The following is a 72,089-nucleotide window of genomic DNA, read 5'->3' as shown; positions in this document are numbered from 1 at the left end:
CCTCGTCCGTGTCGAGGGGCTGGCCAGAATCTCAGGACCTCTCCGCCAGCTCGATGACCTTGGTCAGCGGCCCCACCATGTCCGAGAGCTTGTCTTGGAAGCTCTCCATGATCTATCGATCCCCTTTTTGGGGTCCTTCATATATTTTGAGAAAAAAGTATACAATTTAGGATCAATTTCGGGGGTAAGAGTGACTCTGTTGGGAAGGGACGGCCTAGGACTTTCCGACTGAAGTCGTGCCCTAACCTCCTTGTTGAGGGGGCTGCCTGATCTTATCGGCGACACAGTCGGCCACCTTCTTGTCTGGGAACCATTCTGTGGACCTGGGCCTGAATATGCATTGGGGGTCAAACATGTCTGACGAAGGGCCCTCCCTCATGGAGGAGGCTGAAGACTATGGGCTCCATGACCTGTCGGGCTCCTGGAACCCGTCTGAGGAATCCTCATCATCTTCACTTTCACCCTCACCCACCTCGGGGAACCCCTCCTCAGGGTCGAAATCCTCAGAGACATCGTCACCAGTAGCTCTGGGTAACTCGTCCTCCCGGTAGGGTGCATCACGTAGTGTGCACGCATTCTTCTGGAAGGCTTCCGCCAAGCGACTGAAGCCCTCGAGGTGCCCAGCGTCACGCTTAGGTGCCTTGCGTGGGTGAACAGGAAGCACACTGCTAGGCCCGGCTCCCCCGTCCCCCAGTGCCCTTGAAAACATGGGCGGACAGTCTGTCAACGCTTTCTTGCAGAGGGGCGAGCGCCAGGGCAATGGCCGAAGAAAGGAGCTTGTCCACCTCTGCAGGTCTGCGTTGCTGGGGGAGCCGATCCTCCTCAGAGGATAAAGAGGGAGTATAACGCCTTAGCTGCGGCTGTTATTTCGGCGCAGTGCTGGGCGTTCCAAAGAGTGGGCGGGGCCGCGTCAGCCGTTGAACGTTCGCAGCACTAGCCAGGTAGTGCTCCGAACATTCAGCAGCCGCCGGCAGCAGCTATGAGGATAATCATGCTCCCGCTGGGATTGTATCATGAAAATGAGGAGAGGACACCAAGAAAAAACGCCCCAAGAAAGTTAAGGGGAGCCATCCCCTCGCCGGTGTCCTGGGAAACAGTCACTCACAGGCTGTGATGCACAGGAGCCAGAGACCGGCGAAAATATGCAAGGTGATAATGGGCTAAGCCCGTCAAACTTACCACTTGCGGCGGTGTCAGGCGAGGGGGAGTCAAGGCATGAGCGGGAGGACGCTCTGATCCCTCAGCGCCACCCGTCCACAAGTGGCGCAACCGGCGCTGTGGAGCGAGGAGATTTTTTAAATTGTATTTATTTATTTAATGCGATTTTATATAGCGCAAACTTTACCCGAAGGTATCAGAGCGCTTTACATAAGAACCAGTTGCAAAACATAAGGACTTAGGATTACATGCGTTACATAAAAGAAACAAACAGAAAAAATTGCAAATGTACAAGATGTAAAGTCACACAAGGAAGAGATACAAACAGAAAGAAAAATTGCAAATGTACAAATAGTAAAGTCACTCAAGGAAGAGATACAAATGGATATACTCTTAGAGTCACATAGGAATGGTAGAGAGTACAAAGGTCTACTGCATATACTCGTGATTAGAGTTATCTCTATATACATAAGGAGGGGATACGAATGGATATGCTCTAAGAGTCACATAGAAATGGTAGAGAGTACAAAGGTCTACTGCATATACTAGTGATTAGAGTTATCTCTATATACATAGGGAAGGGATACGAATTGATATACTCTAAGAGTCACATAGGAATGGTAGAGAGTACAAAGGTCTACTGCATATACTAGTGATTAGAGTTATCTCTATATACATATATACACAGTAGATGTTCTCAGGTCAAGACCCCAAAAAAAACAAAAAACAGAAAATCAGAGTTCCATTAAGTGGGGTCGGTGGGGGGATGCAGTCACAGCACCAAGGGAGGGTGGGAGGGATACAAGGGTATGGAGAACAGGCAAATCAGAAAAGGGAAGAAACATTTGAGGATTGTCAAGGGGGAAACGAGGGGAAAGGGTTAAAGGACGAGGGAATGGACAAGATGGCGGGTCGGAGTCCAGAGAAAAGCGGCCGAGAGCAGCAGCAAAATGGCGGCCAGGACAAAAGAAAAAGTAAAGAAGTCCAGGAGAGTCCGTGGCGTAGTTTCTTTCATTCGAATGTGTCTGCAGGGCTGCTGCCTGCATCTAGTGTTTTCACGGCCCAGCTGCTTTGTTTTGGGGAGGGATGTGTGTGTGCCCCGAGGGCCGCTCTGCACGGGCCCTCTCTGCTGGCCCAGAATTGCGGGGGCTGCTGCAGACGTGGGGCAGCCACGGAGCGCGGCCAGGGCTCACCTTTCTCAGCGGGGGTTGCATGGTGATCTGCAGGTCCGGGAGAACGATAAATCCCTGGTGTGGCGAGGAGCCTCCGGCGCTGCTCTGGCCCCCGAGGGGGCCGGGGGAGCCGCTGTTGTTGGGTGGCGGGTTGAACGCCAGGCTGACGGGCTTCCCGCTCCCCACATTCCTGCCTCCTAGGGGCTGGGCGGGCGCCTCGGACACATCGATCCCCGTACCCGCGCTGCTCCGCCTAGGCTCCGGGAGAGAGCCCCGGCTGCATGGCAGAGCCCGCCTCTCGCTTCCTGCAGCGGGCAGCATACCCTGCTATCTCCAATGATTCATGCTAGCTGCCCGCACCGTGGTGTGAAGCTTAATGCCCCGGTGCTGGCGAGGCAATCACCATCTTGGCAGGTGGGTGCAAACGGAGAGCTGCAGTGCATGGCAGGCGCTGCGTTGTGGCAGGGTCACAGGATCTCTAGCCGCCTCCTCCTAGCCACCTAGCGCACCCGCGCCAAATGCAAACCAACGCACTCGGGCAGAAGCCTACCACGCTGAAAAAGGGAACAAGAGAACCCGCTGCTAGGGAACGCTGAAAAGCAGAAAAAGGCAATAAACCACAACCACACCGATCTAATACAGCCCATCAAGCAAAATCCCCAAACTATCAGGAAAGAAGTGAAGGGACTTAACTGAAGCAGTCACACGTTGGGGAGCTTTGTGCCGGGACCTTCTGATCTTGAAGAAATATGTATGTTTGATAGGCGACCAGAATTGGCAGCTAAATTGAAGTGCAGATTGAGAACGACGTTCCACGTCTGCGAATACAAAACAGACATCACAGTCAGCTAAGCAAACAGAAGAAGACCGAAATATCTATCTCTGTATAGCACCTATCATCCGGTAGAGACCGAGTTTAAAATATCTTTTAGACTTCAATAATCTCACTTCCCACTAATGATTTTTATCTGAGAAATGTATGCCGTTCAATAAAGTCACATTGCGCCCGTCTTATTTACCCACGAGCAGGTCCTTTCATTTCGAACCTAGATACAGTTATCACTCATGAGAAATATACAGAAATTCCTGAGGAAGGCATAGCCGAAACGTATTGAATGGAACTTTGGTTCTGTATACTATCATGTACAACTGTATTGCACTTCATGCACTTTATATCATGAATGTAATTAGGCAACATGTATGTGTAATATAAATCATTGTATGTACACTAATTTTATGAATATTTGTACTTTATAAAAAGAAGGAAAGAAATCCTCATACAAAAGAATTACAATAATGATTTAATAATAAAGAAAGTAGAACTACATATGTTATTGTCCTTTGGTTGGAATAAGGCAGATGTTCACCGTTTAGTTGATGGTTAATGATATGCACAAAACCCGGTGCTAATGAGAAATTTCCTAGTTCACACAAAGGAAAGTTTCAATTCTATTAAGGACGTGGAGGCGAGGATTATGCTAGTCCTTTCTCCATTTTATTGCACAGCAAGTTAAAAGTATAAAGAAAAACATACAGCCATGAACTACCCTTCCCAAAATGCTTAGCGGTAGTCATGGTAATATAACAACCAATAGTAGTCCATGCAACAGTATATAGGAATCCCACGCCGTAGTCCTTCCTCTTTCGTTGCTGCTGCTGGAAAGAAGTCCTCTACCCTCTAGTCCGTCTTCTGATCGGAGCCTAGGGAAGAGAGAAAAAAGTAATTTCTCGTCCAGTACAATGTGGAATACACCAGAAACACATTGCAATATGGAGAGACACAGAATATCTCAGGAAGAGATGCAAGAGAAAAATTATGAAAAGCAGTACAATTATATATACACCAAAACACTGGAAAAATTAATACTTCTCTTAAATGAAGAAACCATCATTGGAACCCACAAACCAGGGTGGGAAAAGGCTAGATTAAGCCAGGGTGGGATAATCCTCGCCTCCGCATCCTTAATAGAATTGAAACTTTCCTTTGTGTGAACTAGGAAATTTCTCATTCTATGTCAGGAAGTGGAGGCGAGGATTATGCTTGTTCAAAGCTTACTCACCACCAGAGAAGCAGCCTCATGAATTGGTTTAAAATAAAACTTTGTGAAAGTTGAATCCGAAGACCAATCCGCTGCATTCATAATGTCCTCCAACCTGCCCCCAACCTGGACAGCCTTGGAAGCCATTGCGCCTCTAGTGGAGTGAGCACCAAAGTTTGTAATATTAATTCCAACCTCAGACATGATCCACCTGACCCATCTGGCAATAGAGGGAGATGAAACCGCTTGGAAAGGTTTCTTGATAGCAATCAGCATTTGTCTTTCGCTCGGAGGGCGGACCTCCAGAGTCATATTCTCATAAGCTTTGAGGCAACGAACAACACACAATTTAGGAGAATCAGGAAAAGCTGGATATGATACTGACCTGGTATTGCACTTAGTTCTCCTGGAAACAGTAAATGTAACCCCCTCCGGAGTAAAAACTCTGGCATAGATATCTAGGGCACGAACATCAGAAGCCCTTTTGCAAGATATTAGACAGAGTAGGATAGCTAGCTTAGCCGAAAGTTCTTTACGTGAAAGGTATTCATTATCCTGCCAGGACATAAGAAAGCGTAAAACTACATTAACATCCCATAAACCGGAATAACGGGGTTCCGGGGGGGCGTGAAAGACGAATACCCTTAAGAAGTTTGCAAACCCAAGGATGGTCCCCAACCGGAGAACCATTAACTAGGGCATGACCAGCAGAAATTGCTGATCTAAAAGAATTGATGGTGCAGTACGCAAGATTTTTGTGGAAAAGTTCAGCAAGGCAGTTTACTACGTCAGTGACAGAGGAGCCCACGGGATCCAGATGTTTTGCCACACACCAACGAACCCATCTGTTCCAGGCTGATCGGTATCGTTTAGTGGTACTAGGGGCCCAGGCCCGCTGAATGAGGAGTTCAGCGTCTCTCGAAAGAGTGTTGTTAGACCAACGTCCCCTGAAATCCTCCATGACATTAGATGTAGATGGCCTTGGAGAACCAGGGGATGGGGGTGACCCAATGGATCTGTCAGAATGTGGTTGAAAGATGGCAACCGAAGAGGCCTGTCCCATGATAATTCTAGAAGGGACGGGAACCAACACTAAGCCTTCCAAATCGGAGTTATCAGAATCAGGGAGGCCTGTTGCCTGCGGACCTGGGCAGCTACCCTCTGAATGAACAAGAACGGGGGAAACGCATAGGCCGGAAACTGAGACCAATCCTGGAGGAACGCATCTACTGCTTCCGCACCCGGGTCCGGCTTCCAGCTGAAGAACCGGGGAATCTGAGCATTCCACCTGGACGCAAAAACGTCTACCAATGGAAGGCCCCAAAGATCCGATATCTTCTGAAACACAGACTGATCCAGTTTCCAATCACTGGCATCCCGAAAATTCCGGGATTGCCAATCCGCCACCGTGTTCAGATCGCCGGGGAGATATTCCGCCTTGACAGAAATCTGACGTAGAAGGCAATAATTCCAAAAATCTTTTGCAAGATCCGCTAGGACTTTGGAATGAGTGCCTCCCAGTCGATTGATATACCTGACCGCTGTTGTATTGTCCATCCGTAGAAGAACACAACAATAGACTTTGGTCGTGGTGAAGGATCAGGTGGCGAAAGAACCCGCTAGGAGTTGCAAGGAGTTGATATGGAGATGTAATTCCTCCTCCGTCCATCTGCCCCCCACCGAGAGGGAGCCGCAACGGGCTCTCCAACCTTGGCGACTGGCATCCGATTCGATCACAAGATCCGGACGGGAGCCGAAAATCGCCCTCCCGTTCCATGCCCCCATGTGATCCAGCCACCAAAGGAGTTCCGACCTGGCTTCTGTGGTCAAAGAAATGAGTTGCGAATAAGTGAGACCCTTGCGGAGATGAAATGCCTTTAGTCTCTGGAGAGCCCTGTAATGAAGGGGTCCCGGAAAAATGGCCTGGATCGACGATAAGAGCAAGCCCACAATCCTGGCCAACTGACGGAGGGAAATTCGGTGCCAACGAAGAACCTTGCGTATCTCCTTCTTGATATTGGATATCTTTTGAGAAGGAAGATGCAACGTTGCGTCCCTCGTTTTGATCAGGAACCCGAGGAACGTCATGTCCTGACGAGGGACTAAGTCCGATTTCTGGGCATTGATAACGAACCCAAGAGATTGGAGAAGAGATATGGTGGTTTGCAGGTGTTGAAGACGGAGATCCCTGGATTGATTCATGAGAAGAATATCGTCCAGGTAAATAATTAGTCGAATCCCCATGGCGCGGAGATGTTCGACTACCGGGCATAGGAGCTTGGTAAAGCACCATGGTGCTGAGGAAAGTCCAAAGGGGAGAGTGCGAAACTCGTAGACCTGACCCTTCCAAAGAAACTGGAGGAACCAGCAATGTGGAGGGTAGATTGGGTAGAGGGTAGATAAGCATCCTTGAGGTCCAAACGTACCAACCAATCGTCCTGAATCAATAGGTCTCTCAGAAGATGGATGCCCTCCATCTTGAAGTGCCGGTAAATTAACCATTTGTTGAACGAACGGAGTGTCAGGCTCTGCTTTCTGGCCTCTTCGGGGCTGTGTTGCTATGCCTATAACCTCCCCTATGAACGGCCTCAGTGTCTGAATTAGGAAACACAAACAGCCGAGGGAGTCCAACCGGGGAGGGAAAGGAAGGGGACAGCAGGGAGGGAGATCTGCAACGACAAAGAACAACTTGGTTAAAAATCCCCCCCAAGTTGATGTGACTTTAACCAACCCACTTTTGTTGCTGGCCCCTTAACGCACAGAAACTGTACAACACCACACTCGTACCTGTAAAGGAAAATACGATTGGTTGTATCTCGAGAAGACACGACGTGAGGTGGTACCAGGCACTCTACCCAACTGCGAAATAATCAAACAGAGAGTCACTTCAGGAGAACCCTAACCTATGCGGGTTACGCTATATAAAGGGAGGACTGACACACCTACCTAAAACAAGTTATAAACATTCCTTAAGGGTTGTGCTTAATCCCTCTGAGTTAGTACCCCTCTTGTGTCTCCTGAGTAGGAATAAAGGATAAACAAATATTGTGGTAGAACATCAAAAGAATATAGAAGCAATAACGAACATGGTCCTCTGTTCTGTTTCACATGAAAAGCTTGTCCTTTGAAAATGTGAGTGTTCAACAACACACCCACATAGCGTAGCACAGTTTATACACAGCACAATGTTATACCGAGGTCCAGCCTCGTATTCCTGGTACAACTGCCAGGAATTGCACACAAGGTAATTCTCTTTCCCCCTCAGCCGAGAGGAAAAAACCACCAGTTACCACGATGCCACTTTCCCTGCGTGGCTCTAAGGTTCTTTTGCCCAAAGTCTCACAAATGCACAATAGCGCATCCACTTCCCCCTCAGCCGAGAGGAAAAAACGGGAAATGCCACACAGCTCCACGCCTCCAGCGTGCAGTACACAGTTCAGGCAGAGCGTGCCTTGGAATACTGGAATTCGCGGACCAAATCCGCGTTCTTACCGTTACCGTCAGCAAACAAACCGTCATCCGATCTGCAACAGGAATTATCGGCAATGCCGTGGCTGCCGGGACTTCTTTTGATTACGTGTTGCGCACGCTCCGTGCGTCCTTCACGTCACAGCCCCATTGCCTGTCGGGAAATGTAGTTCTCAGGTGTCCGATGTGCGAGGAGCGCGGCTTTCAGGCGGTTTGGGTTTCTCGGGCGTACGGGCATTCCAATCATGACACCGAGATTGATAACTGGCCTGAACCCTTTGTCTTTCTTTTCGACCAGAAAGATGTTGCTGAAAAAGCTGTTTGGATGAATACAAGATGGAATGATGGCACCTTTTAGGAGCATACCTTGAACCTCTAAGTCTAAGAGCTCCTGATCTGCGGTGGAAAAAACCAGCGGACGAGGACGAGGACGAGGTGAACGGGGGAACCGTAAAATTCTATGTGGAACCCTTGAACAGTCTCCAGAACCCACAAATCTGATGTTAGATCTGACCAGGCTTGAAGGAACAAAGCTATCCTTCCCCCCATACGTACTGGAGAGAGGATAGAAATGCTTACCGTTGAATCCTTTGGATTTGGATTGATTTCCTCCGCGTTCTCTGCCCTGGCCTCTGCCTCCACGGGATGGGTAGAAGGAACCCTGCCTTCCGTCGTTCCACCCATTGTTCCTTCGGGCTTGACCTCTATTGGAGCCTTTCTGAAATTGGCGGCCGGAAGAGTGGCCCCTGCCTCTGCCGGCCCCGCCAAAAACATTCTTCGGGAAAATCTTTTTCATAGAGGCCTGCGCCTTATCTAAAGCAGAGAAGGTAGCCACAAATGTTCCTAGTTGCTTTGCAAAAGGGTCTCCGAACAAGGTACCTTGAGCCACTGAACCTGCCTCCGACGAGGACAATTCGCCAAGTTTGGGGTCTATCTTGAGTAACAGAGAACGGCGACGTTCCGCAGATAGAGCACAGTTGGCGTTACCCAAAAGGCACATAGCCCGCTGTGCCCAACCCGCCACGTCATCGATTGAAAGAGGATGGCCGGACTCTTTGGAGCGTTGAGCAAGCTCAATTATCTTAGTAAGAGGCCCTACAACGTCTATGAGCTTGTCCTGACATGCCTTCCAGAATCTGTCAACCCCCTTTTTGGGATCTTTGATATATTTTGCAAAGAACGTGCACAGTTTGGGATCTATCTCAGGAGTTACTGTCACTCTATTAGGGAGAGAGGGACGAGGGCATTCCGAACGCAGTCGCAAACGTAAGTCCTGAGAGAGGGGTTGGCGAAGTTTGGCGGCTACATAGTCCGCAGTAGATTTATCGGGATCCATTCCGTAGAACGCTGTCTAAATATAGTGGTAGGATCAAATATATCCGGAGGAACCGGTTCACCATCCCCAAAATCTGAAACACTGGACTTAGGGCGCCAAGACCTGCCAGCATCCGTGATGTCCTCAGAGGACTCATCCTCGTCATCATCCATGTACTCATCTTCGTCATCATCTCCCTCTAGGGGAAACCCTTCCTCCGGGTCTAGGTCCTGGGTGGGAACGCCACCAATATCTCCGGGTGAGTCGTCCCCCCGGTAGGGTGCGCTTCTAAGCGTGCGCGCACTCTTATGGAAGACCTCAGCAAGCCTGCTGAAGCCTTCCAGGTGCCCCGTGTCACGCTTTTTGGCCGTACGTGGTGGCACGGAGTGAACACCACTAGGCCCCGCCCCACTGTCCCCCAAAATACCTGAACCAGTTTTAAAAAGGTGGGCAGACAGTTTATTGACGCTGTCCTGCAGAGGTGCCAGCGCCTGGGCGATAGCCGATGAGAGGAGTCTGTCCACCTCTGCAGGAGGGCGCAATATGGGTGGTTGTGGTTGCTCATTGTCATTAGCAACATAGTCATGATCTTGACGAGACATCATTTCCGTCGAGGAATGGGCACCCATACACTTATACACCCCAAACTAATTAAAAGGGGTTTTTCCCCAGCACAAGTACCCAGAAAAGGCAATAGGAACCAACCAAAATGCCAGTAAATGTGTGACTAAAACGCATAAAAACACTTGAATATTAAATGACAGTCACAATAAAAACATACCACAGAATGTGGTGTCAGTGTGGGGAAAATGAGGCAAAATCTAAAATTTTGAAGTGCAGAAGCCTCAGCGCGTTACTCTCCACATACGCGAAGGGCGCTGTGGAGAAGCCGGCAAGCGTCTGAAGAGAACGCCTCACACCGCGCACGCGCGTTACAAAGACGCTCGGGCAGAAAGCCTACCGCGTCGTCAGTCAGTCAAATAAACAACCTGCGCAGGCAGGAAAATACAATTAACAACTAGAATTTCCCAATACCAAACTGTCAATAATAAAACGGCACTGCCACGCCACAAGTAAAAGCGAGAAGAAACGGGGACTTAACTTGGACGCGGCAGCAATGGAGAAAGAGGGAGGACTACGGCGTGGGATTCCTATATACTGTTGCATGGACTACTATTGGTTGGTATATTACCATGACTACCGCTAAGTATTTTGGGAAGGGTAGTTCATGGCTGTATGTTTAGGTTTCGCTGGAGCACGGAGCTTTTAGCTCCGCCTCCAGAGAAATCTGTAGTCTTCAGTATAAGGGACACTTAAATCCGCCCTCTCCGCCCTCTGTTCCATTGGCTAGCTCCATAAATGGAGGCTAGCCATTGGAACAGAGAGCTGTCCGTCATGGCCGGACCAGATTCGTGGGCGTTCCTGCATTTTTTTCCCTCTCCACCCACTTCTGACGTCATGTGGCTGTGGGCGTGTACTTTTTTTTTTTTTTGTCCCGTGATGTTTTCCTCATTTTGGAAAAGCCTTTGGCCGAAGTGGAGTGCTGCGCCCTCGCTGCTCTTCTGTGGCTGTCCGTTCCCGCCCCCCCTCCCGCTGTCCGTACCCGCCCCCCCCTCCCCGTGTGCCCGTAGGTGCTCAACAGTAAGGCCACTCCTGCTGACCCCTCAATGTACGAGTATCAGTGAAAGCTGGTATGGCTAGGCATACTTGGGAACATACTATAAAGTGCTGCTAAAGATACAAAATTGCCTTAAGGGTAAATTTTCATTCGCTGCGACAACACATGGCTGAAACAAGATTCATAGCAGGGACTCCGGAGCGAAAAAAAATGTCGCTCGGTAAACTTGTTATTTCCGGCTCGCAAAACATCCAATTGTTTGGCAGGACGTAATCTGGCAGTAGGAGGGGCTCAAAAGATGCAAGGTTTTCTGTGATTGGAGCACTGGTGGCCTACTGACCAATCCTAGTTTCTGCAGAGAATTCTAAGGGACTCGTTGGCCGTGGAACTCGCACCTGCGATTGCAAAATACAAACACTGTCCATGCCGAAGTTTGGAGCAAACTGAATTGGGATGTTAGACTATCTAAGGTGAATCAGTTACTAACGTTGAGCCGTGCTGCCACAGGTCTGCTCCTTGCCCACTCCAAACTGGTGCAGCAACCCTGTGATTGGGAGAAAGGAACTATAGGGGTGTGAGGGAAGACTACACAGACGGAGCGGCTCCTGATTGGATGACGACCGAGTTGTTTGCAGCATTTAAAGCGGTAGCTCTCTGCAGGATGTGTTGCACGTTTAGCATTTAGAGTACAGTGGATATTCCGTTCATGTGCCGCCGGTATGATTCGCACCCTTTTGGTTCCCTTCTATTCTGTGACTGCCTCCCCGCCTTCGCATTCTGCTGCTGCCATAAGTCAGCGGTGTACGCGGGTAGACGTGTCCACCCACTGTTTTCACAGGGTAGAAGCCGTGGAACAAGTCATTTACGGTTCGCAGCTGTCACCACTGACACTGCAAAATCAGTGGCAAGTAGATAGAGGTGGATTACCTTTTTGAGCGCAGTGCTTTACCTTGATTTTTGCCCATTTGTTTATTACACTAATAGTGAATCAAAGTTTAATGTTCACTATTGGTGTGATACAAAAACGGAACGGAGCACCAGGAGCTAAAAACAAGACATCCAGTGGCAGATGTAAGTAAAAAGAGTTTTAAAATGTGTTGGGTGTTTGTGAGTATGTGTGTGAGCATATTGTGTTAATGAGTGAGTCAGAGGCACGTAGTGAGTAAGAGTCAGTCTTAGGTAGTGAGTGAGAATAAGTTAAGATTGAGTGTCAGTTGGTTTGAATGAGTGGCAAAAAGAGTGAGTGCCAGTGAGTCAAAAAGTATGAGTGTGAGAGAGTGAATATGAGTGTTTATGAATGAAGGATAGAGAATGAGTGTAAGTGAGTGAGTATGTAGTGTTATGCTTGCTAGTCCGCCATTGGCCCTGGCATATTGAAGGTATATTATTGGCTTTATAGAGGCATCAATGGTAAAATACTGCTGCTGGTATACTGGAAAAAATTGTTAGACTGACAGGCACCTGTGAGAATACTGCTAATTACATGCCGTAGGTAATTCTTGGCATGACGGTCACGCATGGAAAAATGCTGGCAGACTTAGGAAAATTGTTGGCATAGGGGTAGGGTACCCAGATTTTGAAAAGCAAAAACCAGGACAGGCTGGAAATAAAACTAGGACTAAAGCCTTTTGTCTTACCAAAGGCCTGTCCTGATTTATGCGTAGCCCTGTAAATGTTGCCTACTGTTAGAACCGGGAGTCTCTGGTTGGCAAAGGTAAGTACCTTGGCCCAAGTAGGGACCCCTAGCTCCGGTCAGGGCAACGGAATAACCCTCTGAGATAACCCCTGCTCACCCTCTAGGTAGCATGGCGCGAGCAGTCTAGGCTAAACTCGGAGACAATGTGGATAACATTTGCACTTAACACAACAGCAATTCCCAATCCACCACAAACTGAGACCACACAGGTAAGTATATATAAAATATAACTTTATCTAGTTTCAGCAGGTAAATGAAGCAGTTGCATGATAATCACTTCTTTAGAACGCATAGCATTTCTAACTTCAAGGTTGCACGTTAAACCCTTCACTTAGAACAAGGTTGCACTTAATTCTTAATTGGTCTTTCTTAATTTTAGGAAGTTCTCAAAACCAAGGTCTCTAGTCTCTTCAAGTCAGCACAAAGATATGCCAACGATTTCGTGATCAAAAACGCTCTCAAAATGAGCAAGCAAACAATGCCAGCGTAAAACAACTATCCCCCAAGGGTCCCCTGGCTTCAGGGACCACAAGCGCTTCTTGCGCGGCTCACCCGGTATCCTGGGCGAGGGGGGACTTCTTTCCTCGGGCTTACGGTGACGCGGGTCCCCCAGGGGCACCTCGCGGGTGCAGGCACAGTGTTGCTCCCGCCCGGCCGGTCTCAGGACGCTCTCCGCCCGCTCTGGATCCTTCACAGAGCAGCGGGGAGCAGAGACGGCAGGCCAGGGGCTGGAGCACCTACGGAGATCCCTCGGCGGGGTCAGGTCACTTCTTCCCGGGCCCGGCGGTGATCGCGCTGAGTCCTCGGCTTCGTCAGCTGCCTCAGCGAAGGCAGCCAATCCCCTCGCGGCTCCTCAGGCGAGCCTCCAGAGCACCCGGGAGTCAGCCAATGGCAGTGCAGCTCCCGGGACAGTAAACAATGACGCTCCGCGACTCCGGCCAATCACGGCCCACTACTGTCGATGACGCTGCGCCGCACGGGCCAATCCCGTCGCGGCGTTAGTGAGGGGGCTCGGCTCCCTCCACCAATGGGAGCGCGGCGGCTTCGTTCTTCGCCGCGGCAGCGCCTGGACCTCTAGGCAAGTTGCGGGGGGGGGTTCCTGGCTCCGGGCCGCGGTGGTGATTTGGCGGCAAAGGGTTTTCAAGGGCGCTGGTCCCGATGAGACCCCCCTCTCGACCTCTCCACCACGTTGGAGCGGATTTCACGAGGGGAGTCGCCACAAGCCTCCAACCCTCATAGGAAATGTGCCGATGAGCACACCGATCCCTTCCTCACGCTCCGCAGTCGAGTACACCACGCCCCCGGTCCACAGCAGCACGATCTTGCAGCTGTTTTCTGGCAAAGCTTTAGGAACCGTTAGCCCTGGGTTCCCAGCAGGAGGCCAGCTCTTCTCAGGCCCTTGGAGATTCAGTAAAGACACAGCACACAGCAAAGTCTTGGTAGGTTCAAGCAGGCAGGGACACAGCCCACAGCAAAGTCCCTTTCCCCTCCTCAGCTTCCAGTGATACAGCAGAACAGGTCAGCCCTTAGAGCACACAGCAAGGCAATCTTCCTTTTGTTCTCTCGCCGTCCTCCTTCCAGCAGAGGGTCCGTCTTGATTGTAGAGTTTCAGAATCTGACTTTCTGCAGACAGGGGTCCTTTCCTTATACCCCCAATGTCTTTGAAGTTCTTAGTGCATGGAGGCCCTGGGTCCAGTCTAAACCAGTTCTGGGGGTTGCGGAGCACTGAGGTGTCTCTGGCTTTCTTCTTCCTGTCAGCTTGAGACTCAGCCCCAACAAGGCCGTTGGCCTAGGGACTGCCACAGGTAGTGGCTCATGTGATAGTATCTGCCTAATGTGAGTTTTGCGCATTGTGATGTGGTGCTAGGAAATGTAATGCTTTTAGTATGATTACGCACCTTGATCTTACACCTCTGAATGTTTTTTAGACATCATGTGATTCTTGCGCTATTGCTTTACTTTGACACCCCTGAATGTTTCATGCATTATGTGTCTTTCTCTTCTTGCGCTACACCTCTGAATGTTTAGTCATCATGTGTCTTCTTGCGCTGCACCCCTGAATGTATTGTGATTACATCATGTGCTCTGTCCTTAACACCGCTGAATGTGTAGGTCTATACATCATGTGTTTTCTTTCTTTACTACTCCTCTGAATGTATATTCATGCATCATGGGTAGTGTGTTTTGAGCTATACCCCTAAGTGGATTTCATCCTTAGGTGGTTGTTCTTTCTTAGTACAGGTGGACCTAGTGAGGTCCTGGTCCCCTGCGTGACAGTCTCCCAAGGAGTGTAGGGTTGCGTAGGTGGTACTTACCTGTCCCCAGTAGTTACTGGGGGTGATCTATAACTGTTCCTTTGTGGTACAGTGATTTTATACACTTTTATTCTAAGTTCTATAAGTACTATTTCTATTTTAGAAGTGCTGATTATGACAGTGGCCCATGTGGCCCTGTCTTGTAAATAATCCCTTGTGAATACTGCCGTGCCAGTTGGCACAATGTACATGTGTGATTTCTATCTGATATGTTTTGACAATACAAAAGTTATTTTAATATAACCTTGTGTGGAGTCTCTTTTGTGGTGTGCCTAGTATGTGGTTGCTGTCGTGCGCTGACGCAAATGCTTTACACATCGCCTCCGAGTTTAGCCTAGACTGCCCGCGCCATGCTACCTAGAGGGCGAGCAGGGGTTATCTTGGCGTGTGACTTCCTTGCCCTGACTGGAATGGTGGTTTCTGCCTGGCTTTGGCATAAGCCTTAGCCTACCAGAAATAGCCGGTTTCCAACACCTACATACATACATATGTACATACATATATGTATAAAGATATGTGTGTGTGTATATATTTACATACACACACACACCCACATTTACAATGCTACCACTCTGAGCCCCCCGGCCCACCTCCCCAATCAGTCTCCTCTCTGCTGGACTCATGCAGCTGACCTGCACTGCACAAAAGAAACAGATACATTATTTCAGACTCAAACGGGTCCAGGACATGTATTGAAAATTAAAAAAAAGTGTTGGGACGCTGGGACAGCCCTCAGACAGCCAGGACTTCTGGTCACCCTACATAGGGGTTGTCCATGGCAAAATGCTTTCACCAGCTAATTGGAGATACTTCTCCGTATAAGGGAGGAAAGCCATGACATAATGGGGGTCGGGGGGAGGTAACCATAGCAAAATAATGGCCCTGATGTAGTAGAGGTAATTTGAGATAAGTGTAACCCAATGTATATGATAACGTTAATTACAAAATTATGACACTGGCATATTGTAAGTAATTTGTGGCATATGGGGTCACCCATGGCATGTGAGGGACACCAGTGACAAAATCCTTACCATGCACAAAGGAGATGATTTTTGACGTAAGGGGGCATCCATAACACATTGAAAACAATGGAGTGAGCTCCCCTAGAGCATTAGGTTTCATTAGCTAGGGACACCTTTGAATGCCTGTGGCTTTTTAGCAAATTCATGTGAAAATTGTGCTTTTTAATACACTATTTGATCCCATTTAAAAACTAAACTACAATTCAGGGTAAGTATTACATTCTACCACTTTCACAGATCATGTAAGCACCTTAAGAAGGTGGTTTCTAAAATGGTTTTCTAAAAATGTGTCTGTGTTGTGTTACACTCATCAGGAAGTTATTACAGAACTTAAGTGGTCAGGTATTCAGATAGCTTTACAGTTAAGTTGATGTGACACCACTTTCTGGGGACATTTACATTCAAAGATCATGTGATGCCACTTCCTGTGATGTCATCAAGGTCTAAGGGTGTGTGATGTCACTTTTGCTGCCCCAGGCATTTTGGTCAGTCGACTTCTATGGTAGATGCTGTTCACCCTACCAAGAAGTTGAGCCCCACTGAAATATGCTGTACTTGCCCAGGTGTAATTTTCACTCTCCGGGCAAAGTTTAGCACCGCCTGCACATTGTCTGCTTTTAATTCCTAGCAGCAACATGCAGGGAGGGTGGATTTTTTATTTTCACCTCCATATGTTCCAAAGATAAAGTCAGAAGATAAGGGGCAATCAGGTCTCCTTTTGTTCCAATATGATCCTGGCTGAGCCTGGTCTGGGCCCTCACACTTAGATACAAATGCAAAAGGCACACAGCTTGTACTTAAGAGTGACATGCTTTTGGCTTTGTTCATTTCCTGTATATAAGAGATGTCCATGCACTGTAAGAATGTCAGATGTGTTGGTCTGCCCCAATATTTACATAAATATTTTAAATACCACTATTTTATTTCTTTTATAGTGCTACCCATCTTAGTGCAGGGTGCCAGAGAGCTTTTCATAACATATATGATGCATTGTCAATAAATCATGTACATGTGTAAATCAGTATACAAGATGTGTTGCATAAGACTGTGATGGTTACAAGGTGTAGGATTCACATGTCCTTCATAGCCCACCGTGCTATAGTAGACCGATTAAAACTTATGAACTGCAAGTAATATAAGGAACTCTGTGTTAGAAGCATTAACCCACTTACCTATATACATAACATAAAAACCTGTCTTCTGCATGTTACATGATGTGTTTTGCAGGGGACAGATTAACCTTCTATACTCCTTTGATTCAAATCTAGGACTAGACAAAAAGCGATAACCTCCAGATTTATTTTATCATTATTATTAGTCCGTGAGATTTACTAGGCACACAAAGATCTCTGCAGCAGGTGCCTGAACACCATAAGATATTTTAAAATGCAAGCTGTGTAACAAATTAAGCAGGACAGACCTACTGCCATGTTTTTTTCTTGTTGCCCATTTCTTTTCATTTCTTTAAGCTAATGGCAATGTAAATGACAATGCCATTTATTTATCTGTTTTCAAAACCAACACATAAATACAAATTTTGTCATTTACAATGCCAATAGCTCTAACTTTTCCAAAAGCGAAACCATTGCATTGTAAATGCTTGTTTTCTTTATACTTTTAACTTGCTGTCCAATAAAATGGAGAAAGGACTAGCATAATCCTCGCCTCTGCTTCCTGACATAGAATTTCACGTTTTTCCAAAAAAAGGGACTTAACTGACGGGCCAGCAGTGAAGAAAGGAACTACGGCAACGGCAGCTGTATATGGACTAGCGCTATGTGTGATGATTGGACTGTTGGTGGCCATGGTTACTCCTGAGATTCATGGGAGTTGTAGTTCAATGACATTTTTTCTTTATCTTTGAACTTGCTGTTTAATAAATGTGAGGAAAGAAATGCATAATCCTCGCCTCCGCTCCTGCTGTAGAATCTGCTAGGACCAGAGTAAAAATAATATTTAAGCCTCAGATTATTCTGGGTAACATTGTTCTTTCCTCAAATACTCTATAACGTTTAAATAGCAAATTAGTAGTCCAAGGAACGATAAAACGTCCTACTCTGAAGGCAGGAGGCTTTATTGGACACCCTCTTTCTTGGTATTGAACGTGATAGAACTGCCCCATAGATCCGTCAAAACTCTGAAGCCCTCAGTCTCAACCTCTCTCCAGCGCGGCGCCCTTTCTTCTAATCTCACTCTCGTTGGTACTGCGGACGCTCTGTCTTCTAATTTCCCTTTCGCTGGTGCGTGACGCTTTTTTCTCGCGTTCTCCTCTCTCTGGTTCCGCTGACGCTCTACGCCATCTCCGCCCCTCTCTTTGACCTATAGACGTTCTGTCCTCTCGTCTCGCCTGCTCCTTCACGGTCACCTCTCCCGTAGTCATGGCTCAGGCAGCTCAGAGACTCGTTAAGACCGTGACTACTCGTGGACCACAGCTGGTGGGCGGTAAGAGCTAGAGAAGAAAGGTTAAACAAGGGAGTGTAGAGCTGGTTACCTTGCCACCTATTAACTCTTTGCAGACATGTAGTATGTACTTTATTATTAGTATACTAGCTCTTTAAGGAATGCCTTCTTTAGAGTTCCTATTCCATGTTCTTAGAATGTTATACTGTATGCTTTGACCATTGCAAACCTGGTATTCTACTTTACTGGTCGTGGGTTGATTTACTCTGCCTGAAATAAACCACCTTATCAACCTTTCTGTCTGGATCTCCATCCTCATTTGATCCACTACCTTACTACAATTATTGGCGACGATCGGAAGCTGATTGGCATCAAACCCACCGACATGAGCAGTTCGACCATGAACTTTAAGGTCACTGGCTCCAACGTTTCTGTTAAAATCGGATTTTAACTTGGGAATTTTCGTTTTCATCTCTGAAACCACCTTCACATAAACTGTGAGTTTTTTTTTTAATAATTTATTACCTGGAAGCCGTCTTTGAGCGCTGCCTGCTCCATACCGTTTATTTTCAAATGCGCGAAGCATTCTACGCTCGTGAGGCTAGCTGTGGAATTGTTTTCGTACGCGCTTCTAGCACACGCGCAGTACGTCTACAGCGTCACTCTGGAATGCGTCCAGCGTATGCTGTGATCTAAGTGCGCCCCAGCTTTGTTTACGTTATCGGCGCTCAACTCCAACTGCTTACGCTCCAGCTGTATTTACGTGTGCAGCGCTTGACGTCAACTTCTCAAAATAAAACGTCTATTTCAGCGCTCCGCGTCTGCTTCATATAACGCTGACAGGCATCGCACTCCTCAACTTCTTGTCAACGCGACCTTGTCTGTGAAATTTTGGTCGTCTTCTGTCTAGGTTTAAAAGATCGTTTTTCCTGACAGTGCTATTTCAAGGCTGACAAGTAAGAAATTATCATAATATAAAAAAAAATTTTTTTGTGTGAATTATTATGGCTGCTTCAGGTAATAACAACAATGGGATTGTAGCACCTCCATCTTTTTTAATTGTTCCTGGCAAACCTCCTACTCCATGGCACAAATGGCTACGTGTATTTACAAACTATTTGGAAGCTATAGATGCTCTAGAATATCCTGCATCCAGAAAAAGAGCTATCCTGTTCAATCACTTAGGAGATGCTGGCCAACAATTATTTGACAATTTAGCAGTAGTTCAAGCTCCTGCTGATGATGACTCATGGAATGAATATACCGAGGCACTAACACGTCTGGGCAAACAATTTAAAGATGATCCATCAGTCATGGTAGAGAGACATATGTTCTTTAAAAGGAAACAGTTACAAGAAGAGTCCATAGAAGACTATGTAGCTACTTTAAGAGTTCTTGCATCGAAATGCGAATTTGGTACCTATCTGGAGACTGCTCTTCGTGATCAGTTAGTTTTTAATTGCTTTAATAAGAAGATCCAAGAGCGAATTTTGACATGTAAAAATCCAACTTTGGATGAAGTCATTGTAATTGCGAAAAGTATTGAGTGTTCTGTTGTCTCCTCTAAAATTTTAGCTGAACATGCCTCTTCTTCAACTGTTTGCAATATTTCGCAGGCATCAGGGGACAATTGCAATGTTAATGTGGTTTCTAACCGTAATATTGGGAAAAAAGTTTTTGAACCCAAAACTAATGCATTTTGTTACAGGTGCGGTTCAAAGTTTCACATTGCAAATAATCCAAAATGTCCTGCACAAGGTAAAAGATGTTCTAATTGTAAACGTGTAGGTCACTTTGCTGCTTCGTGTCGTTTACCCAAAGATAAGTCTAAGGTTAATATGGTTTATTCTGAGGAGGAAATTTGTGATGCGTTAAACCTTTCTTCTATTTCGTTCATTCAGGTAAATGCTTTGTGTGATTTCAGCATCAAGGGGCCTATTTGCACCATTTCTATTGGGATTCAGACCATACAGGTTATGGCTGATTCCGGATCCCCTATTACCATTTTGGATGAAACCACTTTTCAGTGCTCTTGGAATAACAAAGAATTATTCACTACTGATGTTAATCCTAAAGCTTTCGGGGGTTTTGACATAACTATGCGTGGATATTTTCCAGACAACATTGATTTTAAAGGTCGTGTTATCTATACTAAAATATACGTTGCACACAATGGCCGTGATATTATAGGTTGGCAAGACCAAGCCAGACTGGGCATTATTTTAAAACCCGGTCATTCTGAACCTGTTACTTTGGGTGATCTTCCTTTACTAGCTGTTTTTGATTATTGTAATGACCCCATTCTTTGTAATGTATTAGAAAAATACAAGGTTGTTTTTGAAGATAGGATTGGGTTGGTGAAAAATTTCGTGCATGATATTAAGTTAAAAGACAACGCTTGCCCTGTTATTCAAAAGGTGCGGCCTGTCCCTCTGTCTGTGAGAGAGGATTTGAGAAAACATATTGAATCTCTTATTGCTCAAGACATTATTTCTCCTATTGAGTCTTCAGAATGGGTTTCTGCTGCCGTCGTAGCTCGAAAACCTTCTGGGGAAATTCGTTTATGTGCAGACCTGCGTGTACTCAATCGCAACATTATCATTGATGTACACCCCTTACCTAAAATCCATGATATGCTGGCCAACATCGGTAGTAGCAAATATTTTTCCACTATCGATTTGCGCTCAGCGTACCACCAAATTCCTTTATCTTTAGAATCTCAACCTCTCACAACATTCGTTACACCTTTTGGTGTATATATGTATAAAAGGTTACCTTTTGGGCTTGCCTCTGCAGCCAGTATATTTCAAAGATTAATGGACTCCATTTTTTATAATTGTCCCGGAATTCAGGCGTTCCAGGATGACATTTTGGTTCATTCTGAATCCCTGGATCAACATTACATATTGATGGAGTATGTTTTAAAGTCTCTACTAAATAATGGTCTTACCGTCAACAAGAAGAAATGTAAATTTTTGGCTAGTAATGTAGATTACTTAGGCCACAACCTCTCAAAAGATGGCATTAAACCCAAATCTTCTTTACTAGATGCTATTAAAAATGCTCCTCCCCCTCTTGATAAAGACTCACTCAGGGCATTTTTGGGGTTGAGCGAATATTATGCTCGTTTTGTTAGGAACTATGCTCTTGTAGTTCAACCCCTTAGAGATCTGTTAAAAAAACATGCTAAGTTTGTGTGGTCCCCTGAATCTCAATCTGCTTTTAACTCTGTCAAAGATCTGATACTCTCTGCTCCTGCCATCAAGCCCTTTTCCCATGGTGTTCAAAGCATCATTACCGTTGATGCTAGTTCCCGTGGCCTAGGAGCTGTTCTGAGTCAAATAGTTAAAGGTGAAGATTGCACCGTTGCATTCGCTTCTCGTTCATTAACTTCAGCTGAAGCAAATTACAGTACCATAGAACGAGAAGCCTTAGCTTGTTCATGGTCAGTTGAAAAATTTAAAATGTACATTTGGGGCACCAGATTTCTTTTATACACAGACCACAAGCCGTTAATTTATATGCTCGGCGAGAGTTCCTCCAATAGAGCTTCTTCGCGTTTAGTTAGACTATTGGCACGTCTTCAAGAATTTAATTTTGAAATAAAATACTTACCTGGAGGAAAAAACATTCGTGCGGATTGTTTATCACGCATTCCTTTATCCACTTGTAACATTGTCAACTCTGACTTAGAATATGTATTTGCTGTTGATGATGCCCTTCAAGGTACAAAACTTACTAAACAAGACTGGTTAAAAGGTATGGATAACGATTCTTGCTTACTCAATGTCAAAAAATTTTTGATTAAAGGTTGGCCCAGAGATAGAAACATGTCAATGGAAGAAAAACATTATGCACAAGTTGCATCTGAATTGTCGGTGTCAGGTGACATTTTGTTCAGGCAAGACAAATTTGTCCCACCCGTTGGCATCCGGCAATCCATCATTTCTCTGGCCCATGAAACTCATCCTGGTATCACTGGTACCACCAATAAAATTAAAACCACTTATTGGTGGCCTGGTATCGATAACCAGGTTAGATCCTTTGTCAATCAATGTCCACAGTGTCTATGCTCTGATAAACACTGGAAGTTGTCTAATTCACCACTGGTTCCTGTAGAGTGGCCTGAGTCTCCTTGGCAGAAAATTGCCATAGACTTTTCTGGTCCATTTGCTGTTTTTAAGGATGACCTCAAATTCTTAATAGTTGCCATTGATTACTTTTCCAAATGGATTTATTTTTCTTTAGTCAAGAACCCTAATTCTGTTGCTGTAATTTCATTTTTAAAGGGTTTGTTTGTCATCGATGGTACTCCACATGAAATTGTTTCCGATAACGGTTCACACTTTGTCTCACAGGAGATGAATTTGTTTTTAAACAATGTTGACATTAAGCACATGTTAGTTCCTCTTTACAGTCCTGCTTCTAATGGTCTTGTAGAAAGAGCCAACCGTTTGTTGAAGGAAGCTATTCAAACAGCCTGTGCTAATAAACTTGATGTAGCTGAATTTCTTAGCGAGAAAATTTGGAACTATAATTGCACCCCGCACAGTACCACAGGAGTGTCCCCTTTTGTTTTACTGCGGGGCAGAATTCCCACTTCTAGGTTGAACCCTTCTTGGTTGATGAAAAGTTCTCTTGTCAACGTGGATTTAACTAAAATTCGTGAACATGTCAAGAGTAAACAAGAGAGTTACAAAAATAATTATGACAAACGTATGCATGTCACAGAAAAACCTCTTATTTCGGGTGATTGGGTCATCATTAGGAAACCTGTGAAGGTAACTAAGGGGCAATCCAAATTTTCTGCTCCGGTTAAAGTGTTGAAAGTTTCTCGTTCTGCAGCTCTTTTATTTGAAAGGGGTTGGTGGAACAAGAATGCCCTTATTAAGATCTCTGATCAACAAGCAAAGATAATTTCTTCCAACAAACAGACCTCAGATTTATCGGATGATCGCTATTCTGACTGGTTTGGTGTTGGTGAATCATCTACCTCTCCAAATGTTCCTTCTGTTCCCGGCAATAGCCTTGTCCTTGACACTTCCCTGTTAGCACATGGTGATTCCAACGTTCTCATGCCTCCTCCCACTTTACAGCCTGTTTCCAATTCCATTGGTGCGGGGGATGGTAGGGATCACAGTCGGAGAATTAGATCTGTTCCTGTAAGATTCCATGATTATGTGTTGGATTAATCTTGTTTTTCTTTGTTTGCATTTGCTTACTTTACTTTGTTTTTTTATCTACTTTTTATCTTTATATTTATTAGGGGAAGGATGTGTAGTATGTACTTTATTATTAGTATACTAGCTCTTTAAGGAATGCCTTCTTTAGAGTTCCTATTCCATGTTCTTAGAATGTTATACTGTATGCTTTGACCATTGCAAACCTGGTATTCTACTTTACTGGTCGTGGGTTGATTTACTCTGCCTGAAATAAACCACCTTATCAACCTTTCTGTCTGGATCTCCATCCTCATTTGATCCACTACCTTACTACAAGACATTCATGTGTGTGACCGCCCGATTACTGTGCGACCTCAGGGGGCATCCTATATAGATCGATTATACGACTATTCATAAGTTGGCACATGCCAATAAACCCGATTCCGGCGGAAGACAACCGAATTTTCAGGCCAAAAACGGCTTTATTTTAGCTGTTTCCCGCCTGAAATTGCATTTTCTACAATAGAAGTCAAAGGGGAATTTTAATTCTCCAGATTTTTTATTTTAAATTTCCCACGCCCTTGTCCTAAAATGTTGGCATGTATGAGTTGGGTATGAGTTGGGTAATCATTTTTGCGTATAGCACTTTAAAATAACAACTATGAGAAGTCCAGTTGTAATTTGATGGTGTGGATGTGTACTTCCGTGCACTGATGTGTACTCTGCTGGGGTCTTGTTTTTTTTTTCCTCATCTATGGATTGCGAGCGAGTAGGTGTGAGTGCTGGAGGACAAGTATGTTACTCCCTTCACCTAGATTGGGCGCTAGCTCATTAGCTTTGGACGGGGGACGAGTGTCATTGGTTTTTGTCCATAAAATTCTAAGGGCTGTTATTCGTAGGGGTGTGTGAAATTTGCTAAACTTTATTTTGTATGATTACGTTAAATCTTGCGAAAATTATTTAAGGTTGTGCTGCATAATGCAAACCTCACATTTAACGCAATATTTTAGCTCCAAAAGCGAACTTAGTCAACTTTTGACATGAGAACGCAATTTGCGGTAAAAAAAAAAACCCAAGAAAACCATAAGTGGTGCGGGCAAGACGCTCGCGTTTTGGCCGTCTGTATTATTCCTATGCGCTAACGTTAAACTTTTAGCACGAACAGGATGTAATTTAATTGTGTAATTTAAGGAATTTGGCCTAACAAGCGTAACACAAAATTAGCCAGTGTCACTTAATTTCACCCACTGTTTTTTATGTGTTATATATTGCAGGGCAGGTTCCTTGTCCCAGACCAATTGACTGAGACCGCTTAGAAAAGGACATTGTTTGGATCTATGTAGTGGGTGGACACAAAGGAGGTCGTTGGTTGGATTTGTGGTGTAGGGAGTACAAGGGTAGTAACTAAGGTTATCACGTTTTTTTGCAGGTTTGACATGGTTCTGCATTTAGGTGATTTGTGCCGTGACCTCCGGACACCCCCCCCCCCCTCCTCCTCCCGGTCAGCTTTTGAAGGACGCCAATGGTCCTGCTATTTGCTGCTCACAGCTAGCTGCCCAGTGGCAAACCATCTGCAGCCTGACTGGGTGCTATGTCTCGCTATTGGAAACTTAAGTGGGTTTAAAAGAGGTGCCAGTCTGTGGCTCGGCGGGCGGAGCTGCGGCACAGCCGTTGTCCTCAGTGCAGCTTCGTGGACTAGTACCTAAAGGATTTCTAATTGAGAACGTGAAGATCTGTAATTAGCCCTAAATGTATGAATGAAAGGCGTGCTGAGAATATGCACTTGGTGTTTGTCTTCATTTAAGCCTTCTCCAGTAGGTTATATCCATAGACAGACCCTCCAGGATATCGCGATTTCGCGATTTCGCGATTTGCCGCGAAATCGGCACTTTAGTAAAAATGCCGCGATTTTTACAAAAGTGCCCGCGAAATCGGCACTTTTTGTAGAAATCGCGGCATTTTTACAAAAGCCGCCTATATCCTGGGGGAGTCTGACTTACGTTGTTTATTGGGGCGGGCGGGAAGGACACAGAAGCACGAAATAATAACATTCCGGGCTTAATGGGGCATTAGCAGCTCACTGCGACAGGCTTTGAAGTGCCCCTCCCGCGTCTGGCTCCCCGCTGGAGACCCTCCCGGTGACTGGGGCGAGCCCCCGCCCTCTCCCCTGGAGCCGAGGGTCGATATGGGAAAGAATAGAAAGGGTGATTGTTTGCTGACCTGGTGAAATCAAAAAAACGTAATGGTGCAACCCAGAGGCCAGAAAAGACTGAGAGGCACCGTGCGTGCGATGGCGACCGCCACGCCAGCCATACTTTAATTATTTCTAAATGCTAGACTTGCTGCCCTGTCTGCTGCCCGCGCAGGTGAGTCTTCGGCTGTGCCAAATCCAGTCGGGTGGAATGGGAGGGATGCATGCATGATGCATCATCATGGGCAGTGGGCGGGCAGGCCGAGATTAAAAGCCAAACGTAATATAGGTCCCAGGCACCAGGTCCGGTTCTGCACAATCACACCGTGAAGATACATATCTCCACCAGTCAGTTACAGCGAGAGCAGAGGGAGGACTGCCACATGCCTGTCAATAAGCTGCTGATAAATTTCTTCTGTTTTCGCTCGGATCTGTAGGTGGGGCAGTTCACCGAGTGTGAAATGCGATATTCACTCGATATTCACTCTTTCTACCCAGGAATGCAAACGCGCCAAGGCTGATTCATGAAAAATGTATGCCACGCGTCCCTTAAGCCCGTCTCATTTGTCGTGGAGAAAATCTAAGGCCTTGAATTTAGAGAATCGTTTAAAATTATTAGGCAGAAAAGTTTGAAAAGTTTGACTGAATCATCACCGCCGCTATAATTCAAAAGTGCAAAGATAACATAATGCATCTCAAATGTAGCCGAGGTGTCTGCGGGATGAGCCGGGAGCAACAGGCTTTACTTCTTGTTCTCGTGCAGCAGAGAATCATGCAGAGGGCTGTGTCTTGGAATTTGAAAATATCCACAACTGCCACATTGTTCACGCACTGTACTTCTTCCTACAAATACGAAGCCTCTGTTTATCTCATGATATATATAACTGATTCCTGGCAACGTTATAAAAATAGTTTTCTTCATAAAGGCATGGGTTGTTTAACTTTCTTTTTTTAATGTGTAGTTATTTTTTTTCCACAACCGGAGGAGGCACATGTGGGGGGAGAAGAAAGGGGTAAAAGAAAGGGAGAGTGGCTGGGTTTAGAAGGAAAGCGTAGGGGTGAAAGAAAATGGGAGGATAAAGGTGAAAGGTGGAGCGCAAAGGTAAAGAGGGGGAGCAAGAATGAAACCTGAGGGTATGGGGCAGGTGAGACGAGAAAGAAGGGGTGAAAGAGAAGGGGGAGTGAGCAAAGAAGTCAGAAGTGGGAAAGAAGTAAAGGGTAGTAGGGGGTGAGAGAAACTGGGCGAATGAAAGTGAAAGGTGGAGAAAAGTAGAGAGGAGTGAGCGGGAGAAAAAGAGGGAGGGTGAATGCGCGAGAAAGGGCGAGAGAGGAAGGGGAAGAAAGACAGTGTCTGGAAGAACAAAAGTATGAGAGCTAGAGAGAGAAGAGAGGGTGAGGTAGGGAGAGAGGGCGACAAGAGAGAACTAGAGAGATCCAAAGATGGAAAGAGAGAGGGACGGGGGAGAAGAGACTGGGCTGAGAGAGATATCGATAAGAAGAGAAAGATGTGTGTGAGAGAGAGAGAGAGAGGATGAGTGAATGAGACACAGAAAGGAGGGGGCATGAGAAACAGAAAGCTGAATGGGACAGTGGAAAGAGTGAAACAGGAAGGAAGATAGAGGAGCTAAAAGCGGCAAAACACAACTAAGAGAGGGAGAATTGGGAGGCAGAAAGAGTGTAAGGAAGGGCGGGTGATGGATAGGGTCACTGGAGGCCGCTTTATCAAGGTCCAGGGCCAAATGAAATGCCGCACAATTGCCGCTAAATTTCCATATTTGTGCCGCTAAATTTCCATTTTTGTGCCGCTAAATTTGCTAATCCATGCCGCTATATCCTGGGGGGTCTGACTAGGCACACAAAGATCTCTGCAGCAGGTGCCTGAACACCATAAGATATTTTAAAATGCAAGCTGTGTAACAAATTAAGCAGGACAGACCTACTGCCATGTTTTTTTCTTGTTGCCCATTTCTTTTCATTTCTTTAAGCTAATGGCAATGTAAATGACAATGCCATTTATTTATCTGTTTTCAAAACCAACACATAAATACAAATTTTGTCATTTACAATGCCAATAGCTCTAACTTTTCCAAAAGCGAAACCATTGCATTGTAAATGCTTGTTTTCTTTATACTTTTAACTTGCTGTCCAATAAAATGGAGAAAGGACTAGCATAATCCTCGCCTCTGCTTCCTGACATAGAATTTCACGTTTTTCCAAAAAAAGGGACTTAACTGACGGGCCAGCAGTGAAGAAAGGAACTACGGCAACGGCAGCTGTATATGGACTAGCGCTATGTGTGATGATTGGACTGTTGGTGGCCATGGTTACTCCTGAGATTCATGGGAGTTGTAGTTCAATGACATTTTTTCTTTATCTTTGAACTTGCTGTTTAATAAATGTGAGGAAAGAAATGCATAATCCTCGCCTCCGCTCCTGCTGTAGAATCTGCTAGGACCAGAGTAAAAATAATATTTAAGCCTCAGATTATTCTGGGTAACATTGTTCTTTCCTCAAATACTCTATAACGTTTAAATAGCAAATTAGTAGTCCAAGGAACGATAAAACGTCCTACTCTGAAGGCAGGAGGCTTTATTGGACACCCTCTTTCTTGGTATTGAACGTGATAGAACTGCCCCATAGATCCGTCAAAACTCTGAAGCCCTCAGTCTCAACCTCTCTCCAGCGCGGCGCCCTTTCTTCTAATCTCACTCTCGTTGGTACTGCGGACGCTCTGTCTTCTAATTTCCCTTTCGCTGGTGCGTGACGCTTTTTTCTCGCGTTCTCCTCTCTCTGGTTCCGCTGACGCTCTACGCCATCTCCGCCCCTCTCTTTGACCTATAGACGTTCTGTCCTCTCGTCTCGCCTGCTCCTTCACGGTCACCTCTCCCGTAGTCATGGCTCAGGCAGCTCAGAGACTCGTTAAGACCGTGACTACTCGTGGACCACAGCTGGTGGGCGGTAAGAGCTAGAGAAGAAAGGTTAAACAAGGGAGTGTAGAGCTGGTTACCTTGCCACCTATTAACTCTTTGCAGACATTCATGTGTGTGACCGCCCGATTACTGTGCGACCTCAGGGGGCATCCTATATAGATCGATTATACGACTATTCATAAGTTGGCACATGCCAATAAACCCGATTCCGGCGGAAGACAACCGAATTTTCAGGCCAAAAACGGCTTTATTTTAGCTGTTTCCCGCCTGAAATTGCATTTTCTACAATAGAAGTCAAAGGGGAATTTTAATTCTCCAGATTTTTTATTTTAAATTTCCCACGCCCTTGTCCTAAAATGTTGGCATGTATGAGTTGGGTATGAGTTGGGTAATCATTTTTGCGTATAGCACTTTAAAATAACAACTATGAGAAGTCCAGTTGTAATTTGATGGTGTGGATGTGTACTTCCGTGCACTGATGTGTACTCTGCTGGGGTCTTGTTTTTTTTTTCCTCATCTATGGATTGCGAGCGAGTAGGTGTGAGTGCTGGAGGACAAGTATGTTACTCCCTTCACCTAGATTGGGCGCTAGCTCATTAGCTTTGGACGGGGGACGAGTGTCATTGGTTTTTGTCCATAAAATTCTAAGGGCTGTTATTCGTAGGGGTGTGTGAAATTTGCTAAACTTTATTTTGTATGATTACGTTAAATCTTGCGAAAATTATTTAAGGTTGTGCTGCATAATGCAAACCTCACATTTAACGCAATATTTTAGCTCCAAAAGCGAACTTAGTCAACTTTTGACATGAGAACGCAATTTGCGGTAAAAAAAAAAACCCAAGAAAACCATAAGTGGTGCGGGCAAGACGCTCGCGTTTTGGCCGTCTGTATTATTCCTATGCGCTAACGTTAAACTTTTAGCACGAACAGGATGTAATTTAATTGTGTAATTTAAGGAATTTGGCCTAACAAGCGTAACACAAAATTAGCCAGTGTCACTTAATTTCACCCACTGTTTTTTATGTGTTATATATTGCAGGGCAGGTTCCTTGTCCCAGACCAATTGACTGAGACCGCTTAGAAAAGGACATTGTTTGGATCTATGTAGTGGGTGGACACAAAGGAGGTCGTTGGTTGGATTTGTGGTGTAGGGAGTACAAGGGTAGTAACTAAGGTTATCACGTTTTTTTGCAGGTTTGACATGGTTCTGCATTTAGGTGATTTGTGCCGTGACCTCCGGACACCCCCCCCCCCCTCCTCCTCCCGGTCAGCTTTTGAAGGACGCCAATGGTCCTGCTATTTGCTGCTCACAGCTAGCTGCCCAGTGGCAAACCATCTGCAGCCTGACTGGGTGCTATGTCTCGCTATTGGAAACTTAAGTGGGTTTAAAAGAGGTGCCAGTCTGTGGCTCGGCGGGCGGAGCTGCGGCACAGCCGTTGTCCTCAGTGCAGCTTCGTGGACTAGTACCTAAAGGATTTCTAATTGAGAACGTGAAGATCTGTAATTAGCCCTAAATGTATGAATGAAAGGCGTGCTGAGAATATGCACTTGGTGTTTGTCTTCATTTAAGCCTTCTCCAGTAGGTTATATCCATAGACAGACCCTCCAGGATATCGCGATTTCGCGATTTCGCGATTTGCCGCGAAATCGGCACTTTAGTAAAAATGCCGCGATTTTTACAAAAGTGCCCGCGAAATCGGCACTTTTTGTAGAAATCGCGGCATTTTTACAAAAGCCGCCTATATCCTGGGGGAGTCTGACTTACGTTGTTTATTGGGGCGGGCGGGAAGGACACAGAAGCACGAAATAATAACATTCCGGGCTTAATGGGGCATTAGCAGCTCACTGCGACAGGCTTTGAAGTGCCCCTCCCGCGTCTGGCTCCCCGCTGGAGACCCTCCCGGTGACTGGGGCGAGCCCCCGCCCTCTCCCCTGGAGCCGAGGGTCGATATGGGAAAGAATAGAAAGGGTGATTGTTTGCTGACCTGGTGAAATCAAAAAAACGTAATGGTGCAACCCAGAGGCCAGAAAAGACTGAGAGGCACCGTGCGTGCGATGGCGACCGCCACGCCAGCCATACTTTAATTATTTCTAAATGCTAGACTTGCTGCCCTGTCTGCTGCCCGCGCAGGTGAGTCTTCGGCTGTGCCAAATCCAGTCGGGTGGAATGGGAGGGATGCATGCATGATGCATCATCATGGGCAGTGGGCGGGCAGGCCGAGATTAAAAGCCAAACGTAATATAGGTCCCAGGCACCAGGTCCGGTTCTGCACAATCACACCGTGAAGATACATATCTCCACCAGTCAGTTACAGCGAGAGCAGAGGGAGGACTGCCACATGCCTGTCAATAAGCTGCTGATAAATTTCTTCTGTTTTCGCTCGGATCTGTAGGTGGGGCAGTTCACCGAGTGTGAAATGCGATATTCACTCGATATTCACTCTTTCTACCCAGGAATGCAAACGCGCCAAGGCTGATTCATGAAAAATGTATGCCACGCGTCCCTTAAGCCCGTCTCATTTGTCGTGGAGAAAATCTAAGGCCTTGAATTTAGAGAATCGTTTAAAATTATTAGGCAGAAAAGTTTGAAAAGTTTGACTGAATCATCACCGCCGCTATAATTCAAAAGTGCAAAGATAACATAATGCATCTCAAATGTAGCCGAGGTGTCTGCGGGATGAGCCGGGAGCAACAGGCTTTACTTCTTGTTCTCGTGCAGCAGAGAATCATGCAGAGGGCTGTGTCTTGGAATTTGAAAATATCCACAACTGCCACATTGTTCACGCACTGTACTTCTTCCTACAAATACGAAGCCTCTGTTTATCTCATGATATATATAACTGATTCCTGGCAACGTTATAAAAATAGTTTTCTTCATAAAGGCATGGGTTGTTTAACTTTCTTTTTTTAATGTGTAGTTATTTTTTTTCCACAACCGGAGGAGGCACATGTGGGGGGAGAAGAAAGGGGTAAAAGAAAGGGAGAGTGGCTGGGTTTAGAAGGAAAGCGTAGGGGTGAAAGAAAATGGGAGGATAAAGGTGAAAGGTGGAGCGCAAAGGTAAAGAGGGGGAGCAAGAATGAAACCTGAGGGTATGGGGCAGGTGAGACGAGAAAGAAGGGGTGAAAGAGAAGGGGGAGTGAGCAAAGAAGTCAGAAGTGGGAAAGAAGTAAAGGGTAGTAGGGGGTGAGAGAAACTGGGCGAATGAAAGTGAAAGGTGGAGAAAAGTAGAGAGGAGTGAGCGGGAGAAAAAGAGGGAGGGTGAATGCGCGAGAAAGGGCGAGAGAGGAAGGGGAAGAAAGACAGTGTCTGGAAGAACAAAAGTATGAGAGCTAGAGAGAGAAGAGAGGGTGAGGTAGGGAGAGAGGGCGACAAGAGAGAACTAGAGAGATCCAAAGATGGAAAGAGAGAGGGACGGGGGAGAAGAGACTGGGCTGAGAGAGATATCGATAAGAAGAGAAAGATGTGTGTGAGAGAGAGAGAGAGAGGATGAGTGAATGAGACACAGAAAGGAGGGGGCATGAGAAACAGAAAGCTGAATGGGACAGTGGAAAGAGTGAAACAGGAAGGAAGATAGAGGAGCTAAAAGCGGCAAAACACAACTAAGAGAGGGAGAATTGGGAGGCAGAAAGAGTGTAAGGAAGGGCGGGTGATGGATAGGGTCACTGGAGGCCGCTTTATCAAGGTCCAGGGCCAAATGAAATGCCGCACAATTGCCGCTAAATTTCCATATTTGTGCCGCTAAATTTCCATTTTTGTGCCGCTAAATTTGCTAATCCATGCCGCTATATCCTGGGGGGTCTGACTAGGCACACAAAGATCTCTGCAGCAGGTGCCTGAACACCATAAGATATTTTAAAATGCAAGCTGTGTAACAAATTAAGCAGGACAGACCTACTGCCATGTTTTTTTCTTGTTGCCCATTTCTTTTCATTTCTTTAAGCTAATGGCAATGTAAATGACAATGCCATTTATTTATCTGTTTTCAAAACCAACACATAAATACAAATTTTGTCATTTACAATGCCAATAGCTCTAACTTTTCCAAAAGCGAAACCATTGCATTGTAAATGCTTGTTTTCTTTATACTTTTAACTTGCTGTCCAATAAAATGGAGAAAGGACTAGCATAATCCTCGCCTCTGCTTCCTGACATAGAATTTCACGTTTTTCCAAAAAAAGGGACTTAACTGACGGGCCAGCAGTGAAGAAAGGAACTACGGCAACGGCAGCTGTATATGGACTAGCGCTATGTGTGATGATTGGACTGTTGGTGGCCATGGTTACTCCTGAGATTCATGGGAGTTGTAGTTCAATGACATTTTTTCTTTATCTTTGAACTTGCTGTTTAATAAATGTGAGGAAAGAAATGCATAATCCTCGCCTCCGCTCCTGCTGTAGAATCTGCTAGGACCAGAGTAAAAATAATATTTAAGCCTCAGATTATTCTGGGTAACATTGTTCTTTCCTCAAATACTCTATAACGTTTAAATAGCAAATTAGTAGTCCAAGGAACGATAAAACGTCCTACTCTGAAGGCAGGAGGCTTTATTGGACACCCTCTTTCTTGGTATTGAACGTGATAGAACTGCCCCATAGATCCGTCAAAACTCTGAAGCCCTCAGTCTCAACCTCTCTCCAGCGCGGCGCCCTTTCTTCTAATCTCACTCTCGTTGGTACTGCGGACGCTCTGTCTTCTAATTTCCCTTTCGCTGGTGCGTGACGCTTTTTTCTCGCGTTCTCCTCTCTCTGGTTCCGCTGACGCTCTACGCCATCTCCGCCCCTCTCTTTGACCTATAGACGTTCTGTCCTCTCGTCTCGCCTGCTCCTTCACGGTCACCTCTCCCGTAGTCATGGCTCAGGCAGCTCAGAGACTCGTTAAGACCGTGACTACTCGTGGACCACAGCTGGTGGGCGGTAAGAGCTAGAGAAGAAAGGTTAAACAAGGGAGTGTAGAGCTGGTTACCTTGCCACCTATTAACTCTTTGCAGACATTCATGTGTGTGACCGCCCGATTACTGTGCGACCTCAGGGGGCATCCTATATAGATCGATTATACGACTATTCATAAGTTGGCACATGCCAATAAACCCGATTCCGGCGGAAGACAACCGAATTTTCAGGCCAAAAACGGCTTTATTTTAGCTGTTTCCCGCCTGAAATTGCATTTTCTACAATAGAAGTCAAAGGGGAATTTTAATTCTCCAGATTTTTTATTTTAAATTTCCCACGCCCTTGTCCTAAAATGTTGGCATGTATGAGTTGGGTATGAGTTGGGTAATCATTTTTGCGTATAGCACTTTAAAATAACAACTATGAGAAGTCCAGTTGTAATTTGATGGTGTGGATGTGTACTTCCGTGCACTGATGTGTACTCTGCTGGGGTCTTGTTTTTTTTTTCCTCATCTATGGATTGCGAGCGAGTAGGTGTGAGTGCTGGAGGACAAGTATGTTACTCCCTTCACCTAGATTGGGCGCTAGCTCATTAGCTTTGGACGGGGGACGAGTGTCATTGGTTTTTGTCCATAAAATTCTAAGGGCTGTTATTCGTAGGGGTGTGTGAAATTTGCTAAACTTTATTTTGTATGATTACGTTAAATCTTGCGAAAATTATTTAAGGTTGTGCTGCATAATGCAAACCTCACATTTAACGCAATATTTTAGCTCCAAAAGCGAACTTAGTCAACTTTTGACATGAGAACGCAATTTGCGGTAAAAAAAAAAACCCAAGAAAACCATAAGTGGTGCGGGCAAGACGCTCGCGTTTTGGCCGTCTGTATTATTCCTATGCGCTAACGTTAAACTTTTAGCACGAACAGGATGTAATTTAATTGTGTAATTTAAGGAATTTGGCCTAACAAGCGTAACACAAAATTAGCCAGTGTCACTTAATTTCACCCACTGTTTTTTATGTGTTATATATTGCAGGGCAGGTTCCTTGTCCCAGACCAATTGACTGAGACCGCTTAGAAAAGGACATTGTTTGGATCTATGTAGTGGGTGGACACAAAGGAGGTCGTTGGTTGGATTTGTGGTGTAGGGAGTACAAGGGTAGTAACTAAGGTTATCACGTTTTTTTGCAGGTTTGACATGGTTCTGCATTTAGGTGATTTGTGCCGTGACCTCCGGACACCCCCCCCCCCCTCCTCCTCCCGGTCAGCTTTTGAAGGACGCCAATGGTCCTGCTATTTGCTGCTCACAGCTAGCTGCCCAGTGGCAAACCATCTGCAGCCTGACTGGGTGCTATGTCTCGCTATTGGAAACTTAAGTGGGTTTAAAAGAGGTGCCAGTCTGTGGCTCGGCGGGCGGAGCTGCGGCACAGCCGTTGTCCTCAGTGCAGCTTCGTGGACTAGTACCTAAAGGATTTCTAATTGAGAACGTGAAGATCTGTAATTAGCCCTAAATGTATGAATGAAAGGCGTGCTGAGAATATGCACTTGGTGTTTGTCTTCATTTAAGCCTTCTCCAGTAGGTTATATCCATAGACAGACCCTCCAGGATATCGCGATTTCGCGATTTCGCGATTTGCCGCGAAATCGGCACTTTAGTAAAAATGCCGCGATTTTTACAAAAGTGCCCGCGAAATCGGCACTTTTTGTAGAAATCGCGGCATTTTTACAAAAGCCGCCTATATCCTGGGGGAGTCTGACTTACGTTGTTTATTGGGGCGGGCGGGAAGGACACAGAAGCACGAAATAATAACATTCCGGGCTTAATGGGGCATTAGCAGCTCACTGCGACAGGCTTTGAAGTGCCCCTCCCGCGTCTGGCTCCCCGCTGGAGACCCTCCCGGTGACTGGGGCGAGCCCCCGCCCTCTCCCCTGGAGCCGAGGGTCGATATGGGAAAGAATAGAAAGGGTGATTGTTTGCTGACCTGGTGAAATCAAAAAAACGTAATGGTGCAACCCAGAGGCCAGAAAAGACTGAGAGGCACCGTGCGTGCGATGGCGACCGCCACGCCAGCCATACTTTAATTATTTCTAAATGCTAGACTTGCTGCCCTGTCTGCTGCCCGCGCAGGTGAGTCTTCGGCTGTGCCAAATCCAGTCGGGTGGAATGGGAGGGATGCATGCATGATGCATCATCATGGGCAGTGGGCGGGCAGGCCGAGATTAAAAGCCAAACGTAATATAGGTCCCAGGCACCAGGTCCGGTTCTGCACAATCACACCGTGAAGATACATATCTCCACCAGTCAGTTACAGCGAGAGCAGAGGGAGGACTGCCACATGCCTGTCAATAAGCTGCTGATAAATTTCTTCTGTTTTCGCTCGGATCTGTAGGTGGGGCAGTTCACCGAGTGTGAAATGCGATATTCACTCGATATTCACTCTTTCTACCCAGGAATGCAAACGCGCCAAGGCTGATTCATGAAAAATGTATGCCACGCGTCCCTTAAGCCCGTCTCATTTGTCGTGGAGAAAATCTAAGGCCTTGAATTTAGAGAATCGTTTAAAATTATTAGGCAGAAAAGTTTGAAAAGTTTGACTGAATCATCACCGCCGCTATAATTCAAAAGTGCAAAGATAACATAATGCATCTCAAATGTAGCCGAGGTGTCTGCGGGATGAGCCGGGAGCAACAGGCTTTACTTCTTGTTCTCGTGCAGCAGAGAATCATGCAGAGGGCTGTGTCTTGGAATTTGAAAATATCCACAACTGCCACATTGTTCACGCACTGTACTTCTTCCTACAAATACGAAGCCTCTGTTTATCTCATGATATATATAACTGATTCCTGGCAACGTTATAAAAATAGTTTTCTTCATAAAGGCATGGGTTGTTTAACTTTCTTTTTTTAATGTGTAGTTATTTTTTTTCCACAACCGGAGGAGGCACATGTGGGGGGAGAAGAAAGGGGTAAAAGAAAGGGAGAGTGGCTGGGTTTAGAAGGAAAGCGTAGGGGTGAAAGAAAATGGGAGGATAAAGGTGAAAGGTGGAGCGCAAAGGTAAAGAGGGGGAGCAAGAATGAAACCTGAGGGTATGGGGCAGGTGAGACGAGAAAGAAGGGGTGAAAGAGAAGGGGGAGTGAGCAAAGAAGTCAGAAGTGGGAAAGAAGTAAAGGGTAGTAGGGGGTGAGAGAAACTGGGCGAATGAAAGTGAAAGGTGGAGAAAAGTAGAGAGGAGTGAGCGGGAGAAAAAGAGGGAGGGTGAATGCGCGAGAAAGGGCGAGAGAGGAAGGGGAAGAAAGACAGTGTCTGGAAGAACAAAAGTATGAGAGCTAGAGAGAGAAGAGAGGGTGAGGTAGGGAGAGAGGGCGACAAGAGAGAACTAGAGAGATCCAAAGATGGAAAGAGAGAGGGACGGGGGAGAAGAGACTGGGCTGAGAGAGATATCGATAAGAAGAGAAAGATGTGTGTGAGAGAGAGAGAGAGAGGATGAGTGAATGAGACACAGAAAGGAGGGGGCATGAGAAACAGAAAGCTGAATGGGACAGTGGAAAGAGTGAAACAGGAAGGAAGATAGAGGAGCTAAAAGCGGCAAAACACAACTAAGAGAGGGAGAATTGGGAGGCAGAAAGAGTGTAAGGAAGGGCGGGTGATGGATAGGGTCACTGGAGGCCGCTTTATCAAGGTCCAGGGCCAAATGAAATGCCGCACAATTGCCGCTAAATTTCCATATTTGTGCCGCTAAATTTCCATTTTTGTGCCGCTAAATTTGCTAATCCATGCCGCTATATCCTGGGGGGTCTGACTAGGCACACAAAGATCTCTGCAGCAGGTGCCTGAACACCATAAGATATTTTAAAATGCAAGCTGTGTAACAAATTAAGCAGGACAGACCTACTGCCATGTTTTTTTCTTGTTGCCCATTTCTTTTCATTTCTTTAAGCTAATGGCAATGTAAATGACAATGCCATTTATTTATCTGTTTTCAAAACCAACACATAAATACAAATTTTGTCATTTACAATGCCAATAGCTCTAACTTTTCCAAAAGCGAAACCATTGCATTGTAAATGCTTGTTTTCTTTATACTTTTAACTTGCTGTCCAATAAAATGGAGAAAGGACTAGCATAATCCTCGCCTCTGCTTCCTGACATAGAATTTCACGTTTTTCCAAAAAAAGGGACTTAACTGACGGGCCAGCAGTGAAGAAAGGAACTACGGCAACGGCAGCTGTATATGGACTAGCGCTATGTGTGATGATTGGACTGTTGGTGGCCATGGTTACTCCTGAGATTCATGGGAGTTGTAGTTCAATGACATTTTTTCTTTATCTTTGAACTTGCTGTTTAATAAATGTGAGGAAAGAAATGCATAATCCTCGCCTCCGCTCCTGCTGTAGAATCTGCTAGGACCAGAGTAAAAATAATATTTAAGCCTCAGATTATTCTGGGTAACATTGTTCTTTCCTCAAATACTCTATAACGTTTAAATAGCAAATTAGTAGTCCAAGGAACGATAAAACGTCCTACTCTGAAGGCAGGAGGCTTTATTGGACACCCTCTTTCTTGGTATTGAACGTGATAGAACTGCCCCATAGATCCGTCAAAACTCTGAAGCCCTCAGTCTCAACCTCTCTCCAGCGCGGCGCCCTTTCTTCTAATCTCACTCTCGTTGGTACTGCGGACGCTCTGTCTTCTAATTTCCCTTTCGCTGGTGCGTGACGCTTTTTTCTCGCGTTCTCCTCTCTCTGGTTCCGCTGACGCTCTACGCCATCTCCGCCCCTCTCTTTGACCTATAGACGTTCTGTCCTCTCGTCTCGCCTGCTCCTTCACGGTCACCTCTCCCGTAGTCATGGCTCAGGCAGCTCAGAGACTCGTTAAGACCGTGACTACTCGTGGACCACAGCTGGTGGGCGGTAAGAGCTAGAGAAGAAAGGTTAAACAAGGGAGTGTAGAGCTGGTTACCTTGCCACCTATTAACTCTTTGCAGACATTCATGTGTGTGACCGCCCGATTACTGTGCGACCTCAGGGGGCATCCTATATAGATCGATTATACGACTATTCATAAGTTGGCACATGCCAATAAACCCGATTCCGGCGGAAGACAACCGAATTTTCAGGCCAAAAACGGCTTTATTTTAGCTGTTTCCCGCCTGAAATTGCATTTTCTACAATAGAAGTCAAAGGGGAATTTTAATTCTCCAGATTTTTTATTTTAAATTTCCCACGCCCTTGTCCTAAAATGTTGGCATGTATGAGTTGGGTATGAGTTGGGTAATCATTTTTGCGTATAGCACTTTAAAATAACAACTATGAGAAGTCCAGTTGTAATTTGATGGTGTGGATGTGTACTTCCGTGCACTGATGTGTACTCTGCTGGGGTCTTGTTTTTTTTTTCCTCATCTATGGATTGCGAGCGAGTAGGTGTGAGTGCTGGAGGACAAGTATGTTACTCCCTTCACCTAGATTGGGCGCTAGCTCATTAGCTTTGGACGGGGGACGAGTGTCATTGGTTTTTGTCCATAAAATTCTAAGGGCTGTTATTCGTAGGGGTGTGTGAAATTTGCTAAACTTTATTTTGTATGATTACGTTAAATCTTGCGAAAATTATTTAAGGTTGTGCTGCATAATGCAAACCTCACATTTAACGCAATATTTTAGCTCCAAAAGCGAACTTAGTCAACTTTTGACATGAGAACGCAATTTGCGGTAAAAAAAAAAACCCAAGAAAACCATAAGTGGTGCGGGCAAGACGCTCGCGTTTTGGCCGTCTGTATTATTCCTATGCGCTAACGTTAAACTTTTAGCACGAACAGGATGTAATTTAATTGTGTAATTTAAGGAATTTGGCCTAACAAGCGTAACACAAAATTAGCCAGTGTCACTTAATTTCACCCACTGTTTTTTATGTGTTATATATTGCAGGGCAGGTTCCTTGTCCCAGACCAATTGACTGAGACCGCTTAGAAAAGGACATTGTTTGGATCTATGTAGTGGGTGGACACAAAGGAGGTCGTTGGTTGGATTTGTGGTGTAGGGAGTACAAGGGTAGTAACTAAGGTTATCACGTTTTTTTGCAGGTTTGACATGGTTCTGCATTTAGGTGATTTGTGCCGTGACCTCCGGACACCCCCCCCCCCCTCCTCCTCCCGGTCAGCTTTTGAAGGACGCCAATGGTCCTGCTATTTGCTGCTCACAGCTAGCTGCCCAGTGGCAAACCATCTGCAGCCTGACTGGGTGCTATGTCTCGCTATTGGAAACTTAAGTGGGTTTAAAAGAGGTGCCAGTCTGTGGCTCGGCGGGCGGAGCTGCGGCACAGCCGTTGTCCTCAGTGCAGCTTCGTGGACTAGTACCTAAAGGATTTCTAATTGAGAACGTGAAGATCTGTAATTAGCCCTAAATGTATGAATGAAAGGCGTGCTGAGAATATGCACTTGGTGTTTGTCTTCATTTAAGCCTTCTCCAGTAGGTTATATCCATAGACAGACCCTCCAGGATATCGCGATTTCGCGATTTCGCGATTTGCCGCGAAATCGGCACTTTAGTAAAAATGCCGCGATTTTTACAAAAGTGCCCGCGAAATCGGCACTTTTTGTAGAAATCGCGGCATTTTTACAAAAGCCGCCTATATCCTGGGGGAGTCTGACTTACGTTGTTTATTGGGGCGGGCGGGAAGGACACAGAAGCACGAAATAATAACATTCCGGGCTTAATGGGGCATTAGCAGCTCACTGCGACAGGCTTTGAAGTGCCCCTCCCGCGTCTGGCTCCCCGCTGGAGACCCTCCCGGTGACTGGGGCGAGCCCCCGCCCTCTCCCCTGGAGCCGAGGGTCGATATGGGAAAGAATAGAAAGGGTGATTGTTTGCTGACCTGGTGAAATCAAAAAAACGTAATGGTGCAACCCAGAGGCCAGAAAAGACTGAGAGGCACCGTGCGTGCGATGGCGACCGCCACGCCAGCCATACTTTAATTATTTCTAAATGCTAGACTTGCTGCCCTGTCTGCTGCCCGCGCAGGTGAGTCTTCGGCTGTGCCAAATCCAGTCGGGTGGAATGGGAGGGATGCATGCATGATGCATCATCATGGGCAGTGGGCGGGCAGGCCGAGATTAAAAGCCAAACGTAATATAGGTCCCAGGCACCAGGTCCGGTTCTGCACAATCACACCGTGAAGATACATATCTCCACCAGTCAGTTACAGCGAGAGCAGAGGGAGGACTGCCACATGCCTGTCAATAAGCTGCTGATAAATTTCTTCTGTTTTCGCTCGGATCTGTAGGTGGGGCAGTTCACCGAGTGTGAAATGCGATATTCACTCGATATTCACTCTTTCTACCCAGGAATGCAAACGCGCCAAGGCTGATTCATGAAAAATGTATGCCACGCGTCCCTTAAGCCCGTCTCATTTGTCGTGGAGAAAATCTAAGGCCTTGAATTTAGAGAATCGTTTAAAATTATTAGGCAGAAAAGTTTGAAAAGTTTGACTGAATCATCACCGCCGCTATAATTCAAAAGTGCAAAGATAACATAATGCATCTCAAATGTAGCCGAGGTGTCTGCGGGATGAGCCGGGAGCAACAGGCTTTACTTCTTGTTCTCGTGCAGCAGAGAATCATGCAGAGGGCTGTGTCTTGGAATTTGAAAATATCCACAACTGCCACATTGTTCACGCACTGTACTTCTTCCTACAAATACGAAGCCTCTGTTTATCTCATGATATATATAACTGATTCCTGGCAACGTTATAAAAATAGTTTTCTTCATAAAGGCATGGGTTGTTTAACTTTCTTTTTTTAATGTGTAGTTATTTTTTTTCCACAACCGGAGGAGGCACATGTGGGGGGAGAAGAAAGGGGTAAAAGAAAGGGAGAGTGGCTGGGTTTAGAAGGAAAGCGTAGGGGTGAAAGAAAATGGGAGGATAAAGGTGAAAGGTGGAGCGCAAAGGTAAAGAGGGGGAGCAAGAATGAAACCTGAGGGTATGGGGCAGGTGAGACGAGAAAGAAGGGGTGAAAGAGAAGGGGGAGTGAGCAAAGAAGTCAGAAGTGGGAAAGAAGTAAAGGGTAGTAGGGGGTGAGAGAAACTGGGCGAATGAAAGTGAAAGGTGGAGAAAAGTAGAGAGGAGTGAGCGGGAGAAAAAGAGGGAGGGTGAATGCGCGAGAAAGGGCGAGAGAGGAAGGGGAAGAAAGACAGTGTCTGGAAGAACAAAAGTATGAGAGCTAGAGAGAGAAGAGAGGGTGAGGTAGGGAGAGAGGGCGACAAGAGAGAACTAGAGAGATCCAAAGATGGAAAGAGAGAGGGACGGGGGAGAAGAGACTGGGCTGAGAGAGATATCGATAAGAAGAGAAAGATGTGTGTGAGAGAGAGAGAGAGAGGATGAGTGAATGAGACACAGAAAGGAGGGGGCATGAGAAACAGAAAGCTGAATGGGACAGTGGAAAGAGTGAAACAGGAAGGAAGATAGAGGAGCTAAAAGCGGCAAAACACAACTAAGAGAGGGAGAATTGGGAGGCAGAAAGAGTGTAAGGAAGGGCGGGTGATGGATAGGGTCACTGGAGGCCGCTTTATCAAGGTCCAGGGCCAAATGAAATGCCGCACAATTGCCGCTAAATTTCCATATTTGTGCCGCTAAATTTCCATTTTTGTGCCGCTAAATTTGCTAATCCATGCCGCTATATCCTGGGGGGTCTGCATAGATTCGAGCATCACATGACCAGATATTAGATGGATCCTTGGGCCTGTATGAAATAAGGAAGGTCGTTAGTGGTGACCAAGAACTGGACTTAAAGTAAGGATTATTTCATCTATGGATTGGTGCATTAAGAGGCCCCTGTTTGGGGCAAAAAAAGAGAATGTAAGTTGAATTCATGGGTGAAGAGAATGAGTTCTAGGTTGTTAATTTACTCAGCTAGAATAAGTGAAGGACATTATTTAAGTCCATGGACTAGGAAGATCTGTAGACCTAAAACCCAGGACTGATGGGGAACAAGGAACCACTAAGTCTGGTGGTGCAGAGAAAGGTATTTTTTGGGTTCATGACTGTGGCAGCAGAAACACATTATTGGCTTTACTCAGAACTAAGTTGGTACTAGGAAGGCCATTGTCTGAGACCATGAACTGAAATGGAAGACATTTGTGTAGTTGATGGACATGGATGGTTAGGGAGTCCTTAGTCGGGTCCATGGGCTGGGAATGCAGATAGAAGGTTGTTGCTTTGGCTCATATACTTGAGCACTATTGGGAGAAATTGTTTTCGATCATGAACTGGGGTGCTTAAGAATGGCATCTCATTGGTAGTAACAGATTTATTAAGGGGCGTTATTGGTTGAGGGTGGTGACTTATGTGATTTACATTGGTATTTTGCCAGCCACAGGACTTATCCTTTTTATAGAGTATTACAGAGTTTAAAAAAGTAGGCAAGGGCTTAGAGCAGGCACAGCTATGTTACAATTTGATTAAAAACATCAGTTTTAAATGTATTATCATCTTGACTGGATCAACAGAAAAGAACAAGAATTTTTGCACACAGGAACTGAGAATGCCTCAATTCTTTACACTGCCCAAAATCCATAAGGGACGAACACCACCTCCAGGCAGACCCATCGTCTCTGGGATTGGTTCTATTTTGGATCCATTATCCCAGTACACTGACTGCTTCCTTTGCCCACCAAGATTAGGTCATATATCAAAGGCCCTAAACATCTTCTGAACCTCCTCTATGCAATGGATTTTGACCCTAACACAGAGGCCATGATATGCTTAGATGTAGAAGCTCTCTACACGAGCACCCCCACCCCCCCCAAGAATAGAGCCTACGCGTCATCAGGGGGTCTTAGAAAATGAAGACTGACCCTGGCAAGCCCTAATTCTCTGGATTATGACATCAGCTCATATTGCCTTAACGGAGAACTTATTCCAGTTTGAAGACCAACTATACCGACAACAGCATGGGACTTCCATGGGCCGTACATTTGCCCCGAATATAGCTTGTCTTTACATGAGCTGGTTTGAAGAAGAGCATATTTGGAACAATAATCCTTACCATAATGAAATCCGTTTATGGCAAAGATACATCAACGACATCTTGATACCATAGAAACCTTCAGAGAATGGCTAGACCAACTAAACCGTACCTACGCTTCACTATGACCAGCAACAAAGAGAAAATCTCCTTCCTTGACGTAAACATCCTGGCAAAAGGTGGAAAACTGGCAAGCACCTTTTATACAAAGCCAACTGACGGCAATAGCTTTTTGCATTTCAACAGTGCCCACCCACGGTCACTAAGAGAAAATCTCCTGATAGTACATTTTCTCCGTATCGGGAGAAACTGTTCAGACCTACGAGACTTCAAGGAGCAAACAAAAAAGTCACAAAAAACTCGGAGAAGGAATACCCCATAAAGATTATTAAACAAGCACAGAAAAGAGCACGAAACACACCCCGAGCAGCATTACTTGACACCAAGGTAAAGCCAGAGACTGACTCTCTGATATGTGTTACTACATATACTTCCTGTTCCAACACAGTCAAGGAAATAATGAAAAAAAATGGGGGAATCCTTACATCAAACAAACTTACCTACCAGACCCCACTTTGCTCCTTTAGAAAAAATAAGAGCATCAGGGACTTGTTGGTTCATAGCGACATGAGAACCTGAACAGCAACTGACTCTTTGGAGCCAACCGCGTGTCATGGGGCATTACCCCTGTGGCTCATGTACAGTATGTGCACTTACCAGACAATATAAATACATCAACTTGGGACTCCCTACCCCATGGGAACAAAGACAACATACAAATTGCAGTAGCAATAACTTAATATACACCATCATGTGCCCCTGTAACCTTCGGTATATAGGGATGACAACAGGAAAGATCAGAATCAATGAACACAGGAGCACTATATGGTGCTAGAGATCCTCCACAAAATTGACAACACACTTGCTGGAGAAAGGACATTTTGACATGCATGTGAAATGGACAATAATAGAAAGAGTGGACAATAAATACCAGGGCCATAACAAACTACTAACCAAGGAACAACGCTGGGTGTATAAGCTAGAGACACCCAAATCAGAATTGAATGACAAAATTCCATGGGGACAACTGAGATACTAACCATCGTAAGCCCCGGGAGACCTAAATCTCTATGCGATACTGAATAAAAAGACTGTCAGGCTGAGTAGGGAATCCTTCACCAGCAGTATTTCAACCGGAATACACCGCTTCTGAATATACCAGTGGAAATAGTTTAATATAATAGAATACACCTAAGTAGGGTTCTAACCGACGAGGACTATGTAGGTACATATTTCTCTCAATATTCCTACAGGATGTATTTTACTTATGACCACATTGTTCACGTGATGTAACTTATCCGCATCCTATAGTTCTTTAAGCCACGCCCTTTGCATTTCGTTAAAAGCCAATGGTAACTAAGAAATTGTGAGGCATTTTGGTGGTGGCTTGATGCCCACATAGCACCCCCATATCAACTATCCTCACTACCATAATACACCAGGTAATTATTAATACACACATAGTCCTAACTGTTATCCTCACTACCATAATACACCAGGTAATTATTAATACACACATAGTCCTAACTGTTAACCATCACTCTGTTTAAACAATCATACAAAATAATTTCTCTTCTTTTGAGTTCCATTCGTAGCCCCTTAGACATCTAACTTTCTTTCCCATAAAGCCATTGGTTTCTTTGTAGTCAAGCGTTGGGTAGAATACCGGTCATGCCGCCCACCGATGACGTGGTGCGGAACAGACCAGCGTTTACCGACCAATGCTGCTACTTAAACACCGGTGCCTCCCGGCACCTTCTCATCGAAAGCCTGGAGACACGGAGGACTGTTTAGCTTAATTGCTGGGGCTGTCCCCTTGACGAAGTAAGTGGTACGACCGAACTCTGCCAGTCCGCTTACAGGGAGGTCGCTCTCAAATCTATGAGGTAAGATCTTTACTGGAACTCCTGCTTCAATATCTGCAGCTTTACTTTCTTTCCATTATCTTTGCTGACAGTGTGTGACTATAGGGAGCCCCACTCTCGCTCTTGAGGTTCTTGAACACACTATAAATTTGGGTGAGTATTGCAGCACAACCCCCGCGCCATTGTTATATTGTATCTGTTACACAGAAAATCTATTCTAAATGCATGTTTTTTAATACGTTATGGTGTTTGCTTCGTTCTGGGAGTTGTGTTGACTGCCTTACTTTGAATAAAAGTCATGATAATGAAATACCGACATGAGATTACTGGGGTAAGTCATATATTGCTCCATGACAGAAGACCCACACAACCAGTGTGGTCATAGGACCATAACAGTTCACATTACTCACAGGTTATAATTTTATTCTCCCCACCAGCTCCACTAATAAAGGGATACCTAGAAGAAGGTGAGGGATTTTAATCTCTAGTTAAGCCCTCTGTTCACCCTTCTATTAAGTGCTCCCTGAAATACAGTTGAGCCCACTCTGACCTTTAGGAGTCACGGTGAACCCGATGATGAATCATGACACTACTTGAGTTTGTGAGGGTCCTATATAAAAAAGGATTTTTTTCCATCTCTGCACAAGTCATGCGGATCTAGCATACCCACTAAGGGTGACCAACCCCTCTACACTGTGTCCAGTGCATTATAGGCAAGAACCCCCATGACCTCTGTTGGGATACTTTTTGGTTATATTGGTCATCCTCACCAAACACCTAGTACATTCATATTTTCTTTGGAAACTTTCTTTAATAACCACATAAGAAAATCTATTTATAAAATGCATTCATGTATTGTGTACGTGCTTAAAATTTTAGCATCGCAGTTCCTGCTAACATTGAGTACAGTTGGTATAATAGCCCCCATATTTACTTAGTGTTTTATTTTTTGCCCTTGCAACATATGAAGTTAAGTTTGTAGATTTATACAGTGCAGCTTATCAACTGTGAGGGTATTGATGCTCTGTCTATAGGCATGGGGAGCAGGGTCGGATTGGGATAACAATTTGGCCCGGGCACTGACGAAAAAAGTGGCCCACATTCGCAGGGCGTGGCCCACATTCACCGGGCGTGGCCCACATTCACCGGGCGTGGCCCACATTCGCGGGCATGCCCTTTAATGAAATGCACAAGGAATGTAAGTGGGAGGTAATTGTTCTTGGGAAGGACACAGGGCAAAGGTGACAATATTCTACAAGCTGAGCAACTGAAAAACAACAAAGCCCCTTTCTAATAAGTTATTCCCCAGCCCTCCAGGACAGGAGCACCTGAAAAAACAGTGAGGCCCCTTACTATTGCAAAATGATTCCCCAGCGCAGGAGCACCTGAAAACAGTGAGGCCCCTTTCTATTAAATGTTATCCCCCAGCGCAGGAGCACCTGAAAAACAGTTTAGGCCCCTTACTATTGCAAATTATCCTCCAGCCCTCCAGCGCAGGACCATCTGAAAACAGTGAGGCCTCTTTCTACCTCAAAATTATTCCCCAGCCCTCCAGCGCAGGAGCATCTGAAAACAGTGAGGCCCCTTTCTACTACAAAATTATTCCCCAGCCCTCCAGCACAGGAGCACGTGAAAAACAGCGAGGTCCCTTACTATTGCAAAATTATTCCCCAGCCCTCCAACGCAGGAGCATCTGAAAACGGGGAGGCCCCTGTCTATTGCAAATTATACCCCAGCCCTGCAGCGCAGGAGCACCTGAAAAACAGCGAGGCCACAGCTATGTAAATTACGCGGCCTTCCCCAGCCCTTCACCGCCTCAGGGCACTCGCCTGGCAGGAGAGGGGATGCAGTAAAATACACAGCTGCTGGGCCATAGATGGCAGTGGGGTCAGGCTAAGGTGAAGATGGTGCGAGTTTCCAACATCACCTGGCCCCCACAGTGTGACCCATTCTTCCCAGCCCACTATGCCCTGAATGAGAAGGGCTGTGGGCGGGGTTTTAACACAAACACTGTTTCAGGGCAGCGTAGGCTCCAGGGGGGCCGAGGTGAAAATGGCTCAATGGCCTTAGCAACACCTGGCCCCCTGGGAGGCCGATTCTTGCTCAGAATCACCCCTCCCCAGCCCACCATCAGCATGAATGCTTGGCAGGGTGGGGGGGCAAGGAAAGGCCACAGCTGGTAACCGCTTAACGGCCTCCAAGTGAAGCTGCTTTCCTCTCCCTGTCAGTGCTGTAACAGGGCCACATACAGAGGAAGGTATGTCCTGTGCTGCTGCAACTACATACAACACAGGCTCTCAGTCACCAATACAAATATATCCCATTAATGCGCACACATGTTCATATATCCCCAAAGACCATGCTCTCACTGACCCACATGCCAGCCCTATTATAGCGCTTCTTATCAAAGTATTTTGTTCAAACCATAGTTTCTGGCTCTATGGACATTAGGCATAGCCAGTGATGGTTGGGGTGTTTGGTAAAAAAAAATCCAGAGTTGTTTAGCCTTTGGTAACTCACGTTTTTCACCGATCAGAAGTAGCTACCAATTCAGAAAAGGTTGGAGACCCCCATAGTTTAGTGTTTCAAAGCCTGTGGTTCTGTCACTTTTTTAATGTTCACACGTTCCGTTCTTTGCCAGCACAAATAGACTGTTTCTTGGTATGCTCACTATTTAGCCCCTAAATCCTTACAGTATCGTTAAAGGTGTTTTTATTGTGTGCCGGAAGGCCTATATCTTGTTTTTCTAGACACATGACTCTATAAAGTTCAAATGACCTTCATATCATCTGATTTCAAGGGAATTTCTGTAGTCTAAATAGGAAATAATAGAAAATCTGAATTTTGTTACTGTTCCTGAAAGCATGATACATTTCACATATTCAAATGTCCTTAAATAAGCAATGTCATTACCTGCAGTGCACATCAGTTAGGAATTTGTTGGACTGGGTTATTTTACTAAGAAACAAGCAGACTTTGAGTTAGCAAGACATTGGGGGGTACACATGTATAAAATCTACATCTTTAGCACCCAGCTGGAGGAAGGCGTGCCCTCGATGCAGGAAAATCCCTGATCTAGTTTGTCACGAGTGTTGCTTATGGAACAGCAGCCTGGTCTAGTGGTCATGTCGGCAACTGAAGTTGGCTTTTCACAAAAGGTTTGCGTACACAAATTCCACTTCTTCCTTCAATTGGGTGGAGTTGGACTCTTGTGTCGGGACGCTTTCTTGTCTTTAGAATTATGTGGTGCTTGTGAACCTGATTAAGTAGTTTCGAAATTTATCTTAAAACAACTATGGTGGGGAATGGCTTTGAAAGCTTGCTCCGCCCCTGTTGCTCACTAGTGATTTACTTTGTCACTCTTGTGCCGATCCCCCACGCATTGCGCGGACAGCAGCCCACGTAACGCGCGTCCTGACACCTTCACACTCTGTATTGCTCCCTCCTCCCACCATAACATGCACTCCTGCCTCCCATCTCCACCTGCCGGGGTTTATTAATTTTTTTATCAATTCGCGTCCAGCCTACTCCTCATTGCTTCCCCTTATTTACAGAGCCAAGTGGCGTCTACCACCTTGGATTTGGAAAAATGTAGAATAAAATGCACCTGCATCATTTAGTGTGCGTGCCAGAAGTGTTACATTGGCTTTTTTCCATCTACTTTTTGTTGTTGTTGTTGTGGTGTGTGTGTGTGCTGATGCTGCACAGCATTTGCAAATCCAGTGAGTCACAAAAGCAAGACGTGCTGGCTTTGCCAGTGCTTGTTGATGACCAGGGATTTTTAGGTCGAGGGACCTATAAGCTGCGAAGCAGCTTCCGGTCCGGAGATCTTATGTTTTGGAGTAGGGCACTTTAGACCCGCCTCTCAGCTCCGTTCGCTTCCATTGGCTGGCTTCCTAAAGGAAGGCCAGCCATTGGAAGAGAAGGGAGTCACTCCAAACAAGCCCCGTCTTTTTCGGATTCGGGGGCGTAAGTTTTGCTGTTCTTTAGCTTGTGGCGTCGTCCGTCACTCAGGACAGCAAAACACGCCCCCGAATCCGAAAAATTTCTGAAGCTTGCGGCCGCCATTTTTTTTCCTGCGGCTCAAGTAGGATCAAACGAGGACGCCTCCCTACAGCTTTGCGGCCCGACAGTCGTGTGGAGTCTGACTCGGGTAAGCTCTCCAGAGGTAGGCAGGGCACAGTTGTTAGTAATTTTCGACGGGTGCTCCTCCTGTCAGTGCCCCCCTCCACTCTCTATATAATCAGCCCCAGCTGCCTGCTCCTCACAGGAAAGTTTATCCGAGCGCTCAGAAGTGTGACTTGACTTCTAGGCGCAGCCGGGCATCTCTTGGTGGCTTTACCCCCACACAGGGCAGGACTCCTTTTGCCCTCTCTTGACGCCTCCCTACAGCTTTGCGGCCCGACAGTCGTGTGGAGTCTGACTCGGGAGTCCGGCAGTCCTTGCATCTGTCCCCCCGCCCTGGTGAGATGCAGAGTCCGGCCGACCTTGCACCCGTCCCCCGCCCTGGTGAGATGCGGAGTCCGGCAGTCCTTGCACCAGTCCTCCGCCCTGGTGAGATGCGGAGTCCGGCAGTCCTTCCACCCGTCTGCGTCAGAGGTTCCAGGGAGCAGCTTTAACTTAAGAGCATTTAACTCTGCAGTAGTGTCGCCCTTCACTGTATATAATGTGACGTCAAAGAGACTCGCCATGGTTCTTTCAGTCTCATCATTACAAAACGGAAGCATTTTCAATGTTCTGTACAACGAAGCCACAGTTGTTTCTTATTTATCTTACAATCACTGACAAAGCCAATAGTCCTGGCTTGTTGTAGGTGTAAATGTTCCTTTTTTTTTTTTTTTTTTTTTTTTTTTTTTTTTTTTTTTTTTAACTTGCAGAAGTTGGTCAGTCATAGTACCCATTTTATTTTTTTTTTTTTTTTTTTTTTTAATATTTTTTTATTTTCTCCCGCATTTTTCCGTAGATTACATTACAGTATATACAGTACAGAATTTTCTTACAATTATACAGTCATACAATCAAAGCCAAGGAAAAAGAAAAAATAAACGAGACCTACAGAAGAACAGTACAATAATTCCGAACAAAGATAATTCCTAGAGAGGATGAGCACGGAAACCCAATTCACGTCTTACTATTCTTCCACTCTTCTATAGGGCGCCAAATCTTCCCCCCCAGTATTCTTGCCCTTTTGCCTTTCCTATCATAAATGGCTTTCTCCAAATTGTATATATACAGTAGCCTAGCCATCCAGCTATGAAATAGTGGTGCAGATTTATCTTTCCAGACTTTCGCAATAATTAATCTATACACTGCTGTGGCCAAAAATACGAATTCGGGATAGTTATTATTATCACCTATACTAATTCCTAATATTATCAGCTCGTCTGTGAGTTTTACCTTCAAGTTTAAAGACTTCACCAAGAACTCCTCTATTGCAGTTTTTAGTGTGAATAACTGAGGGCACTGGCTGAACATATGCGTAATATTAGCATTCGTTGCGTCACACCGTGGACAAGTTATACCAGTGTTACCCCCCCATTGTGCTATTCTGGCTGGTGTGTGATATAACGAAAAAATAGTTTTATAATGTTGTGTTTGCAATGTAGCAGAGCAAAGTATAGTTCTACCAAAATCTAAAGAGGCTTGCAAAGCTTCCGGATGAGCCCCAACTTGCTCAATCCATTTCTTACTAAATTTCTCCCTGTCATCAGTTTTATATTCCTGTAATTCTATGTACAATTGTCTGATTGAACCCCGTAGGCTGCTCCCTAGGTATTCCATAATCCTACAGCTTAACATACCTACTGGTCCCCCCTTTTTTAAATGAAAGTAGCTTCTTATTTGAAGGTATTTAAAGAAATTGTTTCCAGGTATTTCAAATCTATGTTGTATATCTTGAAATAACAAAAAATCCCCTTCCCCATCCATCAAATCGCCTATTTTCTTAACCCCTTTGTCATTCCAAGTTTTCATTGTATTATCCCCGAATATTTCTGTTGGTAGATCAGCATTTAGGTATAGCCTCAGATATCTGTTAAATCTGCCTAACCCTACTCTTTTCATAATAACCTTCCAGATTTTATATACTGCCTCCAGGGTTTTGAATCTAGTATGCTTAAAGTATGTAAATTCTACTGTATTAACCAGGGCATTCACAGCCCTTTCTCCTAATAGTGCTTTGTAGGTATTCTCTATACTTATCCCTTCCTCGTAAAAGGCTCCACCACCCAGTAGCGCTTTAGAATACTGCAATACTGCAGCCCAATAATACAATCTAAAATCCGGTGCCCCCCACCCTCCCTTTTCCCGTGGTAGTGTCAGAAATCTGTATGCTCTTCGTGTCTTGCCTTGTGCCCAGATTAACCTATTCAGTGTTGCTTCTATTTTATTAAACCATATCCCATCAAACAATAAAGGAATCGCCCTAAAGAAATATAAAAATTTGGGGAATGTGACCATTTTAATAAAGTTAATGCGCCCCATTAAAGTCAGATGTAGATTATTGACCCTCTCCAAATTTCTCCTAACTTTCCCTAATAATGGCCCCATGTTTATTTCCACCAACTTCCCTAGATCGGCCGTCACCTTAACTCCCAAGTATGTAGCTTCTTGCACTACTCTACTATCACTAAAGGTGGTGTACTTATTCTGCACAATCTGAGTTTTCCCTTTATTTATTAGGTATCCTGAGAGTATACCAAATTTCCTTGCCTCCTCTTCGATTTCGATCAGTGCTTGCTCTGGCTCTGGAGTGACAATCGCAACATCATCTGCGTAGGCAAATAATTTATAATCTTCCCCATGCAATGTAACAGGTCTAATCCTACAGTTCGCTATTAACCTTCTCAAATAGGGGTCCAAATAGATGGCAAACAGCAACGGAGAAACTGGACACCCCTGTCTTGTCCCCCTCCCAATCTGTACCGTTTTCGAAAATGATTTATTTATTCTTATTCTGGCTGTAGGTTGTTTGTATAAAGCCTGGATTGCTGCCTTAAATCCTTTACCTATTCCCACCCAGTCCATCGCTTTCCATAGATAGGCCCAGGAGACCCTGTCGAAGGCCTTCTCGGCATCTAAAAAAATTGCTGCAACTGGGTCTCCCAAGGCCTCTGCTGCATCCAGGACAGTGATCATCTGTCTGGTATGTTGGGTAGTCCCTTTACCAGGTATGAACCCATGTTGTTCCGGGGACACCATTTTCTCAATAACCTTACTCAATCTATTAGCGAAGGCCTTAGCATATATTTTCACGTCGGCATTAAGTAGAGTAATTGGTCTATATGACCCTGGCTCTGTTGGCGGTTTATCCTTTTTTAATAACACGATGATGTCTGCACCCGACCATGACTTTGGAACAATCCTACCACCCTGTGCCAGACAGCATATCGCCCACAAGTCTATACCTATGACGTCCCAGAAAATCTTATAAAACTCAACGGGTATCTGATCCTGTCCCGTTGCTTTACCTGCAGGAAGGTCGGAGACAGCGTCCCCGATTTCCTGAAGGGTTAACACCGCGTCTAATTTATCTCTCTGCTCTATGCTAAATTCTGTCTGTGGTCTTGGCGTTAAATAGACCATACTTTCTTCCTCACACTCAGACTCGCTCGTATTTTCATCTTTCTCGTATAATACCTCGTAGTACCTCCTAAATACCTCCTGTACCTCCTCAACCTTATTCACGATTACCCCGGTGTTATCCCTAATTTCTTTTATTTCCCCAGCTGCCATCTTTTGTCTTGTTCTTATAGCCAGGAGGTGCCCTACTCTTTCATTATATTCATAGCACATCTCTTTTTTCGCTAAGTAATTCCTAGCTAGCTTCTGCGCTAGCGAGACCCCTGTTTCTGCTTTTAGAATTTCCAGTTCGAGCAATATTGATTCAAAAGGATCCCTCTTACTAATTGCCTCTACCAAAGCCTCTTCAGTTGTTGCAAGGACTCTAATCTCTTCCTCTGTTTTCTCCTTCTCCCTTCTATTTCTAGCGATTGAGTAGCTTAGTGTCTCCCCCCTTATACCTGCCTTAAAGCTATCCCATACTACATCTGCCGATGTGGAGTATCTATTAATATCCCAAAAGTTCCTTATCCAGATTTTCATGCTTATAATGTATTCCTCCTCCTTTAATAGCCCTCTTTCAAACGTCCAGGTAGAGTTTAATCCCTCTTTGATTTGAGCAGTTCTTAAACTTAGAACCAGGGGGTTGTGATCCGACACAATCCTAGGGAGACGATCTATACTTGAGATACCGACAAGAGAGCTAGAAATAAGGAAGTAATCCAGTCTAGCTATCGACTTATGTGGTGCAGAATAAAATGTACTACCTGACCCCATTGGATTTTTTTCCGCCCACATGTCACTTAGTGCATTGTGTCTAGCAAGATTTTGTAATGATCTGTATACCTTTTTCTTCCTCCCCTTGTAACTCTCCCCCTGCTCAAACAAACCATTTAACCCGTTGATGTTAAAATCACCACAACATATCACAGGCTCTGGCCACATTGCTAGTTCTCTATCTGCAAATTCAAAAACGTCCGGATCGTCCTCGTTTGAACCGTACACAGAGATGATTGTAAATCGAGATGTGTTCAATTCCATTTCAATCATCACCCACCTCCCTTCGCTATCCTCCTTTTTCCTTTTGACTATTGTTCAGCCTTTCCTTGCCAGCACTGCAACCCCCCTACACCTTTCTATCTGGCCTGTATAAGCTAAAACATCATACCCCATTTGCTCCAGCAGATAGATCTCATTAACGGCTATGTGTGTTTCTTGCAGACAGACAATGTCAATTTTCCAGAATCGCAGTAAAGCTCCCAATTTTTGTCTTTTTTCTCTATTGTTCAGACCACATATATTCAGCGTAATTATCTTAGTCTCCATCTACCGTGTTTTTTTTCCCCCCTTCCTTTTTTCCCAGCTTTCCCCTCACATTACTTCCACATTTCCCTCTTGAGAGCGTGATAACTTTTATTACTCTGTACTGTATTTTTATTCCAAACAAAAAACGTACCCCCCCTCCACCCCCCCCTTCTGTACCCCCCCTCCCCTGCAGCACCCCCCCCCCCCCCTGTGACAGGCAAATAGGTCAGAACTGACCTATGCGTGCCCACTGCGCGTTGTAGTGTCGCCCCCTCTCCTCCCCTACCCTGCCGGCAAAGAAAAATCCAATCCCAAAACAATCCCAACACAATCCCAAAAACAACTCCTATTCTTCCTAGTCTACACATTGTTTACCAATTTACCCATTTTATCTAGACAATACTATTTTCTCCCTAATTTCATTTCCACTGCATTTCTTTTCTTTTTAACCATTTCACCTTTTCACCCCTCCCAGCTCCACCTTTACCCTTTACCCTTCATCTCTTTCAGCTCTTCTAGATATTCTCCCGCCTTGATCTCTGAAAAGAACATCCTGACTCTGCCCCCAACAATGACTTTTAGTTTTGCCGGGAACATTAAGTAGGCTTCAGCGCCTTGACTCTGGAATGCTGCAATCATTTGCCTAAGTCTCCACCTCCTCTCCACCGTGACGTGGCAAAAATCCGGTCTTGCAAAAAATGTAATTCCATCCACCGTCTTTTTGGAGTCAGGTCTGGCCTTATCCATCAGTTCTTGTCTCGCCAGAAAGTTCCCAAAGAACACTAACATCGCTCTTGGAAGTGAGCTATCCCCTCTTTTTTTCCCCTTTGTCGTGAGTGGAAACCTATGTGCTCTTTGCACCTCTTGTTCCCATTGCCATGGGGTCTCCGGGAAGGCCCCTTTTAGCAGCTTTATCACAAAACCTCTGGGATCTTGTCCCTCTGTCCCTTCTTCTATTCCAAGAAGGCGTGCGTTATTTCGCCTTTGGCGATTCTCCAAATCCTCAACCTTCCATTGCAGCTCCTCCATCACCTTTGATTGCTCTTCTCTACTAGTCTGCCAGTCCGTCACCTCCTCCTCAATCCTGCCAGTTCTTTCTTCCACTTCGATAACTCTTTCGCTCACTTCCTCATATTTTTTATTTATTCTCCTAATGGAGGCTTGAATTTTCTTCGTATCATGCCTGGCTCTTCTACTCTCTGCTCTGGCTTCCATTTGGATTTGTTTTAAAGTTGAAAATATTAAATCTAATTTCCCATCCTCACTCTGGGGGTCTTGCCCATCCTCCTTGTAAAGATTTGAGGTAGCAGAATAATCCCACATCAGTTTTTTATGCGTTGTTGCGGGGGATCCTGCTCTCTTACTAGCCGGTCTGCGTTTTTTCAATGTGCCTTTTTCTTTGGAGCCCCCTGAATCATCCGTGCTGGAGAATGAGTCTCCCGTTTCACCCTCCTCCTCACTGCTAGTGATAACGGAGTCTGAGCCTTCAGGAACAGAAAATAATTCTCTTTCCCCCTCTGCTCCCTCTGTACTTTCTGTGCTCTCTGTATAACCACCACCCAGCTGCTCCTTTTGCCCTTGTCCATGCGGTAATCCTGCCTCCACCGCCTGAAGCGCATCTAGTAGCGGGTCTATGGTTATCGCTTCAGCTTCAGTCTCCCTTTTTGAAGCTCTCACCTCTTTCTCCCCAAACGTCCGCCCAGCCTCCTCTCTGGCAGTAGCTGACTCCTTCGCAGCTTGTCCCGCAGCTTGTCCCGCAGTAAGCGTAGGCTCCGCCTGCTCTGCTCGCGTCGGCTGCCTGTCAACGCCTATGCTTGCGTCCTCGAGGACGCTGCCTCCAAGTCCGCCCGCCAGAGATTTCTCCGAACACAAAGCTGTCTCTACATCCTCCGTTAGGGGCGGCGGGGGTACCTTACTGTTGAAGACCTCGATTACTGATGGTTGACGGAGAGACGTATCGCCCTTCTTTCTCTCCATGGTGAGTTTCCCCGCTTGGCCAGGCAACACGCTGTGACTACCGCTGCGCGTGTCAGTCAGATTCTTGCCTCTGTCTTTCTCGGCAGCCTTCTCTATTTTGCGCTGCTGTGCTTTGGCCGCCGTCGAGATTGTGGGTGTGGAGCGTTTGCTGGGTGGGGGCATCTTGGTCTTTGGTATCGTGCCAGTCCTTCCCGAATCCTTCAGGGCTAACTCTTTTGCCGGTCCTGTACTTAGAGCCATTGCTTGTTTGTCTTTTGCCCGGTTTGCCATAATAGGAGGGCAGGCCTTTCGGAGCTCTTTAAAAAGTACTTTCCAATGCAGTAACCTTTTTTTAAGGTAATAAAATACACCGCTATTCCCTTCCCGCATCTGACGGCGTAGCCACCACTGCATGCTCTTTTTTAGCAGCCGATCAGGGTCCTGTTATCTCCATGGGTCAGAGAGGGGTCTGGATGCGACTTGCACCTACAGCGCTACAGCGGCCATCTTGCCCACAGGTGTAAATGTTCCTTATTGTATTCTATATCTGGAGGCAATGACAGAAGCAGCAAAATACCAGCGTGGGGGTTTCTTATTTATCTTACAATCACTGACAAAGCCAATAATCCTGGCTTGTTGTAGGTGTAAATGTTCCTTATTGTATTCTATATCTGGAGGCAATGGCAGAAGCAGCAAAATACCAGCGTGGGGGGGGGGGCACTATGCGTGCATATTTTTAAGCCACGCCCCTAATTGCATCTGCACCAGTTTCATTCCATGTAAAGCTCTGCTGGAGCCCCCAGATGCGCGTCTAATTCAGACATTTCCGCTGAAGTACACTGTTTTCCTCATTCAGGCTGCTCTGTAGTGTCGCGTGCAAGAGCGTGAGGGGGAAAGGAAGGAATCTGAAATAGTAGGGGCTGCTGCCATAGTAACTGAAAAGGAATGTTGTTTTTTTTGTCCCTTTTGCGGTAGTCAGATTACAACAAACCCCGATGGGCCTCTCTTTCAAGGTGTAGTTCTTGTTAAGTGTTTTTTGCTGCTGGTGTGAAATGCTGTTTTCAGCCCCTTGGAGCTCTGACGCTACTTCCTGCCGGAGCCTCTGATTGGGCAGTTTTGTTGTAGAACATTCTGCTCTTGTCTTAAATGTGAACACTCGGGGAGTTTGGAATTAACTCTTTCTCCCAGCCTCGCAGACGGAAACGTATGTGTCTGTGTGTGTGCGTGCCTGGGCATGTGTGCGCATCTGTGTATGTGTGCATGCCTGTGTGTGGTTGCCTGTGCATGTGAATGCATCTCTGTGCGCGCATCTGTGTATGTGTGCAAATGCCTCTGTGTGTGTGTGTGTGTGTGCCTGTGTGTGTGTGTGTGCATCTGCATGTGTGTGCATGACTGGGCGTGTGTGCGCATCTGCATGTGTGCGCGTACCTGGGCGTATGTGCACATCTGTGTGTGTGTGCCTGTGTATGTGCGCATCTGTGTGTGTGCGCGCCTGTGTATGTGTGCACATCTGTGTGGGGGTGCGTGCCTGGGTGTGTGTGCATCTGTGAGTGTGTGTGCGCATCTGTGTGTGTGTGCGCCGGGGTATGTGTGCGCATTTGTGTGGGGGTGCGTGCCTGGGTGTGTGTGTGTGCATCTGTGTGTGTGTGCGTTCCTGGGCGTATGTGCGAATCTGTGTGTGTGTGCCTGCCTGGGTGTGTGCGCATCCGTGTATGTGTGCGCATCTGTGTGTGTGCGCGTTCCTGGGCTTGTGTGTGCATCTGTGTGCGCATCTGCGTGTGTGAGCGTACCTGAGCGTATTGGCAATGTAAATGACAATGCCATTTATTGATGATTTTAAAAAAATAAAAATGTCATAAGCAATGCCAATAGCTCTACCTTTAATGATGCCGAGACCATTGCATTGTAAATGCTTGTTCAGCCCTTGTCACAGAGAAAGAAGGGCAAAAAAGGGACAAGTTAATGAGCTAAACGTTAATTGTAGGGTGCTAGAGGGAAAGGGGTTTAGATGGGATCTTGGGTCGTTATTTTTGGTATGCAGCCCCCACAGCATTCAGTAACATCAGTAGTGTACTCCTAAGGGAACTTCACGTTTACATTTACTTCGTATTTAGGATGCAGTAAATGTAAACGTGAAGTCTTAAACATTTTTCTTACTTACGAGGTCCCAAAGGTGAGACCTATTGCCAATGCTTGTTTAGTTTTTGGTGAGTTCCTCAAATAGTTATATTTTTTCATAGCTCATATAGTATATGCTAACTAGTATTTCACAGTCCTACTCCGAATTAGTAATATTTATTTTCAAACAGTTTTTTTATTTTGTAGTTTCATACAAATAACGTGAATTTGTTTTATTACAGCGCAATAATATGACTGTGTGCTTTCTCTGTACTAGTTAAATTTCTTAGCCAGTGACCCCTGAATGTGGTGTTGCAACCTTTGCAGAAATTGTGTAAAATGTTAAGTATAGAATTCCCATAGCACACACATAGCTTGGGTTACAAGTGATGTTTGGAGCAGGATGACTGCTGACTCTAAGGCCAGGTTGTGTTGAATGTTGAGGTGTTGTGTTTAGTGTGTTCTGCAAGTCTGTTTGTGGCATGCTTGGGTGACAAGTGCTGTTTGGAGCAGAATGGCTGACTCTAAGGCCGGGTTGTGTTGGATGCATGAGGGGTGCTGTTTCATGTGTTATGCATGTCTGTGTGTGGCGTGTCTTTGTAGCAAGTGACTTTGTCCAAGTTGTGTCGTGGTGGGTGTGTCTGGGGTGCTGTGTGTTGTCCTGCTACATGCTTATCTGTGATGAGTCTTGGAGTCGATGCTGTTGGGAGCTGATGTGTCCTTTTGCAGTACTAACTTTCTGAAGTGTGTGTGTGTGTGTGTGTGTGTGTGTGTGTATGTAAGCACAACTTTTGGCAGGAAGGGCTTGGAAACACGTCAGTCGTTTGAGTTCTAGTAGAGGGGGCTCTTTCTGAGGTGGGGCGGCGGCTGAGGAATGTCACATGCAAATGGAGAGATCATAGGCAGACCCTGTCGCTCAGCCCGAGACCCCCGTTTCTCAGCACTTGTCTTATCTTGTTAGCTGCTGATAGAGGGCCCGGCTGCTGTGGAGAGTCACTTTTAATTAGGACTTCGCCTGGCATGGGGCGGGCTCCTGCAGTCTAAGCAGGCAATTATCGGATGCCCTGTGCGCCCTGGGCACTCTGTGCCACCCCCACCCCCTTCGTTTCCGCCTTGGAAGAGCTGCCGTCAGACCGAGGCAGCGTGAATGGCAGTGGCATGACACGAGGCATGAAGACCACCCTGCTGTTGTCCGAATGCCATGTTTACAACTATCGGACTAGGTTGTATCGTACACATTCCGTGCCAGGCGCACCTCCACACCCTCAAACCTTAATTCACAGTGGCGCCCGGGCAGCTTTTTAACATCTCTTTAACTTGAGTTCAACTTGGAATGCGTTTGTATGCAAAATCTAGTTAGCGAGTTTGGAGTCGTAGAACGTCAGTCAGACTGGTGGAGGTTTGCAGTATGCCATGGCCGCTAATACGAGTCTGGATCCTTCATCACTTAAATGTGACAGAGCAGAGGAGAGGCGGGGAGGCTTTGATGAGGTCAAAAAACATGTGGGTTGAAAAAGAAAAAAAGCGCTGAAATACGAGCGCGGCCCCCGGCCGTGAAAGTTAAAGTACTCGTGCATGCAGAGCGTTTACCTTGCGGGAGCGAGCAGCGGCTGGCGCGATAATTGCCAACAGATGGTGCCACTGCTCGCTCATTGGAAACAGTGCAAAACATGCACAAGTTTCCAAGAAAGTACAGAGCGATTCCAAGAGGTCCCTCCTAAGCACCACTTGGCCGCTGCATAGGCGAGACCTAAAAATCAGACTTGCGTTCTTAAAAAGTAACAAAAAAGTACAACTTTAATGCTATTAGCACACTTGGTTAATTGTGCTGGATTATCTTGGCTTCTGAAATTCCTATAAAGCTCTACTAATACTAATCTACTGTGCATAACTGAGTCTGAAAAAAGAAACCACAGGGTTAATGCACTGAAATTATGTAATGCTGTGGCGTTTTCCACACAGTTATAAATGTCATTTGCCACGTAATCTATCGTCTGCTGCATAATCTGCAGATTTTAACAAAAATTTTGATTGCTCAGTCTGAACCAAAGGGTTTTGAAAAAGGGATTACATGTTTCCGCTTAGTGGAATGGCATTTGCTAAGGTTGACTGGCCATTTTTCAGTTGTTTATTAATGTATATGGTGGTTAAACTGGCACGGAGGTGGAATCTGCCCAGCCTGATATCGTATGTAAAAAAGACAAAATAATGAAGCAATACTATCACACAATATGCTGCATTGTTTACCTTTTCTTGCTGCATAATTTAGTTGACCCTGCTGCATATTTTAGTCCTCCCTTGCTTCATAACTGCAATGGCCTGGACATGCATGGTGAAGATTTAGTGGCAAATGTGACTGTTGGATGAGGAACCTGGTTGGGCACGTTATTTGAGGCTAGGGTAGTGGTCCATGGACTGCAGTCATGAGGCTTGCAATGGCTTCCAATCCAGGCCCTGGGAAGGTGTACATGTCCGCTATCTCAATAAATAGCGGACCTCTGTTTTGAAGGCGTAGAGCGTTCTCATGAGGGTCCTTTTGCTGAGACCTCTCTGGGCGCCTCCTTTCTTCAAGAGACGCAACTAATTGCAATGTTTATTACCTAGAATAGCAGCGTTTGTCTACTATCCCTATCAGCCGATTGAGCCGCAGGTGTTAATTTAGGGTCACCTCCTTGCTGGTTTAACTTCAATTACCCTCATTTCTAGGTGTGCCCCAGTCATGGAAAAAAATATTTTTGTGCTATTAATCAGAATAGATTTGCAATAGTAAAGAGGCTAGAAATGCACAAGATTCCACACTCCCTGTTAAGGAACCCAAGGCAAGGGATGGTTGTCACAAGTCAACATGGCTCTTAATTGCGCTACAACAGTTTTGGGTTCATCAAGTTACAGTCCGGTTCCTGGCTTTTATTTTAAATGTAACAGTCTTGTATTTGCTACACTGTCGCTATCAGCCTTTACCAATCCAGAAAATATTGTTACCCTTGGACCCCATGTCATATGACATATCCATATTACTGTTGTAGGTTTATTTAGTACTCCTAGACATGGGGTTTCCACATCAAAATTATCTTGGCACTTGTTAATATTCCACTAGGATGGCAGGCAGGTATTTTTATCAACACTGGAATGAGGAGATTATGAGTGTTAATCTGCTGTAATTTATACCTCTGATTTACAGTTGAACGCTCAGCTCTGTATTATGCAGTTAACTACTCTGTTTGCTTAAGAACTAAAAGCATAGGTAACTTTTCTTAAAAATCCTTACCAAAGACATAACCTGTTACTTGTGAAGAGCAAAAACATTGGAATGTACCATTTGTCATGCTTCTTTTTGTATGGTCCTGCACATTTGTCTCACCGCCTAATTGTAGAGGCTTTACTTTATCCGTTTCGTGAGCACAAGCATGCCTGTTTTCATGGTCGATCCTATGATTTATGTAAGTCAGCAGATATTCACTGTTAGGTGCTTCTACCCTGAAACAAATCTTCTTCTTTTTTCTGTGTACAGACCCTCTTTTGGTAATTGAAAAACAAGGTACTTACTTTTGGATATGCATTATCTGATAGAGACTCTATCTAGCCCCAGATTCCCTTAGAATATTCCCCAGGTGTCTGCTTGGATCTGGAAATTTTATGGTATGTGGCGTCTTGCAGCTCATTGTCGGCACCAAAAGTGACATGCGAGGTGCCTGTATATGAGGTACTCCAGCACGCTGACATCCGTTTCTTTTCATGATTCCACGCCAAAAGCACGGAGCCACGAAGAATGCTGACATACTGGTGTGTATTGCTAAGGCCTTCGAAAGGGTGACCCTATACTGAATAAATTTGCAGGAAGAATAGGAAGGTTGATGAAGAATCTGCCGCTAGATAGTCTCTACCAGATAAGGCATTACTGAAGGCAAGTATTCGTTCATCCAATAGAGATTTCCTTACCTTAGAATAGATAACCAAGCAATACCTTCCTGGAGGTGGGTGTGCGAAATGAAAAGGATTCGATTAAAAAGCCCTGCCGGTCCGAATGAGCACGGTGCCTATCACAACGGGCCTGGCGGTCCAGGCAGCAATGCTTTGTGATTGTGAGTAAGGACACCCAAATCGCTGCCTTAAAGATGTCCAGGACAGGGACAAAACAAGCAAACTCAGTGGTGTCAGCCTTGGCTCTGGTGGAGAAGCATGAAAATTCTAAGGGGGTTGCTTCTTGGGCAGTGTGTTGCAGATTTTCATACAGAGCACTATCCATCAGATGGTCTGTTTCTGCACGGCCATCTCTTTCTTGGATCCAACATCCCCTACAAAGAGTTGATCATCCACCTGCAACTCTTATGTGTGATCCCAGGAAGAATGACAGCGCTCTTTATGGGTCCAGGGAGTGGAGTCTACCCTCTTCTTTAGAAGGGTGAGGTGTAGCAAAGAAGGCAGGCAACGTGATGTTCTGACCTACATGAAAAGGTTTCGCAACCTTCTGGAGAAAGGAATTGCGGGTCCTGAGAACCAGCTTGTCTGGGTAAAAGTTGGGATACAGAGGATGCACAGAAAGTTCCTGCCGATCAGTGACCCTCTTGGCGGATGTTCTGGCCATTAGAAAAGCAGCCTTGATAGTAAGCAGGCAAAGTGGCAGTTGTGCAGCGGCTCAGGAAGCGCTCACATTAGAAAAGTTGAAAACCAAGTTAAGATCCCACTGGGCATGACAAATAGCCTGGGAGGAAACTTGTGCTGGAGTCCTTTGAGGAACCAAGGACTAGAGGTCCATACAACTGGTCACAAACTACTGGCCGTAATTTGCAAACCCGAATTGTCTGATGTTATAGACTTCCAGTAAGGCATGCAATGGTAAATTTAACCCTCCACTGGGTGCGTGTATCAAGGCAAACTAAAGGGGTTTGGAGGTTGTGGCTGCCGGGGAGTGGTGGCTTGAGCTGATCTGGCTGGTCCCACATAATCTGTGGGAACCACGTTCACAGCTCCTTTAAAGCCTGGGAAGCCTGGTGGCTGGGCCCGGAAAGGACACAGTTGGTAACCCCCTACCGTAGCCACGGAATGGAGGAAAGGCATACTGGGGTTATCGTGGGGTTTAGGCCAAAGGGCTTTGCTGTAGCTATGCTATCCTTTAAAGCACTCCAGCGCTGAATCTGGCTCCACACCAAAGAGGCAAGAGCAATGATAGGGCATATCTATGGGCGAAGCTGTGACCTCCTCCGAGAAGCCAGTGATTCGGATTCGGCCTGGCTTCTCAGTACCACCGGCAATGAAATTGCTCTGCTCAGCAAGTCTGTTGTGTCAAGTCCACATTTGATGGTGACCTTTGCTACATCTCGCATGTCTGCAATAGCTTGAGAGAGTTTGGCTCGGGCCTCCTCTAAGACCGCATACAGCACTTGGTGCAACCGAATCCAAGTGTGTTGGTATCTGCCCAAAAAGCATGCAGTGTTCACTTCCACAGTGCTAGGCTGGTGGAAGAGAAAATCCTCATATCAAAAGTATCCAGCCTTTTGGATGCCATATCCGGTGGAGTGGTAGGGAACATGCCATGATTGATTCCAGAGGTGAAGGCTTGGTCCACCAAGCTGTCCGGGGTGGGATGTTTGGTGAGAAAAATGGCATCTACATGAGCAAAGCGATGACGCTAGGCAACTGTCATGTGCACAGGAGCCCCTGTGCCATGCCTGGACCAGAGCCCAATGAGGACATCTGTAAGGGCTTCCTTGAATAGGAGTAAAGGTTCATAAGGGGAGACTCTTGGCTGAAGCACTTGTCAAGATGTTGGTCTTAACTAACACTGTGTGCAACTAAAGACTCAAGACCTCGGCTGCCCACATCGCTGCCATTGCGAATGATGCACCCTCCTCTGTAGTTGTGGTAGGGGTAGAGACCAGGTGGGTGTCTTGCGAAGTGTACAGAGCACTGGTATCCACCAATTCCTCGCACCAGTTGTCCTCTGTGTCATCAATGGGATGATTTTCCTCTTACCCCTCCCAATCATCACCTTGTCCAGGCCGGTCAAAGGAAAAAGGCACTGACCCGGACTTGGAAGGCGTGGTAGAGGTCTGCATCAGACAATGGCCATCTGGCTCCGTGTCGGAGCCAGGTATGACGATGTGGCCTGTGCCGCCGAGAGCAACCACACTGGAGCGGGCATTGAGAAAGCTCAGAGTTTCACAGGCACGCTGCTCCAGTTCCAGCGCCAACTCTTAAGGGCTACAAAGGCACCTCACACGTCACTTCAGGTGCAGACTATGCCAGTGCGAACCCAAGGACGCCACCCATTGGCACGCAGGGGTGCTGCTTGAAACGTTCCAGTTTCAGTCTGATGCTTGTGGAATATTCTAAAGTAAGGAATCTGTGGCTAGAAGTCTGTCAGATGAGATTTTACAATGATAGCCCATTGTGGTCAAAAAGGGAAACTAGAAATTAAACCCATGGTTTTTCTGTGCTCCTCTTGTTTTCCTGTTACACACTTGCCTATTACTTGCGCTTTTTGCTCTGCTGTCCGACAGGTGTTCCTTGTGGAGCCATTGGTACGTATTGTTATGCATGATTGCCAGTTGACAGTGGGCTTAGACCTTGCCTCAAGTACTCTGTGCTTCAGGTGGCCATTCAGAATGCTGCTTATCTGCTGTTTGACTGGGTACTTTGGACATACAAATGCCTGAAATTATTTATTTGAGCCTCACATCGGTTTCCCAAGTGATGTGCTCTTGTTAAGATTCATGTTTTCTCTTCTAGCCGCTGTTACTTACTCCAAACCCAGATTGGCCACCTTCTGGTATTATGCAAAAGTGGAGCTGACACCACCTTCTCCAGCGGAGATTCCCAAGGCAATTGACAGCATGAAGGCGATGGTGAAGTCCTTCCAGTCGGGCAAACTTTCACAGCTCACAGTCAAGGTAACCGAAGCTTGTTGGTTATGAGAATCTGCCTTGCTGTCCCGAGTGAATCCCACCCTGTAATCAATGTCCAGGGAAAAAAAGAGCTTACTGAGTCCATTCTTGCACTCCCCTTTTTAGGGAGCCCTTTAAATCACTAATCATCATTGTGGGCCGTCTGCAGAGGTGTACATGGAGTGGATGCTTAGTTCGTTCAGCATCTCCTCCATCCATGGACCTTCCAATACTCCCCCTGAACCGCTTTGATTATTATGTTTATGCCTGAGCAAGTGATTGATATGATGGATACAATAGCTGTTGCAGAGCTCCGTGTGTAATATGGAACCCCATGTTCAAATCTTGATCTGCCTGAATCCACGTTTTATCGTGAAGATGTTGATAAAAACTTTCTCTTTGAATTGGGAAAATAGGACAACTGAGTGTTGGGTTTGTGATGACCACAAAATAAATGGTACGCATTACTGTAACCTCCTTGCCCCACCCATTCACCACAGGGCATATTTTTATTTGCTGAAGTTTGAAAACTCGTCTTTCATGTGTTTGTAGTTCTAGTGGCCCTCCTTCTACAGGCCCCCTTCTCTGAAGGCTGCTTGCTCAATGATATTATTCCATTCATTTAAGGTGTAATTTTGCAGAATATATACTGTGTCGAAATGGTCGAGAAGCTAGGGTGTAAGGTTAGTGGTATTCCGGGAGATTATAAAGTGTCATTGATATTTAGGTTCAATTAGGTTTCCCTTGAGCCTCACAAGTGCCTCCCCGATGGTAGTCACTTTTTGAAGCAACATTGTGATGTAGAAAATGTCAAGATATATTGTTTACAATGCTGTGGTGTAATTGTGTTACTTTGTTCAACTGACTTGAGAGGGGAGAAGGGTTTGGAGATTACAGGTCATGTGTCCTGAAGGAAGTGCTAATGTATTCTAGGAATTAGTATGTAGGGAAATGGGGCAGAATAGCATCTTCTCACAGATGGACTGGGAGAATGAAGACAGACAGCCTGAAATGACAGAGTTTGCAAATTGTGCAAGAAGTTAGTCTATTTATTTACCAAGAACAGTAGAAGACTTTGAGTATTTTGGGACGATGCAGAGGTTACTGAGAATGGCTGGCGGATATGGGTTTACAATGGATTTGGCAGAGCTTATAATGTAAGCTGCAAGAATAACCCGTGTTTGAAGGGGGCTGTTGTCTCCTACATTTTTGACATTTAGGTGTTTACTCTACTAGTAGTTTCTCTACTTTCGCACCTACATGCTGGAAGGAAATGTTTACATGAAAACTATATAATTCTTACTCCCTCTTTTGTACGTAAAGTTACAAATGTGGAAGTCTTTGTGTAGTAGAGACTAACAAGTAGTGAGGTAGAGCCCAGGTGTCAGAAGAGCAGGCCATTGAAGGTCTGAATATTCGAGTCACAAACTGGGTACTTACTGTATTCCATCTTTCTTTATTGAAAGAAGAAATATATGCAATGCATAAACACATAAATTAGGAGAAGCAGCATGGTCTCCGTACCCCCCCCCCCCCCCACACCCGAGTGCACTTACACCAGGTTCTGCAGGATAGCCTGTTGTCTTCTGGTGCACATTAGTCCCAAACCCTTCTACCTTTGAGTCCAAGTGTATTTTATGTGTACTCTTTCGTTTTCAGTCATTATCTGTTTCTCTTGCAGGAGGCCCTGAGGAATGGATTGGTCGCTACAGAGGTCCTGATGTGGTTTTACATTGGTGAAATCATTGGCAAAGGAAGTTTGATTGGGTACAATGTCTGAAGAAATCCTCACCCGAGCGTCTCGTCTCATTGTTTGGATTACTGTTGAGATATAATTTATAGAGATCTGTGATCTCAGCACCTAGAACACAATAAAAACATTCTTTAAACTCTGCCTGGAAAGTCCCTGGTTTTTGTAGAGTACAAATGACGGGTGGTGCAAGATTGAATGCATGAGAATATCAAAGCATGTATTTCTCAATGTGGAGCACTCTGCTCTCTAGTTAGCTGCTTGTACTATTTGTTGTCAAGGGCCACCAAAGTGAAAGACGCAGGGTTCAGTTCGAGGACAAAAAACAGAGCTTTATTTTAAGTCAGAGTTATACCCAAGTTAAGATTACTGCCCTTCCCATATCTACCCTATCAAAAAACGCATTTGGCATCCAGTGATGGGGTTAATATGAGAAAAGGATGGTAAAAATTCCATTGTAGAGAAACCAAAGGGAAGGGAAAACTGTGGAATCGAATAACATTGGATAAGATAAATTTAGAAATCCTAAGCTGAACCGTGAAACAAAAGCATATAACGATGCAACGATTAAATGATGAAATTCAACAGATTAATACATAGGCAAATATTTCGACCTGATGGGGAGTTCTCATTCTCTCCCTGTTAACTCTCCCAAACTCGCTTTCTTTCACCGACCTATCTCCATCACTGCACTTACTTTTGACCCTGAGTTCCCCACTTCTCCTGCGCTCAGTCTGTCATTAGCATCACTCCTCTACACCCATCCCCCCCTCCCTCCTTTCCCCCCCGCCCCCTCACACCAACCAAATCCGTACTTACAACCTCAGTTACCACAAATGTGAAACAGCACCACCCTCCTCCTGTTCCGTTTTTATCCATACTCTAAGTCAACATAATTTTCTCTCGCAGCCACCTCTTCGTACTGGGATTTGAACTTGGATTGAAAAAGGAGATTGTGTAAAGGTGAGAACTCCGCAAAAAGGATGCAGATTGTTCTGCTGCCCCTTTCCTTCGACTTTCTTTTTCTCTTGCCTCCCTTCTGTCTTCCTGCCAACACTTCTCTCAATCAACTTGCGCATCATTCTTGCATAAAACTATCTGCCCTTCATCAAAAAGAAAGGTGATAAACATGTGGCACCATTCACTGAAGTGTGGTATGACCACACCAAGTCTTCCACTGCTCATTCCAGTCTATTCTTCCATACCACTTCAGTCCCCTCTTTATTCATGTGACTCGTCATCTCCATCATACCATTTATTATTGGGTGGTCAGCGTTTTCTTGCAATGTTTCACTCCATTCACCTTTCAGTCATTTCACCAAAACACAGTTGTTATATTCCCTGTAAGTAGAGACTGGGGTACCATCCTCTTCCCTCGCAAACCTTTTTTCTCAAACCCTTAATCGTTCAGAATATGTTAATTGTTTAACAAACTACACCTTGGGCTGCTGTGTCCAGCCATAATTATTGCAAACTGCTTCAACTCTCGCAGAATCCACATGCACTGTTGTATTTTCTCTCCCTCCTTAAACACCATAAAAGCTTTCGCCCGTTGCACTATCTCTTCATGCATCTAAAACCACCCAAAGTTTTCCTTCAACTTCCTCGAGGTTAGATTCCTAAGAGGCTTTTGTGGGGCACCTCAATCAATCTATGGCACAAATCTTCATGGGGAACGAACCTTTAACCCATTCATAGCGATGCCATCTATTTAATCCTCCCTTACTTTAATAAGCAGACTGACCGCTTCACATAACTTTCTTGCTTACTTCCTCTCAGTGAACTGACGGCGTTCAACTTCTCGTCCACGGCTAATCATTCAGCTTTGGTAATTGCTCCCCCTCAATCTTGCACACTTTTCACTATCACTTCCAAAACCACGTCTTCTTCTTCACTTCCAGAACTTGAAGGTAAACGTGATGGGCAATCTGTCTACATGTTTTTTCACCCCCGAATATATTTCATTTTAAATTACACACTCAACCTTACCCAACACATTACTTGTTACTCCAGGCTGGATAACCTTCCACAACATTTGTCTGTTCTTAAAGTTATACTTACTCCAAAATGTGTGTGCAGAAATATTTCACAACTCCAGTAGCTACTAGCTCCTCCATCTCAATATCTAGAGTAATTTCTCTGAGCTGAATTTAATGATCAGCAAGAAAATGCTACTGTCTTCACTTTACCCCCTGATATTGCAACAATACCCCACCAATCCCATGAGAACTTGCATCAACAGAGTCCGGTCTTTATGTTAAAATCAAAATGTGAAAATTGGTCTCGCAAATCTTTTTTCACGTCATCATGTGCTTTAGCCTCTTTCATCATGTGCAAGTCTTTTTGTTCTGAAACAACCATCTAAAAGTTTCCTTCTTTGCAAAATTCCTCACAAATTTAATATTTCACCAGACTACTGAAAGATTGATCTTGGTCCTTGTCCTCTGGGACTAGTGTCAGCCTTATCCCACTCTCCAGTTCTGCCTTTGGCGTCACCCCTTCTGGGGAGATGGTGTCTCTCAAGTATTCTTTTTCTAGGAATTTGCACTTCTCCTTTAATGGTCTAGTACATCTGTTTTTGCCATGCACTGTTCCTTCTCCATGTTCCCACAGACAAGTATACCGTCTTGGAAGAACAAGTCTTGTTATTAATCACTGAATATGTGATTCGTCACTCTTTGACATGCTCTAGACTCTGAAGTGAGGCCAAATAGCAGGTGTGTGAAGTGAAACGTTTCATCACTGGCTTTCAACATAGCAGTTTTGATTCTTGGTGTGGTTTAATCTTGTGATAAGCACTTCTAAATCCAAATGAGTACTACCCCACCCTCCTCTTCAGCATTAAAACCGCCTATGTTTCACAACCGGATGCTGTCCAAATCTATGTTTTGGTTGAAGCTACATAGATCCACACAGATTCTCAGCTTCCCATATGTTTTTGTCTGGAATTGCACCCAATGACAACTATTCTGTCCCTCAACGGGTTCTCTCACTTCCTCCAACATTTTCTTGTCTTCTCTGGCCTTATGACAAACAGGCACTGTTCCTTCCTTCTGTTACACGCTTCCTACAAATTTGTTAGAACTGTGGAATGGATCAACAAAACTTAATAATACAAGGACTGAGTCTTGTATCATCAGTAAATGGTGGTTCAGCTAGCTTGCAGTACCTCATGTAAACTCCTAAACTTCCAGAGTTATAGAGGCTGTTGGCAACCTCGAACATGGTCACCCTTCTTCCTAAATAATTTGTTGAAACAAATCTAACCCTTTCATACGTCTCTTTTGCATACCCAAGTTTTCACAAAGAGAAGACAATAATACATTTTCAAGATGTTTATCGAAAAGAACTCATCCTTGTAATGAAAACATGAACTGCAATTATTAGACAGAGGACACACGCCATTGTTATAAGCGTTAGTAGACAGGTGAAAAATACAAATAGTCAGACATGTTGATTATTCCTAATATTACTCCTATCTACTACTAATACCCATAACACTAGTGAGAGCATGGTTGGAGTACCCTTCTGCCAGACCCAGTTGGAATGATCTAATCCCATACCTTGGTGTAATGTCTCGGGAAGCTGTCCTCAGTGCATTAACGAATGTGCTCCATTCTGAGTGTGCAAGCCTACACACATCTGTCTGTGCAGTGATCTTACTTAGAATGAATATTGGGCTTGCAGAGCTGCATTCTCATTCACAGCTCTCCACTTCATCCATGATAACTTCGGTGTGTGAAGTGCCTCTCACCAGAATTCAGTATGGATGCTGTTGATCTATAAAATACTAGCCATATCTCATTCTGCCAGAGACGCAGAAAAACATCTTTACCTAGTCTAGGTAAAAGAGTTGTCTCCTACGGGCAGAAAATAAAGCAAGGACACTGTTTTAGTATGTGTGCCTGAAACTTAGCAGTGCAGACTACAGAACAACAATGTTTAACCATAATAAATACGTGGTTAGATTTTTATCATGTTAGAGAAAAACATGTTCAAACCATCATCTCAAAAGATGCTAAGTTAGAAGGGGAAGCTAAAATGGAGACAAATTGCAATCCCATATAACACTTCCAATATGATTGATTAACGCCGGATTCCACTATAAAAGTTACTAAGAAACCTCGTTCGACTGAACCTTTATTACCTGCTGAAAAGTGTAAAGGGGAGAATCCATGCATTCACAACAATTTAGCTGAGACCAATTTAGTTGGACTCGGAAAGGATCACTGACTCTGAATTCAATGTTAGGGGTTTATTACAAAGCCGAAAATAAATGGACATACAAGCACCTCAGGACGAGGTTGCAAATATACATAGGCACTAATACAAAGTTCATGCTGCGAATCAATCTAATCCAGTTCAGCATAAAGAGAATAAGCAACTCCAAAAATACTAAACAAGCAATGACTGCTCCAATATCTATAGTAGTCTTCATTAGTGGCTGTAGAAAAAATCAATTAATCTATCCCTACACGATCACTAACGGGGCATCCCTACTTGGCATTTCCCAGGCAAGATCAAGAAAAGGTGTCCGCTCATGAAGACTTCCTAAGAAGTACACTCATGTTGTAAGGGTCAGTAGCCAAGCTACAGAATTTGTTCCAAGTCTCCTTTCTAAGAATCGATCCCTTCCTTCTGCCCTCTAATGGTTCTCTGCCAGCTCATCCCTCGGGGCACTGTCGCTAATACAAAATGCACAATTGATAGAACGCACCCCTGAAACACCTCATCTGGCCAGTCACCTCTCGTAGGTAATCTTCCACCGAAACGTGTACTCTGTCCAGCAGCAGTTGGTGTGTCCTTGGGTCTCCGGCTCCTTCAGCGAGATAGAATATCGGCTCCCAATTATCGACATTCCTGGATACTTTGTATCAGGTCTCCTCCATACCTAACTCATAAAACAAAGATGTTAGTCTAATTAACGAGGACAGTGTCCTTTCATCTGCAACAGAATTATGAGAACAGAACAACCTTACACACACATGAATTTCGCTGACTGCCTCCAAATGAGAGCTCTACAAGGGAAAATGAATTTCAGGCCTACACAAATCAGCTAACATAAGAAATACGAATAGGTCTTTCATAGCACAAACGAGCAACTACTAGGTCTTTAAAATCAATTAAAACACATTTATAAATGTTGCTTTTGCAAGCACTACATGTCATCACGTTTAAAGCACAATTTCTACATGTGCAG

General features: G+C 45.3%; 1 protein-coding gene across 2 annotated transcripts; it reads left to right on the top strand.

Moving 5' to 3' along the window:
* The first annotated feature begins 33,321 nt into the window (after window positions 1-33,321).
* ATP5MG (ATP synthase membrane subunit g) lies at window positions 33,322-67,033 on the top strand. 2 transcript variants are annotated; one of them, XM_078682244.1, is made up of 3 exons: window positions 33,322-33,400; window positions 64,985-65,145; window positions 66,821-67,033. In XM_078682244.1, exons 1-3 carry the CDS (start codon window positions 33,337-33,339, stop codon window positions 66,917-66,919), a joined length of 324 nt encoding a protein of 107 aa, XP_078538370.1. In that variant the 5' UTR covers window positions 33,322-33,336; the 3' UTR covers window positions 66,920-67,033. The 2 variants fall into 2 exon arrangements, with proteins under 2 accessions (XP_078538370.1, XP_078538369.1); XM_078682243.1 differs by lacking the exon at window positions 33,322-33,400 and adding an exon at window positions 38,128-38,286.
* Window positions 67,034-72,089: the final 5,056 nt, after the last annotated feature.

This window comes from Lissotriton helveticus, chromosome 3_1, assembly GCF_964261635.1.
Source record: "Lissotriton helveticus chromosome 3_1, aLisHel1.1, whole genome shotgun sequence".
Taxonomy (NCBI): Eukaryota; Metazoa; Chordata; class Amphibia; order Caudata; family Salamandridae; genus Lissotriton; species Lissotriton helveticus.
This window is presented reverse-complemented; position numbering and strand designations above follow the sequence as displayed.

Excerpts from the sequence above, each read along its gene's own strand:
- ATP5MG (XM_078682244.1), top strand. The coding sequence starts at position 33,337 with ATGGCTCAGGCAGCTCAGAGACTCGTTAAGACCGTGACTACTCGTGGA. Across the intron at positions 33,401-64,984 it reads TGGACCACAGCTGGTGGGCG|CCGCTGTTACTTACTCCAAA; the intron begins GTAAGAGCTAGA and ends TTTCTCTTCTAG. Across the intron at positions 65,146-66,820 it reads TTTCACAGCTCACAGTCAAG|GAGGCCCTGAGGAATGGATT; the intron begins GTAACCGAAGCT and ends TTTCTCTTGCAG.